We start from the raw sequence: 72,089 nt of genomic DNA, 5'->3' as shown, positions 1-72,089 counted from the left end.
TTTTAGAAGCTAGATTAAGAAAAGGCAAACCTACGTTTCTAGCATTTGTAGACTTAGAGAAAGCTTTTGACAATGTTGACTGGAATACCCTCTTTCAAATTCTGAAGGTGGTAGGGGTAAAATACAGGGAGCGAAAGGCTATTTACAATTTGTACAGAAACCAGGCGGCAGTTATAGGAGTCGAGGGACACGGAAGGGAAGCAGTGGTTGGGATGGGAGTGAGACAGGGTTGTAGCCTCTCCCCTATATTGTTCAATCTGCATATTGAGCAAGCAGTAAAGGAGACAAAAGAAAAATTCGGAGTAGGTATTAAAATCCATGGAGAAGAAATAAAAACATTGAGGTTCGCCGATGACATTGTAATTCTGTCAGAGACAGCAAAGGACTTGGAAGAGCAGTTGAACGGAATGGACAGTGTCTTGAAAGGTGGATACAAGATGAACGTCAACAAAAGGAAAACGAGGATAATGGAAAGGAGTCAAATTAAGTCGGGTGATGCTGAGGGAATTAGATTAGGAAATGAGACAGTTAAGGTAGTAAAGGACTTTTGCTATTTGGGAAGCAAAATAACTGATGATGGTCGAAGTAGAGAGGATATAAAATGTAGACTGGCAATGGCAAGGAAAGCGTTTCTGAAGAAGAGAAATTTGTTAACATCGAGTATAGATTTAAATGTCAGGATGTCGTTTCTGAAAGTATATGTATGGAGTGTAGCCATGTATGGAATTGAAACGTGGACGATAACTATTTTGGACAAGAAGAGAATAGAAGCTTTCGAAATGTGGTGCTACAGAAGAATGCTGAAGATTAGATGGGTAGATCACATAACTAATGAGGATGTACTGAATAGGATTGGGGAGAAGAGGAGTTTGTGGCACAACTTGACTAGAAGAAGGGATCGGTTGGTAGGACATGTTCTGAGGCATCAAGGGATCACAAATTTAGTATTGGAGGGCAGCGTGGATGGTAAAAATCGTAGAGGGAGACCAAGAGATGAATACACTAAGCAGATTCAGAAGGATGTAGGCTGCAGTACGTACTGGGAGATGAAGAATCTTGCACAGGATAGAGTAGCGTGGAGAGCTGCATCAAACCAGTCTCAGGACTGAAGACCACAACAACAACATATATTGTCGTTTGTTTTATTCTACAGAAGTTCTTAAATGTTCTTAGGTTTAGTAACCTCTTTACTATGTCCTCATCCACAACTCTCTCATTCCTGCGATTGTCCCGATAATTTCATTTCATATGGTGATTCAAATAGTTCCCATGGTTTTTTGTTTGTTAAGAAGTGCGTTATACAATACAAAACGGTGTATTTTAACGGAAAAGATAGATTTGGGTCTAGGACCAGACCATCATCGTGATCAAAAACCGTCTCAGCTATCCGTCTGAGTAAATGGAATCGCAGTTATGTGATGTACATTGTACCGTCATTGATACTAGCTGTACATTCATAACATTACGTCCATTTAACCTCGACAACGTTTTTCCCAATATTCTATATATATATAGATAATATCAGTGATGGAGCTTTGTACATCTGCTAACTGCTGTTCCAATGAAACAAACGCATAGGATAGATGGTTTTAGGACCCGATGATTTTCTGGTTCTAGACCCTTATCTTTCAATAGCAAGGCATGATTTTTTCGTCTGACACACACACACACACACACACACACACACACACACACACACATACATACATACACACACACACACACACACACACACACACATATATATATATATATATATATATATATATATATATATATATATATATAAAAATTACTAAAAATATTACTGCAGTGGATGATATCCTAATGATGTCGACGTTCCTATAAAATAATGTGCTCTGTATCTGCTGCGATTGATATTAGTGGGGTCTTATTTAATTTTGATCACAGGGTATGCTAACAACAATGCTATGTCATCTAAAACGTTAATGACCGTTGCCTAGCAATTACTTCCGTATTCTCTCGAGTACTAGAAGTGCCTATACGAATTCGTTCTGTAAGTTGAAGCTTCAGCTTTGATTCAAGTGTTATAGCGTCGAAGTTTGTTTCAAAAACAACTAAGGAAACTTTTTAAAGTTCTTGCGGAACCTTAAAAGCTTTGAAGTAAGCTAACGCCCAACTTCAGAGGCAAGGTGCTTTGTACCCGCAAGAGGTATGAGCCATTCACTTAAATGCAACCTATTTATTTACCATCCAAATCATCTGCAGTTAGAATATCGTACAAGCATTTAAATGATGGTGAATTTAGTGGAGAAGCTTTACGACGAATCGTGTTATGGCTTCGGAACACGTAATTAGTATAGTATAACACGTGAAAAATTACTTAGTCTTAATTTTTCATACAGGCTCATAAGTTTGTCATACCTTCACAGATTAATCACTTAGTTTCACAATGATAAGTGTCACCACCCTCCTTGCCTCTCAATTGTACATACATGTTGGCTGTGATCATTGCACAGTCGTGCTGCTGGAACATTCTTCCGTCTGTGAAGTAGAAGACGCTTTAGAAACTGATGGCAGCTGTGTAGAGTAACATTTAGTCGATCTGACTCTGTAACACTAGAGTTTTTGTCTCTTGTTGCTTCAGGAAATTGAATTAATATCTTGGAATGTAGTTAGCTGTTAAATCCATTGGGAGTTGATTAGCTATTCAGGTTTTTTTCATTAGATACTGCTGGATACCTCCCAGTTGCAAAATACCATTACTTTGTATTACATACGATGATTTATTTCAGATTTTTCAGCACTGCTCGTTTACCCATTCCTATCGACGTTGCTGAACAGTGTAGAGCTCTGCAGCTACTGGCGTTGCTGTTTAATGTTGTTCACAGGATATGTTAGCACCGATGCTATGTAGAGGACCGTAGAGGAGCGTTGCCTAGCAATTAATTGCGTATTCACCCGAGCACTTGAAATAACGATACGATTTCGTCTTGTGAATTAATGAATAAAAGAGGCTCCAGTTTTGATTCATATGTTGTACTGTTACACTTTGTGTTTCGAGTTCAAATAACGAAACATTTTAAATTTCTTGAGGACTTCTAGAAGCTTTGAATGAAGTGGACGCCCAGCTTCAGAAGCGACGTGCAATGTATCCGGGAGAGGTATGAACTACTGACTTAAGTGTCTTCTGTTGTACTTACCGTATAGAATCAGATGCAGTTTCAATATCGTATAAGCTTCTAAATGACTGGATGTGTAGCGGCGGAGTACTGGAACACTGAAACGTTTCGACGTAGTGTGATGTGATTTCGCGGTATGTAAAATGGAAAAAAAGGCAGTTCCCTTTCACATTCCAGTACATTGTTTCAATGCGTCATGCAGTTGCAAAGGTTACGAGAGAGCGTGACTTATAGGGACAGATCTCTTTGTTGAGGTTTTCACAATTTTAGTTGCTGGGATCGTCTAATCTTTAACTTATTATTTAGTTTCACAACGAGAGCGGCGTCACCTACATCTGTCACCAAATCTATTATATTCTACCTACTGTGAAGAAGAAGGCAATACGTAAACAAAGTTCCGGCTGCGTGCAGTCAGAATGAATTCACATGGCACCATATCGAAAGTATTTTCTCTTTCTGTTACTCTAAGAAACTAAATTAAAACCTTTGAGCATAGTTAAAAATTAATTTCGTTGGGAGTTTATAAGCTGTTCTGGCGTTTTGTTCATTCAAATGTCGGTGGTTAAATTTCAATCGTAAATATGGTTGTTACGCATTACATGTTGTTGAATAGTTCACATGACGCTGAAGAGTGATTCTAGGTTTAGTGTTGAACTTAGGTTGTTGATGACTCTGCCACAAAGAGGGAAAGGCGCAGCCCGGTGAGAATACACTGACTCAGACAACGGGTATTTGTAAAAATCGTAATCTCCTCAGTCACTGCGGAGAGATTTGGGATTTAAACCACCACACTGTTGCATGGTTTATTTACCAGTAACTTCATATCACCAAAAATATGTTCCCTTTAGTACACCCTAATTAAATTACCGATTCTGCCTCACGGTGCCATATTGGACGAACGGATGGTAGTAACCAAATCGCAGCGTAATGTCTATCCAAATGCGAAGTTTAAATAACTATACTTGGTGTATATCTGAAACTACTGTAGCGATGCATTGTCTTGCTAATAGTACTGTCTGTCTGTCTAATAGTGATAGCTTTAAATAACTGCTATCCAAACAAAATTACTCATTGCAGAATAAATCTACCTCGTAATGAACACACCTTTGGCTGTCATCGAAGAACTAGTGTTGTTATAATTCATGTATTAGGAATTAGTAAAAGTGAATTAATATAATGAATTCCTCACCAGTCATAAATGGGTAATACGTTTCAAATAAATCAATGATATTTAATCGATGTGGATGTTGCAGATCCTTTGTAACACTGACAGCTCTTATTATTACAGAAATTAAGTTTAAAGATATTACATCATGGTCTCAAGTTTTTCCTTGCAATACACGTGTGAGACATCACAATAAGATTTACTCGTGGACACGGTATGGTCGTATCTAACTTGCTGCCCGTTATCGTTTCAGCAATGTTCCGACGAATCAAGGCGTTTTTATTCCGGTGTGTGGGTGGGGAGAAAGACGAAGGTCTGCGATTGGACAAGACCTTGGTCGCTGCTTGAGGTGGCTTTGAGGTGAGCCACGTCACGTTGCATTACTGATATTATAATAAGCAAAGCACTAAAGTTTTAGAGCTACTTCATTGTCGATAGGGTGGTCAACAGGTATTACAGTCTGTCACGATTTACTGTAAATGTATCTGCGGTTCCCTATAAACATCCGATGTGACAATTCATTATGAATAATACATCTAAGAAAGGAACCTTTACTAGACTATTGACTATGACGATTGTGTGTTGGTTTCCGTGCAAGAAAGCAGTACGTTTATGGGAAGAGTGAGGTTCAATGTGCTAAAACAGTAAAAATTCAACAAAGAATTAAAATGTAAAAAAAATGTCTAAGAACCTTACTTACACATGCACGCACACGCAAGCACGCGACCACACACACACACACACACACACACACACACACACACACACACATATTTACAAAAATTAAATTTAACACCCTTTCGATACTGGTAATAAAAGTGATTGCGTTTCACTAGTTTAGTAGAATATTCTAAAGTTGCAACTAAGAAACTTATAACGTCAGAACGAGCCTCTCAAGGCCCAACGATACTGACGGACCGCCACGTCACACACAACAGATATGGAGTGATCATTGTCAGTTTCCATGACCATATATAAAATACAGCCACAGTTGAACGTCAGTGCCGAATGGATGGATTTCTTCATCACTGGAGGGAAATGGAGTTTGCTGGTGACTCAGCAAGACACCAAAGCCTTCAACCTCGTCTCCAGTGATACAATTTTTTTTAATTTACCATATCTCGACTTCAAGTAAAATGAATGGCTGGTATCCTCTTATATTCACTTCTGCACTCTGATCAAAAGATAGCGTGCACAGAAAATATGGCATATAAGAACATTTACGCCACAGCCATTACAGATTTAACTGTCTTCTCAACAAACTATGAAGACGTTAGTTAGAAATGTAGCCTATTCGGACAGGAGTCAGGGTAACTTCAGTGTGTGAAAGTGATATATATATATATAAGGTCGGACTTGGTCTGATGATTGCCCAGTCACACCTATTCCAAAAGTCGTATGTCCTTATCACCTGCAGGCTAATGTCACGTTGTCTCGATGAGTTGCATGATATGCTGTTTTCCCCACATCCCACAGGCTCCTCCTTGTCTCCTCCATGTTACTAGCATATTGTATCCCCACTTTTGGCATTAAATAAGACGAAGTTGATAGTCTAGCCGAAAGCGAATTAAATGGTTGCAACAACTCTACTGACAGCCATTAAAATTGACACTGACCAACCAGGAAGTTGTGTCTGGCATTACTTAAGAGACCCTAATAAATTGTAGAGAATTATGCTGAAATTTCTTGTAACAGCAGAGCTTGACATAATATGCGTCCAAGACAAGTGACTGGCTGAAGACAACATTGCATACCGTCTGGTTGCTTACGAGTTACCTGCTAACTGGGATTAATACCTGATGACCAGAGGAAATGTATTCCTGAATTTCAGACTTCGAAGCCTAATGTTGTTTTCGGTGGAGTCAGAGAATAGAGAAACTGGAATTGTCAGTAAAATTATCACAGTCAAACTTTCATTCGTTTCCAGAGAAAGAACACACCAGAACAGAGAATAAAAAGGTCGTGGCGACAATGTACCTCGAATAAGTCCTCTGTAGCCCTCCAGCTTAACGGTTCACCCATAGCATAATTGTAGCTATTACAGCCAACCAATGTATACTCACTATCGCTATCTAAAGGCCCATACATTCTTAATAACTGATACACTTTTTACACCTGTACACATTAAGAAGTAAGGCTGTATCTGAATTATAAAAGTGTTCTTTATGATAAAACTAATAAGTTCTTTTCCAACACGAGCGTCAGTTTACACTTGACGTGTTCTTTGTCGAGCTGCTGCAGAAACGGATGCAGGAAGAAGAAGAAATCCGTGCTGCTCCGGTGAGTGTAAATTACATCTGTATATGGAATAATGGCGTTTGGTTTCAAACTGTATTTTTCGTTTCCTGTTCACATGATCACTCACTTACGATTGTGATACTAGTTAATGCTCTGCTTCCGGTTATTTTGACGAGTTGTTGTTTGTATTTTGTGCACAATTCTTCGACGATCGTCCCAGGCGTCTTCCTCGTGTGCAGCGAGTTTTTCTGTTACGTGCACTCACTGCCTGCGCTCCAACCAGTCCAGAAACGCCACAAGACATGAAGAAGACGGCTCCATCAGTCGTTGAAATACTGAGCACAAAATAGGGATAAAAACACAGCAAAATTCCCGGAAGCATATCATTAATCAATCGCGTCCAGAAAACCTTAGATATCACGGCTTATTAGTTAGGTGTTAAAATTACTATTTGTTGAGGTCGGGAGAGACTGACGTCTTTTGGATATTATAGTGAATCTGTGTATGCATCAACGTAAGGATGCGCCTGTGCCCTTCTCTGCCAGGGCTTCATCCCCCCGCTCTTTCTTTGCTGTTTTTTCGCATTGATGTTCGTCTCTTCCCTATCAGTGTTTCTCTAGCCTTGTGGTTTTAGGCTGGAGATTTTAGTGTGTTACAGGTGGCTGGCTCATCCTGCTTTATTCTTGCGATCAGCCACCCCACGGCATCTGCTGTATTTTTTAATACTTTCTACTAGCTTTTGTTTCATGTAGTGCCCGTTTTCCCCTTTTAGCTTGCTTCTTCCGTTTTCTCTTTGAGTTATGTTCCCAGTTACTTTTACGACTTTTTTTACTTTCCCACATTCTTATGCGGAATGCTTTTAATCCGAGACCCTTTTCAGTAAGGAAATGGGGGCTGATGATCATGTAGTTTAGTCTCTTTACTGTCCAAACCAAACAAAAAACCAATAACTGAAGGTTGCGTAATTTGCGATAAATATAACACTTTGTTACACTCGGTCATAATCGCAAATAGCATGTATTCTGTATTATTACACACGGTGGACATCATAAATCTAAAAATTTCTTTTCCAACAGGACCGTCAATTTACACTTGACGAGCTTTTTATGGAGCTACTGCAGAAACGGCTGCAAGAAGAAGAAGAAATCCGTGTTGCTCCGGTGAGTGTAAATTAGTTTAGTATAGGGAATAACGGCATTAGGTTTCAACGAGTACTATTCGTTTCATGTTCAGATCAATACTCTCTTACGAACGTGATAGCGGTTACTGTCTTACTTCTGGTGTTTTGCCGAGTTGTTTGGATTTGTGCAAAATGCTTCGATGACCGTGACTGGAGTGCATAGAGCTTTGCCGTTATGTGCACTTGATCCCTGGCCTCCATCTAGTCAGGGAATGTCATACGACGTGAAGGACACGGCACGGTCGGCCGTTGAAATATCCTGCATACAACAGGAACAACAACTCGGCATAACTACCAGAAGTACTTCAATAACCAATCACGCAAACAAAAAACTTGTACATCATGGGACATTAGTATTTGTTTAGCATTATTGGTTGGTCAGACATGGACTGAGTAGTGATGTTACTTGAATATTAAAATCGATCACTTTATAAATATTATCAATAAATGTAGTTAGCAAAATTATTGATAAACGTCGCACTTGGTAAAAAGCGGCTATGTTAGAATCTAGCACATGTTCTGTATTACGCCACATGTTGGATTTCAGAAAACTAATAAGTTTTTTTCCAACAGGAGCGTCAGTTTACGCTTGACGCGTTTTTTGAGGAGCTGCTGCAGAGACGTCTGCAGTGAGAAGAGGAAAGCCACACTGCTACGGTGAGTGAAACTTCAATCTGCAGATTTTAGTTTCTGAGTGTATTTCTGGTTTCATGGCCACATCGTAACTCCCTTCAGAACGGTAACCTACGTTTACGTTATTTTTCCGACTCTACAGTTGTACGTCTTTAATATCACTGAAATGCTGTCAGCTTAAGTACAGAGACAACCTACAAAATGCAAAATTCTATGGTCGAACCGTAAATTCTGTTGTACTGAGCTGTGGGAGGTTAGCACGATGCTTGCAATACTGTTCTTCTATAACGGTTTTGAATTGTGAGGGGATACGCAGCCTTTTTCGACAGTGTATTATTTCGTCCTACTATTGCTAGGTTCTACGTAATCTTATGAATGAACGGTAAAATATGCTTGCCTACCCTTTCACAGTATGGAAAGTGTTTCAGAAAACATTCTTATTTCCTCCCGTCCATGAAAGAGTTATCAAGTTTTCAGTATAGTTTCACGTTGATCATCGTACGCTGGTCTTTTGTTTCTGTTCTGTTATACTGCATCAAGGTTTACTTTTCTGTCATATAATTATCCATGACACCCTCGGGATTTCAATCTAACAATTTGGGAACTTGTTTGAAGAAACCCTACATTTCTGGCATAAGTGCATATACCAACAGTCTCACTTATCTTCGTTTCTTTATGCGTAGAACGTTGTTCAGTTTAATGGTCAGTATAAAGGTAGAAATATTCTTATACTTGTGACAGCCACCTGCCATCATGATACAAAGATCAGAAGGAACTGTACACAGGGAACAGGATAGAGGCAAAAGTCATTGCTGGTAGTTCTCACATTTAAATTCTTTTTTATAATACTTAGCAATCTTGAGTTAATGACTAGGCGATACAGAAACATCCCTTCACTATACCCGTATCGAGGACGCAAAACAATTTATAAAATATATTGTCACTGCACTCATTTACTACACTTGTGCCAATAGTTATAAACTGGTAACTCCATTTCATGTCTATTTTACAGTCTCATCAATATCGATACAGAAATCAACCTTATATTAGCCTCGGGTCGTAGAATGATTTTGCAGTTTTCTTTACATATATCAACACACCATAATGTGATCAGGTTTTTAATTCTGAAATTTAAATTTGTCGACAGGTCACTGCAGTGGCCTCGTTGCCAACTCGCAGAGGCTCAACACTTCACACCACGTAGCTCTTCATAGTCGCCAAATCTTACGCTGCCTGTTGGGGTCGCCGGCGTCAACTTTGCGGGGCGTGGAGAAGGCCGTCTGGCTGCTAAACTATTCGACCACGATTCCGTGGCCAATACCACCTGAAACCAAAGTTGCCGATTCTATAAAACTTGGACGTAATGGGGAAATATAGTCTCGCTATTTATTTTAGTTCTAGTGAGGTGGCATTATGGTAACACACGGGCGTAGCATTTGGACTGACATTGGTACAAGTCAATAATTCGTCCATCAACATCTATGTTTCGGTGGTTTCTTTAAGTAGATTAAGGAAACCGCAAGGATGGTTCCCTCGTAATTCGGCTCGTACGATTTTCTCCACAATACGAGCTCCGTTTGTTACTACCTCTTCTTCGATGGACGTTAGGTCCAGATAATTCCTACATCTTTTCTTTTTTGAGCAAGAGATTCATTTGAGCAATATATATATTTTTTAAAAGCCATTGTAATATTGGTGGAGCAATAAAAGCATTTAGAAACCATAGAAAGTGCCTTTCAAAATTTGCTGTGTATGTTCATCAGCAAATTCATTCAAACTAATAAACTTAAAAGAGTAAAGTGACTAAAAGATCTCTGCAAGTTAGTGCCTGTCATCCCGACGGTTACTTATTAACTCAGTGGGCGACATGTAATACAACCCTAAACTATGAAGAAACCAAACCATAATCAACATTTGACATCGTCAGTATACGTTGTTATCGGCACTCGGATAGTTTGTTTTCATTAATGACCCCTACTCGTTCCTGCAAAACTATATGGGTGCGGAATAGAAGGTGCGTTGACACACTAAACAACTGGTCATAAAAGTAGCATTTAAAATTAGGAAACATAAGTTAAAGCACTCTTAGTGTAATCTAACTGATGCTGCATTTCATTGTACTCCATCGTGGGAACGACAATTATTTAGCATAGTGATGCAACTACGAACAAGTAAACAAAGCCTTTGTGCTACGAACGCATAGCTCAGCCGTAAGACCTATACACAATTCACAGAGAATGTGTGACCATTACCGCTTATAGCGCGGACGTCGCTTCTTATTACGTACCCTTTCCCCTGTGATTTCTAATACTTTACCTTTCACTTTGTGCACTGTAGAAGTGTCGGAGAAGGAAAGTCTGTAGGAGGAGACTCATTTTTACTTTTTCTTTCCATTTCCCCGAAAATACTGAGTTGGTGCACGTCTCACGGAAAATTGCAAATATCAAATGAGGTGCGGTAATGAATATGAAATAGATCTGCTCAAGTTCAGTCAATAAGTGGATCAATGTTAATCGCAAGGGAGTTGCAGGTTCGATATATTAACATTGATCCACGTCCCTTTTCCCATATTCTAATTGAAAAACATTGATCAAAATACTTCATTCCAAACATTGATCCACACAGTTCATCCCATGACTTAATTAAGAAACATTGATCCACTTACTGAGTTTGCTCAAACAGATCGATTGCGTTGCAATAGGAAGCACAGAAATATTTCACTACATTTTCTTGTATATCATGTGTTGTGACGCTATCCTTGGATTGCAGATACTACCACAATTTAAATACCTACGACTCAAATAAGGAGGAAGTAAATCTATAATCCATTTTTACGGCAATGTTTCGCCCTTTCTTCCAAAGTATTACTTCGAAACACGTTGTTTGCCTGCTTATCACTCATTGGCTGTGCAATACACAAAGCCAAAAATTTATGCCAATGCATACGGCCAAAAGACGTGCATGGGGGCTTAATTATTTTATAATGAAAATATATTTTGTCACTGTGTGTCCGGTTACGAAGTCTCGTAACCGGTTGGCCCTGACTAGTATTAGTACGCAATCTGTCTGCATAGAATAACAACAAAGAATGAAAGGAAATTTCCGTTACCACAATTAATTAATTAAGTCCCCAGCAACTATAAAAGCTACGAAACAAAAACTACGGAACAACAAAGCACAAGTGTAACTGTTCTGTGTGTGGAAGTGTGATTCAACGTACACATCTGGCACGGTTCTTCCTCAATAAGACAAGATATTTTAAATACCATTTACACTGAATTAATTAAATAAAACTGAAATACTATAATTGCACATAGAAACCCGAATTACAGTCTAATACATAAACACAAGCCAGATGCTTTGTTGACTGAACCTGTGACCAAGAGGCATTGTTATTTAGGAAATAAAAAAAATAATAAAAAAAAGTTTTTTACCTTCATATATATTGACTAAAAATACACTATGATCATTACATCATCTCCATTCGAACAACATCTGCTGTCTAGCCCATCAAAACAACTGCACACGACATGGCCTCAACTAGTACAGCTATCGACCTCCTCTCAACAAGCATTCACTACCGCAAAACTCAGAACTACCACTTCCCACAGCAACTTCTGAACAAGCACTGCCAGTGGAGGCGGCGAAATAAAACTCTTTGGCGCAATCTCTGGCGCTGTGACTCAGTGTAGCCACCTTTCATATGCCCCTCCTCCATGGGCTAGAATTTGATGGTATTTTTGCCAGCATTGGTGGTGAAAATACCACCAAATTCGTCCAAAAAAATATAGACAAAAATAAAAGATAATATTAATAAGTAAATATCACATAACTAGATAAATTTTGGCTTTGCACTGAACCTTCAATAACCTAATATATAAAATACAGTAAGAAATAAAATGCTTTCATACATGTGATGTTACATAATAGTTTACACAAGTATCATTCAATCAATAGCACCAGCAATGACGAATATGTGCAGGTAAGAGTCTCATAACATTTCATAAACACTAAATACACAAAAAATCAGTTTATACAAATATTCACATAAAATCCTTTCAATAGTTCAATAAACAGGTAGCACTTCTGAGAGTAGTTGACAGTTCCAACAGTAGCACCCAGTAATGGTCAACAGGTGCAAATAGCAGTCTCATAATATTTCATCAGCAGTATTTAAACAGCTCCAACAGTGGCACCCAGAAATGGCGAGCAGGCGCAGACACCAACAAGTGACATCATTTCAGTAGAAGCAGTTCCATCAGTGGCACCCAGTTATGTTGAACAGGTGCAGACACCAACAAGTGACATCATTTCAGTAGAAATAGTTCCATTAGTGACACCCAGCAATGTTGAGCAGGTGCAGACACCAACAAGTGACAGTATGTCAGTAGAAGCAGTTCCATTAGTGGCACCCAGCAATGTTGAACAGGTGCAGACACCAACAAGTGACATCATTTCAATAGAAGCAGTTCCACCAGTGGCACCCAGTAATGTTGAACAGGTGCAGACGCCAACAAGTGACATCATTTCAGTAGAAGCAGTTCCATCAGTGGCACTTAGTAATGCTGAACAGGTGCAGACACCAACAAGTGACATCATTTCAGTAGAAGCAGTTCCACCAGTGGCACCCAGCAATGTTGTGCAGGTGCAGACACCAACAAGTGACAGTATGTCAGTAGAAGCAGTTCCATTAGTGGCACCCAGCAATGTTGAACAGGTGCAGACATCAACAAGTGACATCATTTCAATAGAAGCAGTTCCATCAGTGGCACCCAGCAATGTTGAGCAGGTGCAGACACCAACAAATGACATCATTTCAGTAGAAGCAGTTCCATCAGTGGCACCCAGCAATGTTGAGCAGGTGCAGACAGCAACAAGTGATATTATCTCAGTAGAAGCAGTTCCATCAGTGGCACCCATCATGTTGAACAAGTGCAGGTAACAGTCCATAATATTCACTATCACTAATTAGACAGTTCATCAGAGTTCATCAGCAGAAATTAAACATTTCCAAGTGGCACCCATCATGTTAAACAAGTGCAGATAACAGTCGATAATATTCACTATCACTAATCAGACAGTTCATCAGAGTTCATTAGCACAAATTAAACATTTCCAAGTGGCAACCATCATGTTGAACAAGTGCACGTAAAAGTCCATAATATTCACTATCACTAATAAGACAGTTCATCAGAGTTTATCAGCAGAAATTAAACATCTCCTAGTGGCACCCATCATGTTGAACAAATGCAGGTAACAGTCCATAATATTCACTATCACTAATTAGACAATTCATCTGAGTTTATCATCAGAAATTAAACATTTATAAGTGGCACCCACCAATGTTGAACAGGTGCAAGCACGAACAACAGTTTGAATGCACACACAATTGCTTTTACAAAATTATTATCAATGCTATTACATTAGACATACAAATAATAATAAAGACACAGTTGATATCAGATAATTGTCATATTAACTATTACAAATACACAAATATCAGTAAACCTATAATATTTATGTGTGTCAGTGCAAGCCGCAACAAACAAGTAAAATAATATTTAGGAGATAGGTCGGTACCAATTATTTGGGATTAGGAAAGGAAAACACACAAAACACACTCACTCATCTTTCATTCACATTAAGTTCTACTGTGTAATTGAATAGTGTTAACTGTGTAAATGCAATTCTGTCAAAGATTTGATGTTCGACATGTGTATCAAGTAGTAGTGGCAACAGTGTATAACAGTCAATAATAGTTAGTCAACGTCATAGTTATCATGTCAAGACCAATGTTTGCAAAGCCAAATCAAAATGTACGGTTACTGAACAACTGTCAGTGTGCCAAAATATGCAAATACTTCCTCTCTCTCGAAAAAAAAGTATATACTGCTTAGTGATTTAACAAAGTGTGTGTTTAGACAATCTTCCTTCCACTTGAGTGTTCTAGTCTGCCATCTTCATCCTCATTGTTCCATATAAACCAACAAAAAAATATGCTCCTCACTTACCTTACCTCTTATCCACCAAAACTCCAATAATCATCAGCATCACATAAACGTAATACTTCAATAATGACTCTTACGTCGATACATATAAACCTTATCATCAATATCATTTACCTTACCTCTTGTCCACCAAAACTCCAATAATCATCAACTTCACACAATCTCAATACCTCAATAATACCTCTTCAATACGTCGACACATATAAACCTTATCGCCAATATCATTTCACTTCCATAACAACTCTTACCTCTGGTCAGTCTCCTCGAACAAGTACAGATAAAATCCTAGTGCAAACTTCAATTCATCATCCCATACAATCCGAAGACACAATGTCCACACACAACCTCTGTGTAATCCATCTGACCCAAATCTTCTACTCATTATGAATTATAAAATACATTTTGCTTACCTTGTCCATCATTAAATAAAAGAAATACATACATGACCTCTAACAGCCTTTAGTTTGAATAACTTTCAGTAAGTAAGTACGAGTATGGAGTGTGAATGATCATAATATTTCACAGTGTGTACACCACTTCAAGAATCATGGCAAAACAGAAGCAAACATGTGGAGTATTTACTGTGTCAAGTGTCACTTGCTATTTCAATTGCTCACGAAGAATGCAATGTAATGACTGTCAATGGTCTAAACCTAGTGTTGGTATGTCATGTCGTTAGCTTCCTTCCTATTAGCATAAATTTATACAGCTTCCATAAAACCTCCAGCTCATGTGACTTCAATGAAGTTTCTTGTACTAATGTCGTTCGTAGCATTATAGTAGTTCATTTTCTTATCTTAAAATATAAGGCACTGAGCGTAAGCAAAACATGCAACAGCGAGTAAATATACCAGTAGAGAACAGAATGTCAACAAGTGGATGCATCACAATTCCTACAACGAGGCTCTGCCAAGTGAACAATCTATAATTAATACCATAGTGTGACCTAAACTCCATGTTCGTACACAGTATATCAGCATTTCTATACTAAATTAAAGAGTAGTTTTGACAACAAAACAGAAATGTGTAAATATGCAATCCATACGCAAAGCAGCAAATATATATCTTACATAATAAACAGGTCATTAGCATTATATCAGCATAAGCAAATAAATGGTCATACGTAATCTTAATACATAAACATGAAGGCGCAAGCAGATAAATCACAAAGTATAACTTACATACATAGCCATATCAGCACAACTAATCAGGTGACAATTATAATTTAAATAAATAGGCACAGCAGGCACATAATAAAAAAATGTGACATCAGTGGAAAAGCAGTGCAGCCAAGCGATGCATAATATACATAAGTAACAACCCTGTTCATTAATCAATCATTGTCAAAATCAGCAAATGTACGCAAGCACGTCGCTTCACAAGTAAATTCATAGAACATAAAATTTAGCACAAAGTATAAATCACGTAATCGCGAGCAGCAAATTACGCCTAAAGTACGTACCTAAGTGGAAATATGTTTCTTAAAAGATAAACTCAATTAATAGTTGCCTTTTTAGTTTATTAGTTTCTTCTTCGAAATTACATTCTTACTGAAAATTTTCTCGATAGCAAGTCCTCTTAACGTCGGACACACACAGAATTTACCTGAAGTTCTTAAATATTTTATACAACTGTATCCTGAAAAATACTGAACGTTAATAACATAATTTATCAAGTCACTATAGCTTTATACTGAATTTAATCAGAGAAATTAGACTGTGTATTGGTTACGGCTGTCAGTGCTTTCGCACTGAGCGCTCGATCAGCTGTAGGTACGCGTGACGTAGGAAGTAATTGTTTGCGGTCAACGACTGCCTTGTGCGCCGCGCAGACTTGACTGTTGCTTTGAGTATGTGCCGCCGCCAGAACACGGCGCGGTATCCTTGCATTCTCCGTGTGTTTACGTATAACTGTTAGTTTCTCAAAAGTATGTCATTCCACAAAAATTTTAACGTTCGATATATGATGTATTCCCTTAGAGCGCCGAGATTTAAGAGTTTCTACTTCGACGGTGTTATCATGAATAATTTTGCGAATTCTATATGAACCGTTATAAAGCAGAAAAAATTTGCGACACAAGCCTTTTCCTTTGTGAGACAAACGATGAGACTTAATTAACACCTTTTGACCAACTGACAAGGTTTTGAAACGACCAGGACGTTTAGCTGATTTCTCTCTTCTAGCAGCCGCAGATGCAATATTTTGTAGAGCCAGGTTGACAACTTCGGAATGCCACAGTTTCCGTGAGGCGGAAAAGGAACGATTTCAGAAATGCGATTTGTCGGTGCTTTATTTTTTAATATCAATACAGGCGGTAAAGAAGTTGAATCATTCGGAAGTTCATTCAGAATGTTTTGAAAAATATGAAGATACTGATCCCATGTTCTGTGATTTTGATGACGATAAAGTCGACACAATTTATTGATTTTCCTTCATCCATCTCTCTGAAGCGTTAGATTGAGGGTGAAAAAGTGAAATGAAAATTGGTTTAATCTTATGACGCCGTAGAGTACGAAGCCAAATTTTAGAGCGAAACTATGATCCATTATCTGATATAACCTTATCAACATGACCCACTTCTTTAAGAAAATGTTTGATGAAAGCATTAGATACTGAACGAGCTGTTGCTTTGCGTAAAGGTGTAAAACACACATATTTTGATGTCAATTCCATTACCACCAAAATGTACGCAAAACCATAAGTAGAACGAACCACTGGACCGAACAAATCGACTGCAGCCATCTCCTTTAATTTCGCTGGAATGATAGGAAACAACGGTGCTCTGTGAGAAATAGTTAGCGGCTTAGCCTTTTGACATAATTTGCATTTGGCAAGAACAGATCGAATACGTTTTTCCATATTACTGAAGTAGCAGTTTTCTCGTAATTTATGAAAGCATTTCTTCCCCCATGAACCATGGACCTTGCCGTTGGTGGGGAGGCTTGCGTGCCTCAGCGATACAGATGGCCGTACTGTAGGTGCAACCACAACGGAGGGGTATCTGTTGAGAGGCCAGACAAACATGTGGTTCCTGAAGAGGGGCAGCAGCCTTTTCAGTAGTTGCAGGGACAACAGTCTGAATGATTGACTGATCTGGCCTTGTAACATTAACCAAAAGGGCCTTGCTGTGCTGGTACTGGGAACGGCTGAAAGCAAGGGGAAACTACGGCCGTAATTTTTCCCGAGGACATGCAGCTTTACTGTACGATTAAATGATGATGGCGTCCTCTTGGATAAAATATTCCGGAGGTAAAATAGTCCCCCATTCGGATCTCCGGGCGGGGACTACTCAAGATCACGTCGTTATCAGGAGAAAGAAAACTAGCATTCTACGGATCGGAGCGTGGAATGTCAGATCCCTTAATCAGGCAGGTAGGTTAGAAAATTTAAAAAGGGAAATGGATAGGTTAAAGTTAGATATAGTGGGAATTAGTGAAGTTCGGTGGCAGGAGGAACAAGACTTTTGGTCAGGTGATTACAGGGTTATAAGTACAAAATCAAATAGGGGTAATGCAGGAGTAGGTTTAATAATGAATAAAAAAATAGGAGTGCGGGTTAGCTACTACAAACAGCATAGTGAACGCATTATTGTGGCCAAGATAGACACAAAGCCCATGCCTACTACAGTAGTACAAGTTTATATGCCAACTAGCTCTGCAGATGATGAAGGAATTGATGAAATGTATGACGAGATAAAAGAAATTATTCAGGTAGTGGAGGGAGACGAAAATTTAATAGTCATGGGTGACTGGAATTCGTCAGTAGGAAAAGGGAGAGAAGGAAACATAGTAGGTGAATATGGATTGGGGGTAAGAAATGAAAGAGGAAGCCGCCTTGTAGAATTTTGCACAGAGCATAACTTAATCATAGCTAACACTTGGTTCAAGAATCATAAAAGAAGGTTGTATACCTGGAAGAATCCTGGAGATACTAAAAGGTATCAGATAGATTATATAATGGTAAGACAGAGATTTAGGAACCAGGTTTTAAATTGTAAGACATTTCCAGGGGCAGATGTGGATTCTGACCACAATCTATTGGTTATGAACTGCAGATTGAAACTGAAGAAACTGCCAAAAGGTGGGAATTTAAGGAGATGGGACCTGGATAAACTGAAAGAACCAGAGGTTGTAGAGAGTTTCAGGGAGAGCATAAGGGAACAATTGACAGGAATGGGGGAAAGAAATACAGTAGAAGAAGAATGGGTAGCTCTGAGGGATGAAGTAGTGAAGGCAGCAGAGGATCAAGTAGGTAAGAAGACGAGGGCTAATGGAAATCCTTGGGTAACAGAAGAAATATTGAATTTAATTGATGAAAGGAGAAAATATAAAAATGCAGTAAATGAAGCAGGCAAAAAGGAATACAAACGTCTCAAAAATCAGATCGACAGGAAGTGCAAATTGGCTGAGCAGGGATGGCTAGAGGACAAATGTAAGGATGTAGAGGCTTGTCTCAGTAGGGGTAAGATAGATACTGCCTACAGGAAAATTAAAGAGACCTTTGGAGAGAAGAGAACCACTTGTATGAATATCAAGTGCTCAGATGGCAACCCAGTTCTAAGCAAAGAAGGGAAGGCAGAAAGGTGGAAGGAGTATATAGAGGGTTTATACAAGAGCGATGTACTTGAGGACAATATTATGGAAATGGAAGAGGATGTAGATGAAGATGAAATGGGAGATAAGATACTGCGTGAAGAGTTTGACAGAGCACTAGAAGACCTGAGTCGAAACAAGGCCGCGGGAGTAGACAACATTCCATTAGAACTACTGATGGCCTTAGGAGAGCCAGTCATGACAAAACTCTACCATCTGGTGAGCAAGATGTATGAGACAGGCGAAATACCCACAGACTTCAAGAAGAATATAATAATTCCAATCCCAAAGAAAGCAGGTGTTGACAGATGTGAAAATTACCGAACTATTAGTTTAATAAGTCACAGCTGCAAAATACTAACGCGAATTCTTTACAGACGAATGGAAAAACTGGTAGAAGCGGACCTCGGGGAAGATCAGTTTGGATTCTGTAGAAATGTTGGAACACGTGAGGCAATACTAACCTTACGACTTATCTTAGAAGAAAGATTAAGAAAAGGCAAACCTACATTTCTAGCATTTGTAGACTTAGAGAAAGCTTTTGACAACGTTAACTGGAGTACTCTCTTCCAAATTCTGAAGGTGGCAGGGGTAAAATACAGGGAGCGAAAGGCTATTTACAATTTGTACAGAAACCAGATGGCAGTTATAAGAGTCGAGGGGCATGAAAGGGAAGCGGTGGTTGGGAAAGGAGTGCGACAGGGTTGTAGCGTCTCCCCGATGTTATTCAATCTGTATATTGAGCAAGCAGTAAAGGAAACAAAAGAAAAATTCGGTGTAGGTATTAAAATTCATGGAGAAGAAGTAAAAACTTTGAGGTTCGCCGATGACAGTGTAATTCTGTCAGAGACAGCAAAGGACTTGGAAGAGCAGTTGAACGGAATGGATATAAGATGAACATCAACAAAAGCAAAACGAGGATAATGGAATGTAGTCAAATTAAATCGGGTGATGCTGAGGGGATTAGATTAGGAAATGAGACATTTAAAGTAGTAAAGGAGTTTTGCTATTTAGGGAGTAAAATAACTGATGATGGTCGAAGTAGAGAGGATATAAAATGTAGACTGGCAATGGCAAGGAAATCGTTTCTGAAGAAGAGAAATTTGTTAACATCGAGTATAGATTTAAGTATCAGGAAGTCGTTTCTGAAAGTATTTGTATGGAGTGTAGCCATGTATGGAAGTGAAACATGGACGATAACCAGTTTGGACAAGAAGAGAATAGAAGCTTTCGAAATGTGGTGCTACAGAAGAATGCTGAAGATAAGGTGGGTAGATCACGTAACTAATGAGGAGGTATTGAATAGGATTGGGGAGAAGAGAAGTTTGTGGCACAACTTGACTAGAAGAAGGGATCGGTTGGTGGGACATGTTTTGAGGCATCAAGGGATCACAAATTTAGCATTAGAGGGCAGCGTGGAGGGTAAAAATCGTAGAGAGAGACCAAGAGATCAATACACTAAGCAGATTCAGAAGGATGTAGGTTGCGGTAGGTACTGGGAGATGAAGAAGCTTGCACAGGATAGAGTAGCATGGAGAGCTGCATCAAACCAGTCTCAGGACTGAAGACCACAACAAGAACAAATGAAAGCATTTTCTGGGACCAAAGTGTGCATAACTGAAATGTGTATACCAAATCAATTTATTAACCCACTCATCAGGAATACAAACTAACCAAACAGAGTTGTCGACCGATTTTCGTTTAAAAAGAATATCATTGCGAACTAAATGATACTGTCTAATCGCTACGCTTTCCTTTCTCCTCCACTTCTCCTTAATGTCCTTCCAGATTGGATCCTTGTCTTGCTCCTTAACGATGTCCTGGAGCGAAGACGAAATAAAATTTTCAAACGCAACACCTTGCATATACATCAAACAATAATTGTTTTCTTTATAGTCCCCCTCAGCACTTTGATGAAACCCATAGGTGCACGTGATAAAGCATCAGTAATAATATTTGAAGAACCCTGTATGTAAATAATACTAAAATCAAATTCCTGTTGATACAGCGCCCATCGTGACAATCTTCCATGAGTTAATTTTGTTGACATAAGAAATTCCAGAGCTCGATGATTGGTGTAAACCTTAGTATGTCTGCCATACAAAAATGTCCGAAATTTTGTGAAAGCCCAAACAACAGCCAAGGCTTCAAGTTCCGTAGTCGAATAATTCTTTTCTGATTTAGAGAGAACACGACTTCCAAATGCAATAGTTTTCTGTACTACAACGCCGTTTTCTTCTATCTCTTGAAATAAATGTGCACCTAGGCCTTTGTATGATGAGTCTGTCGCCAAACAAAAATCTTTAGATAAATCCGGATGTGAAAGAAGTGGAGCAGCAACTAAAGCATCACGAAGTCGTTCAAATTCTGACTGAGCTTCCTCATCCCAACACCAATTAGAATTCTTTCCGGATAGTTCGCATAAACGAGGTGTGGCCAAATTGTCCAATCTAAGAAAGCGTCTAAGAAAATTACAGACACCAAGGAAACTACGAACGTCACAATCAGAAAGAATACCTTCTGTAGAAATAATATGACCAAGAAATTTCACCTAAGAAAGACCAAATTCAGATTTTTCCAAGTTCACTGTAATGCCAACTCTTGCAAAAATACGTAATAATGAATCCAAAATTTTGTTAAGCTCACTCCAAGAACGTTTTGCAATAATAATATCGTCAACCTATGAAGTAATATTGTCACGAAAATAAACAGGTAAAATTTCGTTTAAACTACGAATTAATGCTGCTGAAGATACAGTAAGTCCAATCGGTAATTTCCGAAATTACTTTTGGGTAAAATAGTCATATCCGGTTATTCTTTACCGACTCTCTAGATAGATTGATAGTTGAAGAGTTGTTTTGATAGATACAAGGAATAGTAAAAGAGTAGGCGGCGGTGCAGGAAACTAAAAGGAAAATAGCACCACTACAGCTCGGGGCCCTGTGCACGCTACGGCACATATTCACTTAGAGTAGCGAATCCCCTGAGGACTTAAATAGCCAGACATAAATTCCAATTTGTGACTTAGTGGCCAGTTTGGTGGAAGTGCGTACATAAATTGATCTAACCATGAATATGGATGTATGTCATTCTTAGAATTGCGAAAGATCTTAAATTTCCGAACAGTTAAAAAGTGTTTATAGTCGAAGTTTTCGCCTCGTGGCGACAAAGACCTGCCGCATCTGTCCCAGTCCGAATATCGATTATTGTCAAGTTCGCGCGCCTGGCACTCTCTTGTTGCATCTCGTAAATGAAACAAATTATTTTCTTCAAAGCCCGCTGCTACCTGTGATTCTAAATTTCTTCTACTGTCTTTTACTAAGATTTCGCCTTCAATTTGTCTGACTTGCTTTCGTAATGCCTCACATTCCCTTTTAACGTGTTCATTAAATTTTCCCTGATTTTCAACATGTTTATTTATGTTCTGGTACTCTTCGGTTTCTGCAAATGGCAATGGAGCTGTATTATCTGAATCTCTGTCCCCATTTAAACTAAGACTTGTCAGTTTATCTGAAATCTCCTCAACTCTTTCCGATAAGTCACCTATTTGTTCTTTCTGTTTATTTACGTCTTCCGTAAGTGTCGCGACTCTGGTTTCAGTATTGACACATTTAGTAGTTAACTGTTCATACTGTTGTGTTAGGTTATTTATTCTGTCATTTGGTACGGATTCCTCGATTCTTTCAAATATTTCTTCCTTATCGTGTGCACGTTGTAAATTTAACTCTGAAAATTTTTGTACTAGCACGTGATCTCTTTCTTCCTGTTCTCTATCATGTTCCTTTTGTCTGATTTCTATTGAAATTAATCTATTATTGTGAGCATTCAAAATCGGTTGTACTTCTTCTCTAATTTCTTTCTTTAGTTCATCTTTCATATTTTTGAAACATGTCCCTATTCGTGGGTCTAACTGTGTTTCCATTGTTTCCATCTCTGTTTTAATTGTTCCTATTTGTGAGTCTAACCGTGTTTCCATTGTTCCCATATCAGTTTCTAAACGTGTTGCCAAAGTTCCCATCTCTGTTTTTAATTCAGATCCAAAATTAAATATTGCACTCATCAACTGCTCCATATTAACTGGTTCGAAATTCATTTCACCCCTAACATTTCCCGCAAAACCAACTTCTTCCGTCAAAGCTGTAAAGCTATCTGTGTTCGATACTATTCCAGAGTCTTCTGTCCTTAATCTCGTATTCTGAAAATGTTTTGATTGTGAAAAGTTTTGAATTGCTTCCGGACTATTTTCCCGACTTATTAAATTGTTTTCAACTTCATTATTCATTATACTGTTCTCCTGTGTTGGCGAGTTCGCCATGTTAACAATTTCTTCATTCTCCCTATCCATCATTTTTGCCTTTTTCATTGATCGCGTAATCATTTACAAAACATACAAAACTCGTCACTATACGAAAATTACACACAATATGACACTTTATCACCAACAATACTATTCAAACGAAATGCTTCCCTCAAACACGATTAACGAACAATTGAAATCTTCATAATTGCACAAAATTGTCAAACACGTATACAAGACATCAAAAATTAAATTCTGCAAAAATACCATTAGAAGAAAGACAAGACAACTACAAATGTTCATTACCAAATCTACACATGCAATATAGACTACAATTACTAAACTACAAATAACTACAACAATACTACTGTCTGCTATTTTTACTATCAAAAGAATTCCAAGGGACGATCCGAAGCAACGGTCGCCACGTGCATGGGGGCTTAATTATTTTATAATGAAAATATATTTTAGTCACTGTGTGTCCAGTTACGAAGTCTCGTAACCGGTTGGCCCTGACTAGTATTAGTACGCGATCTGACTGCATAGAATAGCAACAAAGAATGAAAGGAAATTTCCGTTACCACAATTAATTAATTAAGTCCCCAGCAACTATAAAAGCTACGAAACAAAAATTACAGAACAACGAAGCACAAGTGTAACTGTTCTGTGTGTGGAAGTGTGATTCAACGTACACATCTGGCAAGGTTCTTCCTCAATAAGACAAGATATTTTAAATACCATTTACACTGAATTAATTAAATAAAACTGAAATACTATAATTGCACATAGAAACCCGAATTACAGTCTAATACATAAACACAAGCCAGATGCTTTGTTGACTGAACCTGTGACCAAGAGGCATTGTTATTTAGGAAATTAAAAAAAATAATAAAAAAATGTTTTTACCTTCATATATATTGACTAAAAATACACTCCGATCATTACAACATCTCCATTCGAACAACATCTGCTGTCTAGCCCATCAAAACAACTGCACACGACATGACCTCAACTAGTACAGCTATCGACCTCCTCTCAACAAGCACTCACTACCGCAAACTCAGAACTACCACTTCCCACAGCAACTTCTGAACAAGCACTGCCAGTGGAGGCGGCGGAATAAAACTCTTTGGCGCAATATCTGGCGCTGTGACTCAGTGTAGCCACCTTTCAGACGCTGAAACTGACGGAACGCAGTAACAAGAACAACATTTGGGTTTAGCGCAATTTCCGATTCCACACGTCTACTTTCACCTATGACGCTATATCGAGGATATATAGCGTACTTTATTTATTATGACAACCACAGATTTCATAGCAGGCCTCTGGGATACTTGAACATTACTACCACAAGACAGACCATTATGGTTGCAAACGCACATAAGAAAGATGCGAAATATTTTAGTCACTTAATGAAATGAAACTAATGGGACAACCACGGGATTTAGGGAGTTTTGGGCGGGGCAAACTAAAAATACTACAATGGGACTAACATCACTCCAAGAGAGTCACATAATCGAAAAATAACTCTCACGAATTCCTCCAGAATAAACCCAACCAAAAAGGATGAGAAACACACAACTGAAATAGAATGTATTCCTAGACCCATGTACGAGTAGCTCAAACGAAGACAGTGATACCACCTCCCGCTCTCCCCCGCCCACACCAAAGAAGGAAATCCATTGTGGTCAGTATTGAAAATTTCACCTGACATACATAGCTGAAACGAAGACAGTGATGTAGACAATCTCACACCAGCAAAGCTAATAAGGATAACGAAATTCACTATATCTATACATCGCCAATGAAGACATCGGTTCCGAAATTCCCTTCCATTCCCACCGCTCTCCCCTCAAATAAAACTAAACAAACACTAATCTAAGAACCTCATTTCAAAGTAATATCCTTTCCATAAACAAACTATGATCTCACACTTAACAAAAAAAAATCATAAAAACATTCTTACCAATCATAGTCCAGCACTGCTCTGTATTCACTTGGTATTATTATGTTTGATTCTGAAAATCCTGTGTTGTATTTTGATATTAATGATACGTTATAACCATTATTTAAGTAATGACAAATGTTACGTTGTGGCTTAAACCATTTTAACCTTTATCCTTGAAGATGGTCGATATATGGGTTTAAAATAAAGCAATTGATGACCATACATTTTATACATTACTGTAAAGCAGCTGATGACCATACATTACTGCACGGTGTTGATGGTCACCTTCCAAAAATGTTTAATCAAAGTGGACCCAAAACACATACATACACACTCACACGCACAAACACATACAAACACACACACACACACACACACACACTGTTTTTTGGTGGAGTGAAAAGTGTTTTACTATGTTATTTGTGGAAAACACTTGTTATCATCACAACACCTCAGCAAGATGCGGAGAGTAGAAGTACTTGCCACACGAAAAAGTAAGTAAAAACGAATATAGGCGCGAAAATATCGGGACAAACTAAATTACATTCTATAAGATAGGTTAACTCCCAGCAAAAAACTTTCTCATCAGCATCGTTTGGTTGCAGATGACAGCTACCTGTAGTAATTAACACACAAGTGATTCATGCACACCAAATGTAAAGGTATTTACAAAAATGCGCGTGTGTGTGTTTTCAGTGCCCATCTCAGCTGTGTGTGTTTTTATATGGTATTCGTTTGTATGTAAATGGTGTGTGTTTACAGATTTTAGGTGTCTCTTGCTGTTGGGTCACTAGTCAGTTTTGTGATGTTGTTGTCTTTGAGAAAATCTAGTGTTTTCTCTATGCAAGATCCACAAAAACATTCAACAGACACTGAAAAAATCAATAATACACTCTCAAAAGCCCAGGTAAAGAGGATTACACAGAAAAATCCAAAAGCACCCATCATAATTTCCCTACCAAATGTTCACAAGGCTAATATCCCATTAAGAACCACCATTAACTTCCGAAATGCTCCATCCTACCACCTAGCCCAACAAACACACACACTACTGAAACACCTGTACACATTTGGTAACAACAGGAATATGGAAAACTCAAAGGAGCTAATTGACAGGCCCAAGAACATCCACATACCGCACACAGCAACCCTCATATCATTTGATGTCACATCAATGAACAATTTTATTCCTATAAATGAAACAACAACATCATCACACAAAGATTAAAACAAGAACGAAAGACACCAGTCACACACATCAACGAAAAAACAACCATACTCAAGACCATAGCATCACAAAATTGTTTTGTATTCAACAAAGAATTTTATTCTCAACATGAAGGACTGCCAATGGGATCACCAATCAGTGACCTTCTAGCTAACATATTCATGAACAACCTCGAGAACATGATCTGCAGACACTTAATAAAACCAAAAAACCTACAAAGTTATATACCATTAAGTCAAAGACATAATATGCCTGATTGATGAACCACATACACACATAGAATAGTTACACAATGAAATAAACAACTTACACCCAAAAATTAACTTTCATTAGAAACAGAAACTAACAACACATTATACTTTCTAGATCTCACCATACATAAAACAAACAACATACACAACTTCACAATATTCACGAAAGTGGCAACCACAAACAACACCATTCACAACCTTTCAAACCACCCATTGACACATAAGCATGCAACCTTCAGATTCATGCTCCACAGATTAAACAGAATACCCATGAACAAACAGAACTACACGCATGAACTAAACACAATAAAAAAATAGCAGTAGAAAATGGTTATACTACACATATGGTGGACAAGTTAAATAAAAATTATGCAAACAGTACAGAAATGAACATACCACACAGACACAAACCCTCACCAGCACAGAACAACAAAAAACACAAATAATGACCACACACAAGACACAACAGAGCAACAACACACACAAAACGAAATGCACATACTCACCTACAATAACAAGATTGTTCACAGAATAAGCAGCTTATTAAAAAACAGGAACTCCAAGTAGGATACAGGATGGAGAACACAACACAGAAAAAGATCAGAACACAAGAGACATCTAGAGATAAATTTAACAGATCAAGAATATTTGAACTTACATGCAACACTTGCCAGTCAGTGAACATAGGAAAAACATGCAGAATCTTCAAAGCCAGATATTCAGAACATCTCAGGGCTCTAAAAAGCAACAGCTCCCACAGTACATTTGGTGACCACCTTGTAGCCAACAATCACCACCCAACCACAATAGAAACAGACTTAAGAATACTGAAACCCAGCCACAGCCTATACAGCAAACTGACCATTGAGGAAAAATTCCATATACAGAAGACAATAGCAGAAGGAAAACAGGTCTTAAACGAATACAATACACTCCGCAAGGGCACACTATTTAACACATTAAAGGAACTTTACAAATAAAAAAGAGCACAAACAGATAAAGCTTACACACACACACACACACACACACACACACACACACACGAAAGATAGATACACTAAAATCTGCAAAGAAGCACCATTCCCATACGAAACGATAACCATATAAAAACACACACCTAAGAAGCGCACAGAAAACACACGCACATGCGCACACACATACACACACACACACACACACACGCGCGCGCGCGCGCGCGCGTGCACGCGCGCGCGCGCACACACACACACAAAGATAAAATGCAAACAAAATCAAATTTGACGCCGAACTCTCTGGTGAACAAATGAACACTGACTGGCCTGGGGCACACGACAGACCACAATCACACTGTGTTTTGGTTAAGTGAAAAGTGTTTTACTACGTTATTTGTGGAAAATACTTGTTATAGTTATGCGTGCATCACAACACCTCAGCATGATGCGGAGAATGGAAGTGCTTACCACACGAAAACGTAATCAAAAACGAATATAGGTGCGAAAACATCGCGACAAACTTAATTAAATTCTAGAAGATAGTTTAACTCCCAGCAAAAAACTTTCTCATCAACGTAGTTTGGGTGCAGATGACAAGCTACTTGTAGTAATTAACACACAAGTGATGCCGAAAATTCATGCACATCAAATGTAAAGGTATTTACAAAAAGAAACGATCTGTTGTTTGAATTAAAGATGCACATAGTTTTATAATCATTTAACAAAAATGTTCACGTTGGAGAGTAAATAAATACGGAAACCCACTGAGGATGGCACATCTCCATCGACAAACATGCCAAATTCATAAAACAACTAAATATTTGTGGGAAGCATGGTAAAAAACATCACAAACCGTTTCTCTCCCAACAATTTAAGCCCTGACCTTCGTTTCCTGCCTAGCCTTACCCTCAGAACTCGTGCCACATATGGAAAGGAACAGCCAGACATTTGGGGATTGGCGCATGGTCTGATTCCACCAGTCGGCCTTGATCCACGACTTCTTCTTTGGAATAAATAGCTTATACATTTTACACTAGTCACTAAGGCCAAACCGCTCACATGCTTCCCATCCTAAACTCAAGACGTCACACAAAACATCACTGGTCAAAGCAATGGACAAAACGCAGTATCGAAAACATGGCTTCACCGACACAGCGCAATTTAAAAAAAGGAAAATCAATTAGAGGGAAGTTGTACGCCCTAATCTGGACCTGGAAATGGCGAATTACTTTATTCTATCGGTCTTTGCCGTTTTATTAGTTGTCCAACACAGGTAAGTCTGGTACATCCTTATAGATCATATTCAGTTATTAATATCACATCTTTTACACTTACTTTAAAGTAGTCAATTATTATTTAGAATTAAAGTTGTTACGTGTCAAGGAAAGTGTCTGGCGTATTACTAACAGACAAAAAAAGTAATATTCTCTTGCATGAAATATGTGTTTGTTGGTCTTGTTTTCAGTGGAGTAAGCTACAGTTATACACATATTCGAAAGTATTTCTTTATTGTTATGTTGTAGCTTACGTTACTAAATCAAGGAGATTCGGTCGTTTTTACTTGTATCTCATGATCATTCATGTCTTATAATAGTTTCATAATTATTTAGCTAATTAAACAGAAAAGTAATTAAAAATGAACTATAATTTTACCGCTGCTTAGTCGCCTCTTGAGGCACAAGAGTTGCACAAACTTTCAGATGGTAACAATTTTCACGGCAGTGAGTGTCGTGACTGTATATGTTAGACTGTGGCAGAGTGAAGCGCAAACTCACTATTTTCTGTTAACTAAACTTGTGGATTCAATAACGTGCCCATACCATCACAATTTGCAACGATCTCTATGAACCCAATTCAAATTACAAGCATGGCATAAGCTGACACAACTAGAACGCCTAAGCAAAACAAACCATCGCTCCGCACAAGTATGTCACTCGCCACGCCAGTACATCACAGCTCAAATCCGACGGGCGATATCGAAGTCTCAAGCTGAACCAATTACTATGCTGTCGTATTGCCTGCATCCTATCTTTTCTACGGCAAAGTATTGTGTTAGTTAAGCTAAAGCGAAAATTCTGTAGCACAGCACCGCAATGACTTTGATGACTGAACCGTGTCGACGGACAGTTCTGTCCTTAAATAACCCCTATTCCTTGCAGTTCACGCACTTTTTCCTTTCAGACCGCTGTAGACAGATATATCCCTTGCTTTTGATTGTTTGAAGATAAAGGGAAGCATATGATGAGAACGATGTGTCCTGGTGAAATTCATAGGGCGGGCCGTACAATTTTGCCATTCCCGTACTTATCGCTTCGAACTACATGTTGCCGAAAGGCTCTGTACGATTAATTTTGTTTCTGTATTCAACGTACAACGCTTAACTCCGAATTTTTGAGCCTTCTTTGCATCATGTTGCTGTTTCCTCAAACATTTCTAGTGTTACCAACTTATTAAGAAATAATGAATTAGAGAAGCAGTAAACCAATTTAACTTTTCTAGTTTTATATAATCGCTCTGTTTCAGTATAAGCTTCCCCACTGGATCAATTTCTTACAACCGCGCAGAGCGGTGAGAATTTACATATCGGAAGGAATCAAGAGATATCTTTACTGCATGCAAATTTTTAATACTTCTAGAACAGAAAGCAAACACGGGAACACATTCAGTCGACAAGTTAGGCACAGACGATAGTTCCTCTTCTAACAGCAGCCTATCGCAGGTCGCTGGAGCAATGAAAGGTACTATTCGACTGAAAAAATGGTAGGTCAATCTGGTTTTTAAGAAGACACACGTAACTGTAGGCCAAGACGTTATTTCGTCGTAGAATTGTGGGGCATGTTTTACGGTCACGCGTTACGTCCATCTTGTGCATCAGGAACCCCTTCTATAGAAATGAGTACGGATTCCGCAAACATAGATGTAGCGACATTCATCTCGCTATGATAGTCCGTGAGATCCAGAGCGCCGAAGAACACGGTGCCCAGGTGCACGCCGTGTCCCTCGCCTTCGGTACAGCCCAGCTTTAGTGAAGAAAGTACAGCATGTCGAGTAGTGGACCAGAAGTCTGGTTGCAGCACGTGCTAGCAGATATAGCTCCAAACGTATAGCTTGAGGTCCAAGGAAGCTCTACAGGGCCGTTACTGTTTACAGTATTCAGGGTGTAAGTCCAGATATTTCTGTTGGTGACTGTGGACGGTGTGCTGAAAGGCATTACATCAATATATACATCATTTACAGACTAGTAATTATAGTTTATAATAGTAAAAGCCAAGATCGCTCAATGTGAAATAGTTTATTTCATCACCAGACTTGACAATAAATAGCTGTCATCCTGAGATTCTCAGATCACCCAGAAATATAATTATACATGATTCAGTCGACGTTCTGAGAACACGCTCAGTTTTATTGACTTCCGCATTTGTTTGTAAAATACATAAAGCAAACCGGTATATAGCTTTATTATTTTATTTGGAGAAATTTGGCAGTATATCGATGAGATGATTTGCCATTATGTTTTTGGGAGATCGGAGGATGACGGATGGGCACTGTCAAAAACTGGTCTCGAAATAAACTATTTCCAATGGAACGATCTTAGCTTCCAATATTATAAATTACAGTATCAGATCACCCCAAAAACATGTGTGAATTGTATAATAACCATAGAAGGACATTTAATAAGTAACGTAATACTTTCTTTCTGAAAAAAGTTTTTCTATTCTTGATCTCAATACACCATATTATTCTTCGCTCTTTTGGCAACAAAAATCATAGTTTCAACATAATTTCTTTCAGTATGGTGGCCTCATGCCACCTCATTGGAAGGGCCAATGTACACGCATGGTACCGCAGACAACGTCTTCCTGCATCACTAACCTCCCCACCATCCACATACTGCTTCGCGCAGAGTGCCAGAGTGCATCCTACATTGGGCCAAACAGATGGAATTTGAAAGGTACACGATCTGGGCTGGAGGCTGGATGGAAAGAAACAACGAAGTGTTGTGAGTTCCTTTTGTTTGCGCGTCCATTTTGAGTCCTTGTATTGTTGCGGAGAAGGAAAATATCGTTTGCATTTTTGAGGCGATGAACTTCCTGATGTTGTTTCTTCCATTTCCTGAGGGTAGCACAATACAGTTCAGAGTTCATGGATTCTGTAAAGAAACTGGTTCTCTACTTAAAAAAAAAACCTTTTAAATAATAAAACATATCATATACAAGGAATCTGACTACCCCTGTTAGTCATTGACGAAAAAAAAAATTCGGCATAGTCTTTGTCAGAACGTGCAGAATCTTACGTGGGGCCAATAAGACGTCAATTTTGATCTAAATATGGTATGCCAATGTTTATTTAATAAAAAATAAATTAGGTAATTCAGTAAAATTGTTATATTATTATATAGATGCGATAAATCACTTTAACGTGGGCCAAATGAACAATTAAAGTCAATATAATTCCAGTAAACATGCAAAAGTAAAAAAAAAAGAAAATTATTGTAGGGGCCTACATAGACATCGCGCATATGCTAAATGTCCACGAAATACGTAATTTTGTTTTGAAGCTGACAGCCAATGAGAAAATAGGTGCAAAAATACTATTGGTCAGTTTTCAAGCAGTAATGGCGGACAGCATCAGCTGGTAATATGCATAATTTTATGGTAGCTAATTTTACTGCATAAAAAGTAAAATATGTACTCCCTTCAAAAGAAGTTACACAAAAACATTAAAATAAAATTATGATGAGCAGCAAAATGTCTGAGAAGAATTTTGAAAGAAAATTATTAATTGAACTTTAATTTGGCGGGTTTTCAACACAGTCAGCAAGACGAAATAATGGAAATAATATTTATTGGAACTAAACAAAATTGAACCTTGATACTGTGACAGTATTTTTAAAACAGATAATTTAACTGCAATTGTCTTTAATTTTGAAATGAGAGAGAGCGTAATAATTTTATTTTAATGTCTTAACTGTTGCTGCAGGCAGTGCGATGACGTCAGCGGTGGTCCGCGCGGACGAGGTGTGAAGTTAATCCTGGTTCGTGGCGTGAAGATAATGATGGATCCTCCTGTTTCATTAGTGTTCCAGTTGGCGGTGGTCCACGTCTACGTTGTAGTCGAATCAGCTGGCAGCACTGGTGCGATAATAATAGTTCCAGTGTGCGCGTTGTCGTTAGCGCGCGACGTTTTATTATTAAAAGTTTATTAATCACGCGGTGCTGGTAGGTCGGAATTATGCAATGTCTTTAGTATTTACGATATATAACCGGTTAATGCCAATACTTCACACAGTTCTTTCACCGTGTTGCCACAGAAAAACATTCACATGTGTTTATCACATAACAGTCCGTTAAACATCAGTTCAATTTATGTCGTCGTCTTTAAGACGTTTGGATGATATAATAAATGTTTCTTGATCAAATCACAGCACTGTTCTTTTATTAAATGAAACAACAAGTTCACTGTTACCAGTCACTGTTTTATTTATTTCCACGACGCGTTTCGAAGGTTTAAACCTCCATCATCAGGTGGATTTACATTAGTAAGTATTACATTTGTGTGTGTGTTGTGTTACGATTTTTGGAGGAACTTGTGGCACTGCCTAGTGGAGAAACGAGACACTATTTCAGAATATGGTTTAGGATTACTTTTGACGAAAAATTAACCTGATATCTAATGGTAAACATTAAATAAGTAAACTACAGTACCTTCATTGATCACAGGTTCCTTTTGCTGTCGTAACACGTCACATGTATACTGCCACATTTGTAAACAAATATGGCGTCTGGAATCAGCTGGGTGCAAGGTTCGTATAGCAGAAGTGAAGACATAATCGCAAAGTGCAAAGAATATACGTCATAACAATATTATAACAGAATAATTGCTTTAAGCATTTGGCGGTGTTTGTTTTGAGGTGTTAAATATATGTGTGTGTACTTCAGGTGGTATATAAATCCAATTCTGAGAAGTTAAAACAGCAAACATTCGTACTCGTTTATATAATCAGGTGAAATCATACATACATTGTTGTAGTCAATATGATCATTGTAATTATAGTAAAGCCTAGCCTAAAAATGTTCGCATTTAAACTGTTCTTTTACTTAACATTTTGGTTTGTTCCACTTTCACGCAATTCTAACAGTTAGTGTCTCCACACGACAATGGTGTCTGGTTCACGGCTAATTGTCACAAATTCACACAGTTTGTAAAATCGCCACCGCAAACACTCGATATACTTTTCAGGTTATACTGTTCACTTAATAATGCACGATCTCCTATTAACACAGCGGAAGCACTGTAATTAATTGTTCCTCCGCGTATCACCGTCTTTCACGCCGAACTTTGCAACGGTTCTCCAACCACGAACCATCCACGATACCACCACAACTCGCACGCTCTCTATCGATAGTCGTTCTCTCTCTCTCTCTGACACAGTACTTCTCTTAGCCTACCCAAAGATTTACAAAGCATATAAAACCAGAAAATTCATATTCGTACAATATAAAATATAAAACAGTAGCAAACTGAATGAAGAAACAATGTCACGTATTAACAAATAAAGAATTGATGAAATAAATGATACATACATACTATAACAAGGTAATGCACAAAAGAAAAAAATACTATCGACTTTCGGGGAAAGCAATGTCTTGACAATTCCTAGTTTGTTCTTGGATCGAATGGAAAGAGATTCACCTATGTTAGTCTCATAACGGTCGAGCAATTCTGCACAGACGGTCTTCATTGATCTTTATGGTTTTCTGTTTGGCAGAGAGGCAGTTGGTGGCACACACCTTCGAGTATCCCAACTGGTGGATCAGAGTTTCAGCACTACCAATAGAGGCGTCCAGTTGTGCAGTTGTGTAGCGAGGTGTTTGACTGTGCTCTGTCAATGTCCTCCAATGAGAGTATCCACCCATGTATGCAATGCAGGAGTCACGGCTGTGTGCTTCTAGCCGGCTAGTAGGAGATCGGACAGGCTTGTGTGACAGCCGACACTCCCAACGACTCACCACGCTTTTGGTCACTGGCAGGTCTCCATAGACGTCTGTAAGCAATGCCCTGACATTCCAATAAAAGAAATCCACTGACAGTTTACTGCTTGAAATGCACCAACGTTATCCCCACTGTTTTGATGGCTGTTTATACCCCTGCGACCTATAGGAAATATACGGAACAATAGGCAGAGAGTGGTATATTCCACAATGTACCACAGTAAATTCTGCATTTTTTCAAAGGAAACCGGCTGTAAAAAATGTCTCACATTGCTTACTGAACGCCCATCGTTAATATTACAAGTTGTTTGTTGTTAGGCTGGTTAGTACCGCCAAATACAGGAGGTAAGAGAAAACCATTAACGTCTATTTCCCCCTGGGCAGCAGGTCAGTGTTGAAATGTGGCCGCATGGACGCGAAACGAGTTATCTATATGACTGGCGATGTTCGTTTGGTGGTGTAATTACTGCAAGCAGAAAGTTTATTACGTGTTTGCGGAAAGACTGCGTGATGGAGAGAAAAAATAACTCACAAGTTGATGTGTGGACATATTAAGGCATCACATATAAAATTATCTGTACTTACATTTGTTACACCCTGTATATGAATGGTGTAGTCGATAATGACGAAAGTTCTACGAGGCTGTTTGCAGACGATGCTGGTTGTCTATGGAAAGGCTGCAACACCAGTAAACTTTAATTAATGCAGGAAGACATGTTTAACGAAATCGCTGTTAATTTCGTTAAAGAATGTAATTATTAATTATTATTATTGCTTTTAATTACTTAATTTGCCTCTCTTTGACTGTCTTCTGTAAGTACGAACTTCGTTGTAGAACCTCTCTCTTATTTACGTGTGGTAATAAAAAAATTCACTTTCAAAAGAATTACGTACATTTAAGAATTACGCGAACTCATATTAACTGATTAAGCATATTTAGTTGAGAATTAAATCCTTTACATAATCCGGCCTTGGCACACATTTTCTAAATGCAGTGGGTTTTTTGTTAAATATTTAAATAATTACTGAATTCTATCCCGGCGTTAGCTATAGAACATAAGATTATATCTATTAGCAGAAAATGGTTAATTATTGCCAAGCCGACATTTAATTATCACTGATCAAACCTACTTCGCTATACATTTAAGTTATTTGCAAGAACCAAAATTGTTGAATTTCAATGTTAACTAACATTAACTATCCGCCTACGAATGCACAAACGTATAATTAGTTTAAAAATTCATCTGTCTCAGAATCACTGTAAAAGAAGAACATTTTCTTAATTCACTGTTAATTTTTATCTATCTGTTCCCGATTTACGGGTTTGGTTGATTTTTCCTTTAGCGGAACAATTTTTTAAATGTGCCGCCGCTGCAAATCGATCGGTCGCGGCACAGCCCAGCAACACCGCTAAAAATGCTGAAAATTCTTTAAAGAAATTTTATAGATGACATGGGCAAGCTAATTTACATTAATAATACACACTTTAGATAAATTCTGATATACATTTAGATCCAACAATAATTCAACTCACATTAGTTTGTATCGCCTCCTCTAATGGCGGCTAATTCTAGACAGAGACAAAAGAAGTCTACCCATTTATAAATCGCTTCGACACAGCTTCCTCTCGCATTCAGCTCTACACAGAGAAGACCAAAGAATACGCTGTACATGGTTCTTTTATACTACTGCTGAATATTAACATTTCTTTGTAATTTGACAATAATATTCTCCTCTGGCTAAATTTCACGTCTCTGTTATCGCAGATACTGACACATTTCACAATCACATAATAAATATAGAAAAATTACTATCCTAAATACAGAGAGAATATCACTCCAAAAACATTACGATAATAACAAATGTCTTTTACACAAAATTCAGTAATATTTTTGTTCAATAATTACGGTATATACAACTTGCTCGGAGCGGCGTATATGGTGAGTTTGCCAGGGAACGTTACATTGCCCCCTGGCAGCATTTGGCAAAGAGTTTGTATACTTTGACACAATGGTGCCAGTAACGTTCTTTACAATTCTGTATTTTTTATGGAATGGCTCTTTTAATTAGTCCCAGGGTTATATATGTTCATGGCTCCCCCATTTGGGCGAAGGCAGACAGGAAACCTGGGCAAAACTGTGCCGGAGCCCAGCCATCCCAGTTGGTTCATGATTAATATTGTCTCTTTAACAGTCATTCATTTGAATTAATTTAGCAGTTTGTCACCAACGGTTACATAATATCATAGTCACATACAGTTCAACGAAAGTTTTCTTTCACTTAGCACAGGATCACTTTTCATAATGTTTCCACTACCTACGTGTTACAAATTCATCTCTTGTACTTGTTAGTGTTCGTTTTCTCTTATCAGTTTACGGACATACATAATAAATGTTCAATGTTTAACAAAATGGAGTCATTGACATGTTTTGCAGTTTATGTAAATATTTTGGAAAAAAGTCAATAATGCTGTAGTTGGTGAGCGGTGCGGAGTGATTGTTGAGCGGCGCTCGGCGCGGCGCGTTGGCTCCGGGTAGGTCACCGCCCCCGGTGTTGACAGCTACGTCGCGGAGAGGCGTGTGGCTGTCTGGTCTGCTACGGGCTGCTGCGGCCGCTGCGTGGCTGATGTAGCCGAATGCGCGTTGTATATCAGCTCGCCCGTGTGACATCTTCTTGTAGTGCTCCAGCAAACATGCAACAAGTTCACAAACAGTGTACTATCCTTATGGGCATTTTTCCTGCTGTGGGAAAAAACGCACACAGTTATTGGCAGTTATTATTCAGTAGGCCTTCACTAGTCTGGTTTGCACAATGTTTCGTTGTCACAGTAACACGTTTTATGGACACACAATATTTTTCACCATGTCATGACTTGTCATTAGTCACACGCAAGTTTTCACCTTAGGACAAAATGTATCCCTGTAGTCAATGCTCTTTCCTAGCGTCCCTTGACACACAAAGAATTAAAGTTTGACACTAACTTGGTAACTTGGTCCACCGTCCGTTATCGGCTCACTGTTCGTGTCGTGCTAGTTCCTTGTCCACTTGCACACACGGCGATGATACAGTTTTTTAGTACTTGTACAAAACAACTTCGTGATGTATTGCTGCAGGTTTAACAGTCACTGTCTGTCTCTGCCACACAATACTGCACTTTTGTTTAAGTTCCTTTATTTTTATTTACAATGTCCGTTGTGCAATTTTTGTAACAGCACATTCTAACTCTTTACCAAGGTGTGTGATATTTGCGTACATGGTAACAAATATTAAAATTTCGTATTAGTTTGCCCAAAAATCATCTATATTCGTGTTCGAGTAGATTTTATTTGTGCATTCCAGCCGGATTCAGGCATATTGTTCAATAACTCCTTTGAAATTATGTCTTACTTCACTTGTAAGGTCCTACGTAACTACAGTGTAGTCTCTGTAGGCTAAAATTGACTTGGACTGTATCAGGCTAGCTCTTTTTTTTTTTTACTGATTAAATCTGCACATGCTTCAATTGAAGCTTCTTTGTACGTAACTTTGCGCTACTTAAATTTGCAATAAGTTTGCCTCCCATGGTGCCCTCGAGTCACTACTGGGTGCATTATTCTCTTTGATAACATTGGTTTGATAATAAAGTTCTCAGGGCCTCATATGATTGATATTGTTTTGGGTTCGAATCTGTCAATATGACAGCTACACATATATACATATATACACATATAATAGAAAAGATTGTACAAGAAATATTTCAAGTTTGACACACATATAGAATATTATGCAGTACACAAACTAATCATTACTAAAATGTTCCTCCTGACTGATCTCTATCACAATTTAACACTATAAATAATTGCACTAATCAGGTTATCTGTGCAGACATTTAGAGCATGTTTGAGCTAACATTAATTAAAAGAAGACATAACACAAATATTCATAAACAAAAAAGAGAAAGTCAATCATATTCTTATGACTAAATACTTCTACACTAGTACATTATCCCTAAGATCACACATCATTAATGTTCATTCATTTACAAAAGAACGTTGTCCACATAGGACTATTAGTCTTTTACTGTAGGAATATTTTTACATCCTTACGCGGATACAGTCCCCGTACTCTCTCTGAGTGGGGATCTCATAAGAGATAGCTACTATTTCCTTCTTGGACTAAGGAATGGAGTATGAGGCTCGACAGTAGGTTTTGTGAGGCTTCACCTCGATATTGTACTGATATCCCTTAACAATTCCTGTTCGTTCTGAAAATACATCTGCATAGATAGTTAATAACTGTACCAAATCCTGCTGTTGCATTGAGTTCAAATTTTCGGACTGTGATACTTTGTTCACTAGTGCGTCCACATTTGCTTTTAATTGATGACTTTGTACGTCTGGATAATAGAGATTTTGTCCTTGACAATGATTGTCTAAATGTAGTATCCACTGATTCCTACACTTTATGTTAATAGCATTACAATTAGGCACAGGTACCTCTTCAGATCTGAGCATGGACAATTCTATCCTCCTACCAGCGTTCATCAAACTTAATTTTCCCCGAGAAAGGTCGATTACTGCGTCCCTTTCTCTGAAAAAAACTACCCCCAAAATGCAGGCTACCCTTAAATCCTTTACTACCAGGAATGAGCACGCTATGGCTTCTTCCCCTATATACATCTCTACCCGCACTTGGAGTTTAATTATTTGTCGCTGTGCACTTATGGCTCCAGTGACTTTACAATTGTTCACAGGAAAACTCAGCATACGCCTTTCTTTCCCCAGTACTTTGAATAAGTCCATACTCATGACACTGACAGTAGCACCTGTATCTACGATCGCTTGCACATCAATATTGTTAATTTTGATCTCTATTATCGCTTGTACTTTGTCTTTGTGCTCCTTTATGCACGTGGATGGTTCAGTTATCAATTCATGTCCCATCTGTACCCCGTCATTATACCTGAGGATACAGATTCCCAATGTTTTGTTCGGTGTCGGGCTGCTCTCACTCCAAACCTCAGCCGACGATGGAGAGCGTATCTCGGCTGAACCTAGTTTGTTGAATTATTACAGGTGGATGGGTGTGGCTGCTCTGTGTCACTGACCTCCACTATGTGTAAGTTGTGTTGCGTCGGCCGCCACGGTTGCGCAATTGGCGCATTTTGTGGTGGCGGTCGGTTATTGTCATATCCTTTACTATTTGGCCGGTCCGTACTGGGCCTCTGGTTCTGCGGCCAAGTTCGGTTTGCATTATTATAGGTATTAGTGTTCCACGGCCCCCTGGCATTTTTCCATCTACTATTGCTTGGTGGGCCTGTTTCATATCGGTCATCAGACCTCCTTTTCCGATCATTATTCACCGGCGGACTATTGCCGTTCCGGTCTCTACCTCTATTCCCGTTTTGTACATAATCTTGTCTCCTATTGTTACCTCCGCCGTTTCCATTATTTGGTGGAGGCGTGTTATTTCGACCATTTCTGTAACCGTTTCCGTTACTTCTAACCTGTTCAGAGGCTGCCTTAACGTCCTCCTGAATCAGGTCAATTGAGTCCAGAACAGACAAGAAATGTTCCATGTCATTCTCCGGCACGTGTATAAGTTTTTCCTTTACGTGTGTCGGCAAGTGTGATTTCAAAAGTCTGATCAAATCCCGGGATGAAATCTGCTCGTCCCAATAACGGGTCTTATTAATGTACTTCTCAAAATATTTTCGCAAATTGCCTAATCGTGGAGAATACGGCTCTGGATTATATACCTCCTTCCGTAATTTCTCCAGAATACATGTTGACCAATATTTGGCCAACAATGCCTTTTCAAATTGCTCATATGTATCGCAACTGTCAGCTGCTTCGGTTGCCCATAATGCAGCATCTCCTTGTATGTAAGACATAACGATCTGTATTTTCTGTGTATGACTCCAAACGCTAGGCAAAATGTTTCTAAATCCCTTGATAAACACTACAGGGTGAACAGATTTCTTCTCCGTTGTAAAGATCTGAAACTGTCGGTTTCTAACCAGGCTTTCTTCAATCACTATTTTGGCAAGCTGATTTCTATCTCGGCAAGACGACGGCTGACATTCCGCTGCCACAGCGGAATGTCAGTGTGTACCACCTTTTTCAGGTTCTGCACCTCCGCATTCGAGCCCCCATCTTTGGCTTCAATCGCGGCGTGCACTTCTTCGTCTATTTCTCTTATAACTTCGTTTTCTATTTTGTGCACTTGTTCGGACAATTTGTGCTCAATTACTTGATTTGTGGCAATTTCTAATTGTTCCACCCTGTTAGTCAGTACACCGATTTCATCTACGATACTGGCGTTAGCCACTTGGATACTATCTACTCTTTCGCTTAGTTCTTGCACCGTTTTGGGTATGGTTTCATATTTTTGTTTCAAACTAACAATCTCACTTTGCATAGCTTCCAAAGATTGCATTAACTGCAAGTCTCTCTCATGCAGCCGTCGGTCACGCTCTGCTTGTTTAGCATCACGTTCTCTATCGCGTTCTGCTTGCATACATGCAAATTCGGCTACCAATCTCTGGTCACGCATTGCTTGTTCAGCATCACGTTCTCTTTCGCGTTCTGCTTGTTTAGCATCACGTTCTCTATCACGCTCTGCTTGCATACGTACAAATTCAGCTTGGAAATTGAGCATGCGCTCGAACATAACTCTTAATGATTGCACTTCTGACACCTCACCACTCTCTGGTCCGTGTCCAGTGCTTGCGGGTGACACAGTATTTCCGCTATCAACTGAATCACTGGCTGGCAGTGGCAACATTTCTTGCCCTTCTGCCCCCAGATTCTCACATTGTACTTCCTGAACTACGTCACTAACATTACTTTGTGTCCCACTTTCTAATTCGGTATCACTACTTACTAACTGTTGTTCATTATCCATGTTGATATCTTTCTGACTACGCAACCTAACCCTACTCAACAAAAGAAACAAAATCTGAACTAAATATCCTAACACTCAGGTTTCACTGACATAATCACACAAGAAATGGTCATTTGTTAAAACACACTTATTATATACTACAGTGACTAACTACTCAAATGTCCTGTTATTTAAAACAAAGCACTATCAACAAGCACACAACTAATGATCCGAGAACACTGCACTGAGGCTACTGTACTACCCACAGGACAACTACACTGTAGCTTTACCTTTTGGTGATCTATCTTGGGTGCAGCTGCCCCCTGATATTGTGGTAGGTAATTAATTTTTTGCTATAATGAGCTCTCTTCTTCAGCTTGCCTCTGGGTATATAGTGTTCTCATGCAAAAAATCATATACAGCTATTACCGCACAATATTGGTTATGCAATACATACAATACATGGAAAAATTATTAAATGTTCTCCAACAAAGTTCGACTATAATAATTCCCTAGTTATCTCATGGGTATTTAGTGGCCACTGCATATTCGAGCCCCACGTTGGGCGCCAATTTAACGAAATCGCTGTTATTTTTTATCTATCTGTTCCCGATTTACGGGTTTGGTTGATTTTTCCTTTAGCGGAACAATTTTTTAAATGTGCCGCCGCTGCAAATCGATCGGTCGCGGCACAGCCCAGCAACACCGCTAAAAATGCTGAAAATTCTTTAAAGAAATTTTATAGATGACATGGGCAAGCTAATTTACATTAATAATACACACTTTAGATAAATTCTGATATACATTTAGATCCAACAATAATTCAACTCACATTAGTTTGTATCGCCTCCTCTAATGGCGGCTAATTCTAGACAGAGACAAAAGAAGTCTACCCATTTATAAATCGCTTCGACACAGCTTCCTCTCGCATTCAGCTCTACACAGAGAAGACCAAAGAATACGCTGTACATGGTTCTTTTATACTACTGCTGAATATTAACATTTCTTTGTAATTTGACAATAATATTCTCCTCTGGCTAAATTTCACGTCTCTGTTATCGCAGATACTGACACATTTCACAATCACATAATAAATATAGAAAAATTACTATCCTAAATACAGAGAGAATATTACTCCAAAAAACATTACGATAATAACAAATGTCTTTTACACAAAATTCAGTAATATTTTTGTTCAATAATTACGGTATATACAACTTGCTCGGAGCGGCGTATATGGTGAGTTTGCCAGGGAACGTTACACGTGCAAAGGATTGAAGATTGGTGTAACTGACTCTGATCACACAGAAATGTAATGCGTAATTCCGGATATCCATTAGTTTTCTTGCACTACTGGCAATAAATCACTGGATACAGGAAGAAATGGAAAATACCTGAGAATAACGAGCAGATGACAAGCTGAGGTCTGTTGGAGTTACCTGAAGAAACGATAAAACTCATCAGTGACAGAAGTGGCTTTCAAAACATTATAATGATCATTTCCTGTATGTCGCTCATCAGTATTTGAAATGGCTCTAAGTACTATGGGACTTAACATCCGAGGTCATCAGTCCCCTAGACTTAGAACTACTTAAACCTAACCAACCTATGAACATCACAGACGTCCATGCATGCGGCAGGATTTGAACCTGCGACCGTAGCAGCAGCGCGGTTCCGGACTGAACCGCCTTCAACCGCTCGACCACAGCGGCCGGCCAACAACATTCGATCACTACCAGAGGATAGAAAAGAGAAAGAAGATGCAGTGAAGAGCAACTCATTTTGTTGACAAACGCGAGATTTAACTGAAATACTTAAGAAACTGAAGTGGCAGACATTATAAAAGAGTCGTTGTGTGTCACAGAAAGGTTTACTGTTGAGATTCTGAGAGCATACATTCGAAGAATAGTCGTGCGCCATATTATTTTCAGATAGAAGCGCCTCGAAAGGACGAAAATGTTAGAGAAATTAGGTTTGCCACGAAGTGTTTTTCGCACGCGCTATTCGAGAATGGAACAAAGAAAGAGAGAAGTGATAGATGTACCACAAGTACCCTCCGCCACACACGATAACGTGGCTTACAGAGTATAGATTTAGCGGCAGATGGTTCGTTCAAGTTTCTTTGAGTTTCCCGTATTTACAAAGAGCAGACGAATGGTCAGATGACGTGAGATCAAAACGCCACTAGTATGTAGTTTTGTTTAACGAATGTTACCGGGCGAAGTCCAAAATAATCTTCCATAATTCAACTGTAGTGCAAAATACAAAAAACTAGAGTGAATCTCCAAGTGATAAAAATCACATACACAAGAATAATGTTATTAACTGAGAATGTTCTCTGTATTGGTTAGTTCAGTTATTTCGGTGATACATAATTAAATACTCGATACCGTACTACTTTTGCAGATTCAGTTCGTCACAAAACAATCCCAGCAGGCTGAGAGTATAAAACATCTCAGCAGTGTCCATCACAACTAGCTCTCGCAATTGCTTGTTTGAATAGCACACGTAATACCATAACATACGCTACTGGCCATTAAAAGTGCTATTCCACGAAGATGATGTGCTACAGACGCGAAATTTAACCGACAGGAAGAAGATGCTGTGATATGCAAATGATTAGCTTTTCAGAGCATTCACACAAGGTTGGCGCCGGTGGCGACACCTACAACGTGCTGACATGAGGAAAGTTTCCAACCAATTTCTCATACACAAACAGCAGTTGACCGGCGGTGCCTGGTGAAACGTTGTCGTGATGCCTCGTGTTAGGAGGAGAAATGCGTACCATCACGTTTTCGACTTTGATAAAGGTCGGATTGTAGCCTCTCGCGATTGCGGTTTATCGTATCGCGACATTGCTGCTCGCTTTGGTCGAGATCCAATGACTGTTCGCATAATATGGAATCGGTGGGTTCAGGAGGGTAATACGGAACGCCCTGCAGGATCCCAACGGCCTCGTATCAATAGCAGTCAAGATGAGAGGCATCTTATCCGCATGGCTGTAACGGATCGTGTAGCCACGTCTCGATCCCCGAGTCAACAGATGGGGACGTTTGCAAGACAAAAACCATCTGCACGCACAGTTCGACGAAGTTTGCAGTAACAGGGACTATCAGCATGGAGACCATGCCTGCGGTTACCCTTGACGCTGCATCACAGACAGGAACGCCTGAGATGGTGCACTCAACGACGAACGTGGATACACGAATGGCAAAACGCCATTTTATCGGATGAATCCAGGTTCTGTTTATAGCATCATGATGGTCGCATCCGTATTTGGTCACATCGCGGTGAACGCACATTGGAAGCGTGTATTCGTCATCGCCATACTGGCGTATCACCCGGCGTCATGGTATGGGGTGCCATTGGTTACACGTCTCTGTCACCTCTTGTTCGCATTGACGGCACTTTGAACAGTGGACGTTACATTTCAGATGTGTTACGGTCCGTGGCTATACCCTTCATTCGATCCCTGCGAAACCCTACATTTCAGCAGGATAATGCACGACCGCATGTTGCTAGTCCTGTATGGGCCTTTCTGGATACAGAAAATGTGCTACTGTTGCCCTGGCCAACACAGTCTCCAGATCTCTCACCAATCGAAAACGTTTGGTCTATGGTGGCCGAGCAACTGGCTCGTCACAATACGCCAGTCACTACTCTTGATGAACTGCGGTATCGTGTTGAAGCTGCATCGGCAGCTGTACCTGTAAACGCCATCCAAGCTCTGTTTGACTCAATGCCCAGGCGTATCAAGGCCGTTATTACAGCCAGAGGTGGTTGGTCTTGGTACTGATTTCTCAGGATCTATGCACCCAAATTGCGTGAAAATGTAATCTCATATCAGTTCTAGTATAATATATCTGTCCAATGAATACCCGTTTTTCATCTGCATTTCTTCTTGGTGTAGCAATTTTAATGGCCAGTAGTGTGTATGTAAATATTCGTAACAGAAAGCGCCAATGATTAGTGTACAAGAAATGACATACAGGTTTCTAAATACGAGTACGTGGTGCCTCCGAATTTGTAATGTGAAAACTCATAAAGCTCTTTAAATAAAACAATCTTTATTAGCATTCTATGTCTTTATTCTTCATGTATACATACTTACAACCCTCTGCCACTTGCGGTCAACAAATTGTAGCGTGTCAAATGGCACTGTTTAACGGGACTACATCTGTGCTGAGAAATAGCCTCCTGTAATCAAATTTCGAATTCCAAGAGTTCGTCGAAACAAGAGCAACCTCTCTTTCTGCTTCGCAATGCCATACATCCGCAACTTCTGCGACATCTGCATCAATTTGACGCCTTGGTTTCCCTGTCATCGATCATCCTGCGTACAGGATTTTCATATGTTTCCATAACTTAAAGAAAACCTGCGACAATCCTATTTTCATAATGACAAAGCGGTGCAACTAGAGGTGATGTGACTCGGTGAACAAACCAAACGTTCTACAGTGACGGTATCAAAAAACTGATCTTTCTTTGGGATAAGTGTGTTCGTCACGAGGGTGACTTTGTTGAGAAATAAATGTATAGGCATGAAGAACAAAGATATAAAATATGAATAACTTTTTATTTAAAAAGGTTTAAGAGTATTCACATAAGAATTCCGGAGGCACTCCGTTTAAACACGCTCTCGTATGAATTAGAAGTGCCTTTTACTACTTTTACCTCACTTTAATGTTCCAATAAATTCTATCCTATCTCACCGCGGTTAATTACAATAACATCGCTGATATACAGGTTGTAGGCATACAACATGTAACTAACTACAGCAGTCCCGAATGGCACGCTGCTCTTTGCAATCCTAGTGGCAGCAGAGTGATGACAAGACACTCAAATCTCTTACATCGACTTAGATAAGTTAAGCACTGTCGGGCTTGGCCATCAGTTGGATGGGTGACCATTCGGGTGGCTATGCGCTATTGCCATTTTTCGGGGTGCACTCAGATCGTGATGGGAACTGAAGAGCTACTCGACCCAATAGTAGCGGCTCCGATCAAAGAAAACGATCATAACAACCGGGAGAGTCGTGTGCTGCCCACATGACCCTCCTATCCGCATCCTCATCTGAGGATGACACGGCGGTCGGATGGACATTATGGGCCACTAGTAGGCTGAAGACGGAAAGCTATAATGTTATGTAGGACCTATTAGCTGAAGTGTTTCAAGGATCTATCACTTGATGCAAATGTATTCACGGGAACAGAAAACAGAGAAATAAGATTCACATATTACATAGTCCGATGCGGCAAAACTGGGTGTGCGATGCGAGAAGCATCTAGAATCATTTGGAAGTACTTGCGCGATGACAGACGCCGAGCGGAGTGGACGTGCCAGTAGCGTTGGCAACAGCAGCATTTGCCTGATACACAGTAATTTAGTTTAGTTTCTGTTTTCATTTTTTTTTTCACGAGCTTCTGCAGTGCTGTTATCTATACCTGTGTTGTTTACTGTGTAAACTAGTGGGTTGCAAATTAAGGTAAGTTTTTGTTTTTGCGTAAGTCTTGGAGCATATCCCTGTGTAAAGTGGCAAACCAGTGTAATGTCCCCCGCCACGAGCTCCACGACACGCCACCAAGTCCAAATCTGGTGCTGGTACACGGCAAATAGTTTCGATCATTGCATTCTAGCTTGCATACCTAATTCGTACATTATCTTTATTATAAAACAGAGTTTCTAGTAGCAAGTAGCTGTAGATACGTCCACTTCAGTAGAGAAATTTCTTTCTGTTCAAGAGTTTGCTGTCCCAGGGTGTAGCGCGAAATCTTCACAGCAGTTTTTAGTGTATATTTATTTTCGTCTTTAATTATTTACATATATTCCACACTCAGTAGCGCCATCTAAGGTCTTATATCTGCAGTATGGTTAGTTAATGTGATTGTTGTGAGCGGACACAAGGAAAATTGGCTCCTGTCCATACACAGTTGCAAGCTGCGTTGGCTACCGTCGTCATGATACTGGCTAATGCTCAAAGTTGCGGCGCATTGGAGCGCTGGTGACGAGACCTGTGAGACCTTTGGTGCCGTTCGAATCTCCTGTTGACCTGGGTACCGCTGCAGCTTCTGATGCGCAACATCTGGCCAGTCCGTCTTCATTCGAGGGTGGGTGGCAGACTATGGTGGGTTAGAGTGTCACTGGAAGGAAGGCGAAGGAGAGAGCAGGTCGCGTGGCTGGCTCCCAACGCCTCAGCAATGGGTACGAGGTGCTACCCAGTGTTGATGACAATTCTGAGCCATCACAGGATGTGTCTCATGTTGGGCCAGCGATCAAATTCCCCGCCCAGTCCGCACAGGGGGTGGTTATGCTTGTGGTTCAAATAGTTCAAATGGCTCTGAGCACTGTGGGACTTAACTTCTGAGGTCATCAGTCCCCTGATACTTAGAACTACTTAAACCTAACTAACCTAAGGACATCACACACATCCATGCCCGAGGCAGGATTCGAACCTGCGACCGTAGCGGTCTCGCGGTTCCAGACTGTAGCGCCTAGAACCGCTCGGCCACCACGGCCGGCAGGTTATGCTTCTTATTTGGAGGTCCAATGTTAGGCAGGTGGTGGAGACACTCAGGAGGCGGAGGCCCTACCAGATTTCGAGCGCACTGGGTGAAGCCAGCTGCATGTAGTGGCACATGTCGGCATGAATGACGCCGACCACTTAGGTTCTGAGGACATCCTCGGCTCGTTTCGGCGAATGGTTGTTTTGGCGGAAGTAGGGTGCAGGCTGTGATGTCTATCTGTAGCATCGTACCCAGGGATGTTCATGGTCCTCTGGTTTGTAGCAGAGTGGAAGGTCTAACCCAGAGGCTCGGACGTCTCTGCGACGGAATCGGATGCGAATTTCTCGACCACTGCTATCGGGTGCAGAATTGTATGGTTCTCTTTAATAGGTCAGGCGTGAACTACACGCAGGAAGGGGATATTAGGGTAGAGGACTATATATGCTGCCTGGACGTGGGGCTTTTTTAGCTTAGATGAACCCTCCCATGGGATAAAAGACGATTTGCCTGATACGTTTGCCTGAACGTCTTCAGAGAATGTTGGTCGTCGAGGATCAGAGATAGAAAAGTTTAATATGATTTTAGTAAACTGCAGGAGCATCTAAAGAAGGTTCCAGAATTAGTATCGTTTATGAAGGTTATAATTCACAGATAGTATTTGGAACAGAAAGTTGGTTTAAACTTGACGTTAATGACAACAAAATCCTAAGTTCAGATTGGAAAGTTTGCCGTAAGGATTTATTGCAGTAAAGAATTCGATAAAATCTAGAGAAGTTACCACGGATTCCGATTGTGATTTAATCTGGGTGAAGTTAAGTACCAAAGATCGGTCAAAAATGGTAATGGGATCAGCAACTCTAGTGGTAGGGCGCTTCAGACAGAACTTGCAGAATATTGTTAAAAATTTTCCTGATCGTACTGTTGTGAAAGGACGTGACTTTAAGTTGCCATGAATAGATTGGGAATATCATACTGTCAAAATTGGTAACAGTGTCAGGGATTCGTATGACATTGTTCCGGATGTCTTGTGCGAAATTATTTTGCGCAGATAGAGAACCAACGCGTGAGGGTAACGTCTTAGTCCTCCAGGAAACAAACATACCTGTGTTTATCGAATCAGTTTACGTCGATGAAGATATCAGCGGTCATTAGTCTGTGGTAGCATCTATCACAACGGCCCGTAGGTTCTGAGGGCTTCCTCTGCTCATTACGGCGGATTGTAGGAAGATATTTTTGCTTATCAAGAAATACAGAATACAAATTTAAGAGAAACTGAACAGTCAGCATGAAATATTTGGCGATGAGGTGGGAGATGTGGAAAACATATGGGAAATATTCAAAAACATCCTGCAAATGCACTAGAGAAGTACGTTACGGGTAAGTTCTTAAGGGATAGGAAGGATCCGCTATGATTTAATAATCCTATTAGGAAACTGCTACGTAAATAAAGAGACATTCATCTCTATTCAAGGGAAGTAAAATCATAACTGATAAATAAAAGTTGAATGAAGCGAAAATGAGCGTAAGGAGAGCAAAGAGAGAAGCGTTCAATCACTTTAAAAGTAAAACTTCGTCAACACAACGGGAAAAAACCTAAGAGGTTTTGGTTGTATGTAAAATCAGTAAGCGTTTCAGAAATAACTATTCATTCACTTAGTGACCATACTGGCACCGAAACGGAAGATAACACAGAGAAGGCTGAAATACTTAATTTGGTCCTTTGAAGTCGTTTCACCGCGGAAGGTCGAGGCACAACTACAATCGCTTAGTAGAGGAAAGGCTTCACGACCAGATGAGATACCTACAAGAGTCTAGAAACATTATGTGTAAGAACTTACTCCACTTCTAGCAGTAAATTATCGTAGATCGCTTGAACATCTAAAGGTACTTAGCGCTGGAAGAAATAAAGGTCACTCCCGTTTTTAAGAAGGGACTTAGGGCAGATGCACACAATTATAGAACTATATCGTTGATGTCAATATGTTTTAGATTTATGGAACATGATTCAACTCAAGAATTACAACGTTTTCGGTGAATGAAAATCTACTGTGTGAAAATGATCATGGATTCAGGAAACAGAGGTCCTGCGAAGCCGATCTCGCTTTGTTCCTCCATGAGATCCACAGTGCCGTAGACAATGTGGCTCATGTTGATGCCGTGTTCCTTGACTTCAGGAAGGCATTTGAGACCGTCCCGCACTGCCATTTGGTGAAAAAAGAAGAGCTTGTCGAGTATCGGAGCAGATTTGCGACTAGATTCTGGACTTCGTTGCAGATAGAACTCAACATGTCACCCTTAATGGAACAAAATCGACAGATGTAAAGGTAACTCCCTGAGTACCCAAAGGAAGTGTGATAAAACCGTTACTGTTTATAGCATACGGAAATGAACTAATAGAAAGCGCCGGATGCTCTTGAAGGCTGTTCGCAGATGATGAGACAATCTATAACAAAGTAGCAGAGCCAGAAGATAATAACGATAAGATGAATAACCCCAGAGAACTGATGGACAGAGTAGTCTCAGACAGTTGACACCGAACTTGAATAAATATAACGTACTGCACATACATAGGAAAACAAATTCCTACTATAGCCCACACTGAAAACAGTGTGTACTGTAAAATATCTAGAATGAACTATTGAGAGCGACGTTAAGTGGAATGCCCACATAAAAGAAATAGCGGAAAAAGCAGATGCCAGGCTCAGGCTTATAGTAAAAATCTTAAGGAAATGTAGGTCACCCACGAAGGAAGTCGTTTATAAGCCGCTTGTTCGACCGATTCTTGAATACTGTTCATCTATCTGGGGTCCCTGTCAGGTAGGACTGATAGAAGGGATAGAGAATATCCAACGAAGAGCGGTGTGTTTCGTCAAGGGATTGCTTAACCGGCGCGAGAGCGTTACGCAGATGCTATTGGAAGATGTTACAAGAGAGGCATTTTGCATCATGCAGAGATATACTATTGAAATCTCGAGAGAGCACTTTCCGGCAAGAGTCGGACAATACATTACATCCCCCACCTTCGTCTCGCGTAATGACCACGGGGAGAAAATTCCAGAAATTAGAGCCAATACTGAGGCTTACGGATATTAATTCTTTCCACGCGATAATCGCTAGTGGTACAGGGTTGGAGAGCTCAGTTAGTGGTGCAAAGAGTAACCTCTGCCATAGAACATTAGGCGGCTTGGGGAGCATGACGTAGATATACATGAGAACCGATATGTACGAGGGCTATTCCGAAAGTAAGGTCCGATAGGTCGCGAAATGGAAACCACGGTAAAAATCAAAAATGTTTTATTTGCAACAGTTAGATACACCTTGCAGCTACGTATCTCCATAGTCGCCGACCCGACTTAGACGTGTATCGTAGCGTTGTACCAACTTTCCCATACCCTCGCTATAGAAGGCAGCCGCCAGTGCTCTCCGCCAATTCTCTACGCTGGCCTACGGCTCGTTGTCTTGTGCCGAAATGTTGTCTTCATAACCAGCGGTTCATGTGACCTGAGCTGAAACTCAGAGGGAGACAATTACGGGCTGTATTGTGGGTAATCTCACATTTCCATTTGAAAACGATGCAGGAGCATCTTCATTGCCCCTGCAGAATGCGGCTGAGAATTGTCTTGAAGACGAAACAGCACGACAGTTATGTAATGTTAGCTGCATAGCTTCAGGGGAAATTTCTCACCAGGCCCCCGTACTTGGCGGCAGACACTATTTTCTAGACATCTTTACGCACTCACTGCGAGCTCAGAAATGAGAAGAGCGACGTGATGCTAACTGGGGTTATACTAGAGACACTACCCAACACATCTGTGCAAAGCTTTATCGGATTTTCATAGTCGTTTCCATTTCGTGACCGATCGGACCTTACTTTCGGAATGGCCCTCGTATTTCACGAACTTCCCTGTTCCGCTTCATGACGCTCTGTTCCCACTAGCGGCACACGTCTCTGTGTGGGCACAGTGGCTCGTCTCAGCAGATACAGTTGAGATGAGAACTCAACAGACGCCTAGCAGGTCACAGTGAACAGTTCAAGTCGTAATCTCGTGAAATCATGTTAGCACTATATGTATACAGTACTGGTCGCGCGCTAAATGGAATACATTGCGTAAAATTCCAGAAGTCTCGCTGGATAACAAGTTACAAGAAGCCAACACTAAGATATCCAGATGTTCAGATCACTCCCTTTTGCCTTTGGGAAAATATATTACTCAGCTACCCTAAAGACACGGATATTGCTATATTTAACATATATTCACTGCGTCTGTTTGTGATACTACCAGCACTCCCCCGATTTTTTGAAAAGTGGAAGTACCATGTACAAAACAACGTCACATTGATCATTACTTTACAAATGAATTCATGGGTTAAATATTTGAGTTTAAGCAGGTAAATGAGAAAGAGTTTATGAAAGGTTTGATATTACGCTTAAAATTTCTTGGAAGTAGCTATATGCTCCCATTATGAAGCACTGAATGAGAATTTCATGGGTAATTTGCACCCCATTTCAAACAAAATCATGTTTATGACGTATCTCCCGAACCATACGTATGACATAATTGTTTATGTTCATTCAGTGGTATATGTGGATACTGTCTCCTAAATGTCTTGGTTCCTGTAGTAAAGAAGTAATAAATCAAAACGTCATACCTGATACTAATTTGCAAGATATAAGTTCTTTTACGTACACTGTAGTCCGTACAGAGTGAGGAAAATTATTCATAATAACGTTGTTGAAAGTCAGACCCACTGGAGTCGCAAATCTAAAGGTCGACTATACATTTCGCACCTCAAGAGATTCCTTGTATGCATGACAACCACTTTCATAATTCTGGGCTAGCGCAGAACGAAGAATTAGACGAATATTTGTGGACGACTTGAGGATGGTGTTTAAATAGTTGAGGCTGTATTGTAAGATAATGAGTGCATTGGATGAGACGTTGGATGAGTCTGCATTGTAAGGACAATTTGCATGTTATAGTTGATATTTGATGCGAGTAGTGAGACGCACTGAGCGATTATAACCGGTAGCTATGAAGTGCCGAGGTAATTGGGTTTAGCCAGACAAGGTGGAGCGTCGTGCCAATGAGGGATGTTAGTGTAAAACACACCTGTAGTATTACGCATCAAGCGGCTGTATAACAACATGCCACGTTAGGTATAGGTAAATGATATCACGGAACCGAAGATGCAAGACTTGCTTCACTATTTCGTATGTACTGTTCACAGGTGATTCGACTGTCATCACATGGAAGTTCACTTTCGTGATGTTAAAAGAATTTTACAGCAATGCGAATACAGCCAGTGGATGCAATGATTTGGTGAGGAACACCTTAATGTAAAGAATGGAGGTAACATGAGTTCACATATGCAGGTGTGGTAACTACAAAACGTAAATATTTTGCAGTTGTAATGAATATCATAATAAAGGCTTATGCTGTGTTATAGCATCAACCTTATGCTCATGTATCCTTGTGTGTTTCAGAAAAGTGATACGAGATGCAGATCAAAGAGAATATTTTTGCTCAAGGACAAGAAACAGAAGAAAACCTAGAGAGAGAGAAAGAGAGATAGAGAGAGAGAGAGAAATGATGGTAGAAGGGAAAGAGAGAGGGAAAGTGGAAGCCAAATCATGATAATCAGGAAGTATGCCAGAGCAGAGTACCGCCTCAATAGTTAGCTGTAGGGCGCGCCAATAATTTACATATCGTGAATACACAAAATATGTTCACGAAATTCTGTTTAGCATTCATTCATACCTTAAAAAACTAACTCGCAACTGCATGTGATCTTCGTTAACTGCGTATCTGCTAACTGCTATTAATTCCCCTAATTTGTCATCATTCTTCCAGTGAACCTCATCAGTGAGAATTATAATACTTTAATTAATACAGAGCCAATATTATATTTTGTTCGTTAAATGTCTTCTTTCATTGTTTAAGAGGTCTAGAAGGCAAAGGCTAGATGTTTCAAAGGCCCTGGATTCCAGTCACGCTTCAAATGTAATAAACAGTTTATTTTTCAAATTTTTGAAGGCCTAAAATAAAAAAATAAAAAATAAATGACTCAAGACAGTAGTATTTGGTAGTTGCATTAAACAAGATAATTGTATGTAATGGTTATACGTACATTTCATTTCTCAAATATTTTCAAGTACTGGTGTTTCAGGACTTCACATACAGGTAATATGAGGCACCCTACCTGGATGGGAAGATGTGGGATGTTCTGAACAGAAAAACACACACTATATGCACTGAAGAGCCAAAGAAAACTGCACACCTGCCTAATATCTTGCAGCGCTCCCGCGAGTCCGCTGAAGTGACGAAACACGACGTGGCATGGACTCGACTATTCTCTGAAGTAGTGCTAGAGGAAACTGACGCCATGAATCCAGCAGGCATCCATAAATCCGTAAGAGTACGAGTAGGCGGAGATCTCTTCTGAACAAGTATTTAATTAATAATGTCACCAAGGGAAATCTATGCATTGTATACATATAACGATAAAACTGTCATTAACCCGAAAGGTTTGTAATTTTCTACCAATGATGCCGTTGGTTTCTCCGACCTCAGCTCGTTTAGCCAGTTTGTTGTAAGAGGCCCTGTAGTTTGACACAGAATACGTGCCATGGTTCGACCTCGCATTACTCACATTAACAATTTATTGGCGAACATGCAAGAACAGATACGTGTTAAAAAAGTTTGTGGACCAATCCCGGATTAGGGCTTGGACCGTCGTTATTTGTAATCTGACACTTACCCACTGAAACGTATCGAAAATTTGAAATGATAGTATTGACACTTTTATTAGTTATTGAAACAGTCCGGCGCACATTAATAACGTTACAAATTCTTTGTGTATTTTGCAAAATCAAATGTTGGCGGTACTTTTATGATGAGACAAACACTTCAGTGCAGGCAATTTATTGTAGAACGTCTTCTTTGAAGGGATAAACTGGAGATAGGACGAAAAGTGTAGTGTTGCAATACAGATGGAGCAGGAGAATTATGGCGTGAGAAGCCGTAACATTTTGCTATATAGCACTGTGGTAGACGCGTAGGATTTTATATTCTTATCCGATTACTTTTATGATTTGCATCAGCTGTGTAGACAACTACTGCTTTTAGTAGTTTCTTAGTCTGAAAGGTTCAAAATTCGTCGTTACATGATCAAGCAGTAATTCTGATGACGGTGCGTGAATGCGATTAATGATCTATTTTACACATTGTCGATATTCTTTAGTAAGGGTATTTATATTCTTTCATCCCACCTTTCCATACTTAACCGAATTTGCTTTAGAGTGTTTAATCTCTGCTTGGTGTGTTTCTCATGAAACACACCAATTTTATTTTGTTCCCCTTCTGGATTATTTCGTTGTATTTGTCAAGAATCTCATTGTAGTTGGAAAACTCTATACGTCCACGTCTACATTTAGCAGCTGCAGAGCATTTGCTGAAGGAATCGACGTAGATATTAGTGTGATACCCTCACTAGTTCACTGTGAAGCGTTTAGGACTCCTGCGGCAGTGGTGGTGCGTTACACACGCTGGAAGAGATTGCAACATTATCTTAACTGTGTGTCGACACTGCTCTCATCTTTTTCTCCCCTTGGCGATTGCTTCCCCTTGTTCTTAGCAGTTATTCAACGAGTTACTACAAAGAGCGGAAAACTCTCACAGAACGACCCACCATTTGAAGTGACTAATCTTTCCTAAAAGTATATTTGTTACATCTTTATGTTTCTGGTGGCTTAAGTACACGTTCAGTTAAAAACCGACAGTGTTGACATTCAATGACAAGTAAAAATGTTTGTGAAAAGGGTGCTCATGGCACCATGATTATAGAGGTGACTGTTTTCTCACTTTCATCATCATATGCTCTGATTGAAGGGCTGTCACATTTGATTAAGATGAAATTTTCCTCAAGCAAAATGTCCTGTTTTTGGCCAGAGTGCAGCAACTTAAACACACGTTTCCACAAACTTGACCCTAGCCACTCAGTTACCAAGCTACTATGGAAATCATTGTACGTAAGGAATTCAAGCTCAAGTTTTTATATTATGAAAGTTACTATTCACCATATAGCGGAGATGCTGAGTCACAGATAGGCACAACAAAAAGTGTGTCACCAATAAAACTTTCGGCCATTAAGTCCATCGTCAACAACAGATGACAGACACACAAACGTGCACAAACACACACACACACACACACACACAGACTCTCTCTCTCTCTCTCTCTCTCTCTCTCACACACACACACACACACACACACACACACACACAAACAACTGCAGTCCCAAGCAACTGAAAGCAGTTGGAACCACTTTCTGGGTTGATGGCAACTTTATATGTATAAATTGCACAGGTTTACCTTGTATTGTTGGGTAACGTTATCAAATACTTTTGAGTGGTAATCGAAATTTATACTCCTACCAGCCATTACTTGGCGTCCAGGGAAAAGGAATAAAATTACACTAAATAAATATCCTTATTATTCTGAAAATACGGATAAAATAATATAACACAGTGGAGCAATAGATAATACCCCAGAAAACATATATGAAAACTTAACTGGGTGTCCTGAGGCTTGTACAACACTCATCCATTTTTCCACTTGGTAACTTGTTAATAATATAATAGACAAATTAATATTAAGAAAGAATAAAAATAAACTCATTACTGGTGTAAAATTGACAATTCTTTGCAAAAAATCCATTTACAATGACACATACATCTTAACACACCGTGGCCTTGAGGAGGAAAGATGAAGAGGAAGGTGATAGGTGAAGAATGTCAGTAAAAACACGAATATTAATTTGACAAAGATTGTTCGTTTCATTCTCTCTGCTCCTCTGAATTGTAACTGATACCATTTTCATGATTTTACATTTTAAAGCCAGATAACATATTCTATATTATATACTTCCAAAAATAAATAAATTACATTCAAACTAGAAGGTAAATAAAAAAATACTCTTGTGCATACTCTAGTGCCTGTATAGGTACCACACCACACATGGATATATTACTGAGAGGGGCTCTTTATCTGTAACGGAAACAAACTGTCACTGTAAGACTCAGGTTATTATCACGAAGCATCAACATATGAATTACTCATTGAGTTTAGCAAGTGAACACATAATAAATAGACGAAGGGTCGTATTTGATACAGGTGAGTGAGCACAATAAAAGTATGATCATCAGAATAAGTCGTGAATACTTCAAAAATGGGTAGTGGTTTAAGGGGAAAAAAAACCTAAGAACGAATACCAGCAGAACAGTTAAAGTGCATGATACAGCAACTGCATGGCTGAAAATGTCAAAATTGCGCTGTTACGCCATCATGAAAGTTAACTAGCATCAAGTCGAGAAAAAAATATCTCTCAGAATGAAGATTATAAATATGATCACTACTATTCATCATTTTGATTTGCAGCTCCTTGTGTTGGCCATGTTTGCAGTTAAAATTGTTGGAAATGAGGTTAGGCAAAACACCGTTTTTTCTCAGTACCCAAACATATTTCGGCTCTACTGTGCCATCTTCAGTGGGTCTTCGTTTTTATTTGTTCCGCAATGTGCACATTTTTGTTAAATGATTATAAAATTATGTGCATCTTTAGTTCAAACGACAGATCGTTTCTTTTTGTAAATACCTTTACATTTGGTGTGCATGACTTTTCTGGATCACTTGTGTGGTAATTACTACAGATAGCTTGTCATCTGCAACCAAACGATGTTGATGAGAAAGTTTTTCGCCGGGAGTTAACCTATCTTCTAGAATGTAATTTAGTTTGTCGGGATGTTTTCGCGCCTATATTCGAATTTACTTACGTTTTCGTGTGGCAAGCACTTCCATTCTCCGCACCATGCGGCGGTGCTGTGATGCACGCCTACCTATAACAAGTATTTTCCACAAATAACGTAGTAAAACACTTTTCACTTAACCAAAACACAGTGTGATTGTGGTCTGTTGTGTACCCCAGGCCAGTCAAAAAAATGGTTCAAATGGCTCTGAGCACTATGGGACTTAACATCTGTGGTCATCAGTCCCCTAGAACTTAGAACTACTTAAACCTACCTAACCTAAGGACATCACACACACCCATGCCCGAGGCAGGATTCGAACCTGCGACCGTAGCAGTCGCGCGGTTCCGGACTGAGCGCCTAGAACCGCTAGACCCAGGCCAGTCAGTGTTCATTTGTTCACCAGAGTGTTCGGCGCCATCTATTTTTCGTGTGTGCGTGTGTGTGTGAGTAGACTTTATCTGTTTGTGCTGTTTTTATTTGTAAAGTTCCTTTAATGTGTTAAATAGTGTGCCCTTACAGAGCGTATTGTATTCGTTTAAGACCTGTTTTCCTTCTGCTATTGCCTTCTGTATATGGAATTTTTCCTCAATGGTCAGTTTGCTGTATAGGCTGTGGCTGGGTTTTAGTATTCTTAAGCCTGTTTCTATTGTGGTTGGGTAGTGATTGTTGGCTACAAGGTGGTCAGCAAATGTACTGTGGGAGCTGTTGATTTTTAAAGTTCTGATATGTTCTGAATACCTGGCTTTGAAGATTCTGCATGTTTTTCCTACGTTCACTGACTGGCAAGTGTTGCATGTGAGTTCAAATATTCTTGATCTGTTAAATTTATCTCTGGATGTCTCTTGTGTTCTGATCTTTTTCTGTGTTGTGTTCTCCATCCTGTATCCCATTTGGAGTCCCTGTTTTTTAATATGTTGCCTATTCTGTGAACAACCTTGTTATTGTAGGCGAGTATGTGCATTTTGTTTTATGTGTGTTGTTGCTCTGTTGTTTCTTGTATGTGGTCATTATTTGTGTTTTGTGTTGTTCTGAGCTGGTGAGGATTTGTGGGTGGGTGGTATGTTCATTTTTGTACAGTTTGCATATTTTTTTATTTAACTTGTCCACCATATGGGTAGTATAACCATTTTCTACTGCTATTTGTTTTATTGTGTTTAGTTCTTGTGTGTGGTTTTTGTTTGTTCATGGGTGTTCTGTTCAATCTGTGGAGCATGAATCTGAAGCTTGCATCCTTATGTGTCAGTGGGTGGTTTGAAAGTTTGTGAATGAATGTGCTCGTTGTTGTCGCTTTCCTGAATATTGTTAAGTTGTGTGTGTTGTTTGTTTTATGTATGGAGAGGCCTAGAAAGTGTAGTGTGTTGTTAGTTTCTGTTTCTAATGTGAAGTTAATTTTACAGTGCAAATTGTGTGTATGTGGTTCATCGATCAGGCATATTATGTCATCGACATAATGGTACCAGTATATAACTTCGTAGTTTTTTGGTTTTATTATATGTCTGAAGATCATGTTCTCGAGGTTGTTCATGAATATGTTAGCTAGGAGGCCACTGATTGGTGATCCCATCGGCAGTCCTTCATGTTGAGAATAAAATTCTTTGTTGAATACAAAACAATTTTGTGATGTTATGGGCTTGAGTACGGTTGTTATTTCATTGATGTGTGTGTCTGGCGTGTTTCCTTGTTGTATAAATCTTTGTGTGATGATGTTGATTGTTTCATTTATTGGAATACAAGTGTACATTGATGTGACATCTTATTGGACTTAACTGCTAAGGTCATCAGTCCCTAAGCTTACACATTACTTGACCTAAATGATCCTAAGGACAAACACACACACCCATGCCCGAGGGAGGTCTCGAACCTCCGCCAGGACATCAAATGATATGAGGATTGCTGTGTCTGGTATGTGGATGTTCTTGATTCTGCCAATTAGCTCCTTTGAGTTTTCCAGCTTCCTGTTGTTACCTAATGTGTACAGGTGTTTCAGCAGTGTGTGTGTTTGTTGGGCTAGGTGGTAGGATGGAGCATTTCCGAAGTTATTGATGGGTCTTAATGTAATATTAACCTTGTGAACCTTTGGTAGGGAATTTAGGGTGGGTGCTTTTGGATTTTTCTGTGTCTTCCACTTTACCTGGGCTTTTGAGAATGTATTATTGATGTTTTTCAGTGTCTGTTGAATGTTTTTCTGGTATCTTTCATAGAGAAAACACTAGATTTTCTCAAAGACAACACCATCACATAACTGATCAGTGAGCCAACAGCAAGATACACCACAATCTGCAAAGACCCACCATTTACATACAAAAGGAATACCATATAAAAACACACACAGCTAAGAAGCGCACAGAAATCACACACACGTGCATTTTTGTACATACCTTTACATTTGGTATGCATGAATTTTCTGGATCTCTTGTGTGTTAATTACTGCAAGTAGCTTCTCATCTGCAACCAAACGATGTTGATGAGAAAGTTTTTTGCTGAGAGTTTATCTTTTACGTGTGCGTGTGTGTGTGTGTGTGTCTGTCTGTGTGTGTGTCTGTGTGTGTGTGTGTGTTTGTTTGTTTCTGTGTTTTGGGGCCACTTTGATTAAACATTTTTGGAAGGTGACCATCAACGGCCGTGAATTAATGTCTAAAATGTTTGATCATCAGCTGCTTTTATTTTCAACCCATATATCTCGACTGGTTTATCATCGACCATCTTCATGGACAAGGGTTAAATGGTTTAAGCCACAAAGTGACATTTGTCATTACTTAAATGATGGTTAGAACGTGTCAGGAATATCAAAATACGGCCGGCCGCGGTGGCCGTGCGGTTCTGGCGCTGCAGTCCGGAACCGCGGGACTGCTACGGTCGCAGGTTCGAATCCTGCCTCGGGCATGGGTGTGTGTGATGTCCTTAGGTTAGTTAGGTTTAAGTAGTTCTAAGTTCTAGGGGACTTATGACCTAAGATGTTGAGTCCCATAGTGCCCAGAGCCATTTGAACCAATATCAAAATACGACACAGGACTTTCAGAAGCAAACATAATAATACCAAGTGAATACAGAGCAGTGATAGACTATGATTGGTAAGAACGTTTTTACGATTTTTTTGTTTAGTGTGAAATCATAGTTTGTTTATGGAAAGGATATTACTTTGAAATGAGGTTCTTAGATTAAGTTTTATTTGAGGGGAGTGAGGTGGGGGTGGAGGGTAATTATGGAACCGATATCTTCATTGGCGCTGTATAGATATAGTGAATTCCGTTATCCTTATTGGCTTTGTTGGTGTGGGATTGTCTACATCACTGTCTTCGTTTCAGTTATGTATGTCAGGTGAAATTTCCAATACTGATCATAATGGATTTCCTTCTTTGAGCTACTCGTACATAGATCTAGAAATACATTCTATTCCAGTTGTATGTTTCTCATACTTTTTGGTTGGGGTTATTGTGGAGGAATTCGTGAGAGTTGTTTTTCGACTACGGGACTCTCTTGGAGTGATTTTAGTCTTATTGTAGTATTTTTAGTTTGCCCCGCCCAGAACTCCCTAAATCTCGTGGTTGTCCCATTAGTTTCAATTCATTAAATGACTGAAATGCTTCCAATCTTTCTTATGTTCGTTTGCGACCATAATGGTCTATATTGTAGTAATCTTCAAGTATGCCAGAGGCCTGCTATTAAATCTGTGGTTGTCGTAATAAATAAAGTATGCTTTATATCCTCGATATAATGTCATAGTTCAAAGTGGACGTGTGGAATCGGAACACGCGCTAATCCCAAATGTTGTTCTTGTTACCGTGTTCCGTCTATTTCAGCGACTTTTGGCCGTATGTATTGGCATAAATTTTTGGCTTTCTGTATTCGTATCACTTTCTGATGTTTGTACTTGTCACTAGTTTTTCAGATGAGTTATGTACGGCGACTGATGTTTCAGGAAAAGTTTAGAATAGGGCCAGTGCCGCACTTACGTGTTTCGTGCAGATATGTTGCCAGTGCTTGCCGTGATGTACTACGGGAGCAAAAGAAGCGCGTGTCAAGTGTTCATTTTATACAGCCAATGAGAGACCAGCATGCAGACAACGTGTTTCGAAGCAATACTTTGGAAGAAAGGGCGAAACATTGCCGTAAAAGTGGATTATGGATTCATTTGCTCCTTATCTGAGTCGTAGCTATTTAAACTGTGCTAATATCTGCCAACCAATGTCAGCGTCAAAACTCATGGCATACAAGTAAATGTAGTGAAATATTTCTGTGTTTGCTGTTGCTACGCAATCGATCTGTGTGAGCACACTGAGTATGTGGATCAAATGTGTTAATTAAGTCATGGGAGGAACTGTTGGATCAACGTTTTTGTTTCTTTTCTTTTTTCCTTTTGGATCATGGAATGAAGTATTTTGATCAATGTTTTTCAATTAGAATATGGGAAGAGGGACATGGATCAATGTTAATATATCGAACCTGCAACTCCCGTGTGATTAACACTGATCCACTTATTCACTGAACTTGAGCAGATCTATTTCATATTCATTACCGCACCTCATTTGATATTTGTAATTTTCCGTGAGACGTGCACGAACTCATTATTTTCGGGGAAATGGAAAGAAAAAGTAAAAATTAGTCTCCTGCTACACAATTTTCTTCACCGACACTACTACAGTGCTCAAAGTAAAACGTTGAGTATTAGAAATCACAGGGGAAAGGGTACGAAATAAGAAGCGACGTCCGCGATATAAGCGGTAATGGTCACACATGCTCTGTGAATTGTGTATAGGTCTTACGGTTGAGCTATGCGTTCGTAGCACAAAGGCTTTGTTTACTTGTTCGTAGCCAATTGTTGTTCGCACGATGGAGTACAATGAAATGTAGCATCAGTTAGAATACACTAAGAGTGCTTTAACGTATGTTTCCTAGTTGCAAATGCCACTTTTATGACCAGTTGCTCAGTGTGTCAACGTACCTTCTATTTCGCACCCATATAGATTTGCACGAGCGAGTAGGAGGTCATTAATGAAAACGAACTAACCGAGTGCCGATGACAATGTATACTGACGATGCCAAGTGTTGAATATGGTGTAGTTTCTGCATAGTTTAGGGTTATATTACATGTGGAGCACTAACCGTCGGGATAACAGGCACTAACTTGTTATCCTTAGATGCAAAGGTATTTTAGTCGCATTACTCTTTTAAGTGTTTAGGTTTGAATCAATTTGCTGATGAACGTACATAGCAAATTTTGAAAGGCACGTTCTGTTGGTTCTAAATGCTTTTATTGGTGTACCAATATTACAAGGCCTTTTTTGAAAAATTTATTGCTCAAATGAATCTCTTACTCAATAAAGAAAAGATGCAGGAATTATTCGGGCTTAACGTCCATCGAAGAAGAGGTAATAACAAACAGAGCTCGTATTGTGGAGAAATAACGAGACTATATTATCCCATTGAGCAGAAGTTTTATTGAATCGGCAACTTTGGTTTTATGTGCTACCGGCCACGGAATCGTGGTCGAATAGTTTAGAAGCCAGACGGCCTCCTCCACGGCCCGCCAATTTGACGCCGGCGACCCCAGCAAGCAGCATAAAATTTGGTGGCTATACAGAGCTGCGTGGTGTGGAGTGTTGAGCCTACGTGGTTGGCGGAACGGCCACTGGAGTGACCTGTCGACAAATTTAAATTACAGAATTAAAAACGTGATCACATTATGGCGGGTTGATATATGTAAAGAAAACTGCAAAATCATTCTAGAACCAGAGGCCAATACAGGATCGATTTCTGTATCGATATTGATGAGATTGTAAAATAGAAATAAAATGGATTTATTTGTTTATCACTATTGGCACAAGTGTAGTAAATGAGTGCAATGACAATATGTTTTATAAATTGTTTTCCGTCCCAGATACGCGTACAGTTAAGGGATGTTTCTGTCTCCCCTAGTCATCAGCTCAAGATTGCTAAGTATTATAAATGAGAATTTAATTGTAAGAACTACCAGCAATGACTGTTCGCCTCTATCCTGTTCCCTGAGTACAGTTCCTTCTGATCTTTGTATCATGATGGCAGGTGTCTGTCACAAGTATAAGAATATTTCTACCTTTATACTGACCATTAGACTGAACAACGTTCTACGCATAAAGCAACCAAGGCAACTGAGACTGTTGGTATATGCACCTATGCCAGAAACATAGGGGTTTCTTAAAACAATTTCCCAAAATGTTGAGTTGAAATTCCGAAGGTGTCATGAATATTTATACGACAGAAAAGTAAACCTTGATGCAGTGTAAAAGAAGAGAACCAAAAGACCAGCGTACGATGATCAACGTGAAACTATACTGAAAACTTGATAACTCTTCCATGGGCGGGAGGAGATGAGAATGTTTTCTGAAACACTTTCCATATTGTGAAAGGGTAGGCAAGCATATTTTACTACCGCGAAAGTAGGGCGAACTAAGACACTGTCGAAAAAGGCTGCGTATCCGCTCACAATTCAAAACAGTTATAGAAGAACAGTATTGCAAGCATCGTGCTAACCACCCAAAGCTCAGTACAACAGAATTTACGGTTTGACCATAGAATTTTGCATTTTTCAGGCTTGTCTCTGTACCTAAGCTGACAGCATTTCAGTGATATTAAAAACGTACATGTGTAGATTCGAAAAATAACGCAAACGTAGGTTACCGTTCTGAAGGGAGTTACGATGTGGCCATGAAACCAGAAATAAACTTAGAAACTAAAATCTGCAGATTGAAGTTTCACTCACCGTAGCAGTGTGGCTTTCCTCTTCTCACTGCAGACGTCTCTGCAGCAGCTCCTCAAAAAACGCGTCAAGCGTAAACTGACGCTCCTGTTGGAAAAGAACTTATTAGTTTTCTGAAATCCGACATGTGGAGTAATACAGAACATGTGCTAGATTCTAGCACAGCCGCTTTCTACCAAGTGCGACGTTTATCAATAATTTTGCTAACTACATTTATTGATAATATTTATAAAGTGATCGATTTTAATATTCAAGTAACATCACTGCTCAGTCCATGTCTGACCAACCAATAATACTAAACAAATACTAATGTCCCATGATGTACAAGTTTTTTGTTTGCGCGATTGGTTATTGAAGTACTTCTGGTAGTTACGCCGAGCGCCGAGTTGTTGTTCCTGTTGTATGCAGAATATTTCAACGGCCGACCGAGCCGTGTCCTTCATGTCGTATGACATTCCCTCACTAGATGGAGGCCAGGGATCGAGTGCTCGATGCACACCAGTCACGGTCATCGAAGGATTTTGCACAAATCCAAACAACTCAGCAAAACACCCGAAGCAGGTCACTAACTACTATCACGTTCGTAAGAGAGTATTGATCTGAACATGAAGCGAATAGTACACTTTGAAACCTAATGCCATTATTCCCTATAATGAACTAAATTACACTCACCGGAGCAACACGTATTTCTTCTTCTTCCTGCAGCTGTTTCTGCAGCAGCTCGACAAAGAACGCGTCAAGTGTATACTGACGCCCCTGTTGGAAAAGAACTTATTAGTTTGATCATAGAGAATGCTTTCGTAATTCATATATAGCGATACTTCTTAATGTGTACAGCTGTTAAAAGTGTAACAGTTATTAAGAATATATGGGCCTTTAGACAGTCATAGTGAGTATACATTGTTTGGCTGTAATAGCTACCATTATGCTATGGGTGAACCGTTAATCCTGAGGGCTACAGAGGAATTATTCGAGGTACATTGTCGCCATGACCTTTTTATTCTCTGTTCTAGTGTGTTCTTTCTCTGGAAAGGAATGTAAGTGGGACTGTGATAATTTTTACTGACAGTTCCAGTTTCTATATTCTCTGACTCCTCCTAAAACAACATTAGGCTTCGAAGTCTGAAATTCAGGAATACATTTCCTCTGGTCATCACGTATTAATCCCAGTTAGCAGGTAACTCGTAGAGCAACCAGACGGTGTGCAATGTTGTCTTCAGCCAGTCACTTGTCTTGGATGTATATTATGTCATGCTCTGCTCTTACAAGAAATTTCAGCATAATTCTCTACAATTTATTAGGGTCTTTTCCATTCTCAAGCACCTCCGTATCAGCATCATAGTCCAGGCATTCTTAACTAATGCCATACACAACTTCCCGGTTGGTCAATAGTTAATTTTAATGGCCGTCAGTAGAGTTGTTGCAACCATTTAATCGGCTTTCGGCTAGACTATTAGCTTCGTCTTATCTAATGCCAGAAGTGGGAATACAATATGCTAGTAACATGGAGAAGACAAGCAGGAGCCTGTGGGATGTGGGGAAAAGAGCAAGCATATCATACAGACAAGGAGGCCTGTGAGCAACCAACCAATTGAGACAACGTGCCATTATCCTGTAGGTGAGAAAGAAATACTATTGTTGGAATAGGTATGACTGGCCAATCATCTGGCCAAGTCCGACCTTATATATATCACTTTCAAACACTGAAGATACCCTGACTCCTACCCGAATAGGCTACATTTCTAACTAATGTCTTCATAGTCTGGTGAGAAGACAGTTAAATCTATAATGTCTGTGGCGTAAATGTTATTATACGCCATATTTTCTGTGCACGTTATCTTTTGATCAGAAGGGAAACGTGAATTTAAGAGGGACTAGCCATTTATTTTACTTGAAGTCGTTATATGGTAAATTTTAAAAATTTTGTCTATCTCTGGAGACGAAGTTGAAGGCTTTGGTGTATTGCTTAGTGACCAGCAAATTCCATTTCCCTCCAGTGATGAAGAAATCCATCCATTCACCAATGACGTTCATCTGTGGCCTTATTTTAGATACGGTCACGAAAACCGACAATGATCCCTCCATATCTGCAGCCAGTGAAGCCTATCTGTTGAGTGTGACGTGGTGGTCTGTCAGTACCAATAGCCCTTCTGGGACTCGTTCTGACGTAATAAGTTTCTAGTTGGTACCTTAGGTCATTCTACTTAACTAGTGAAACGCAATCACTTTTATTAGTAGTATCAAAATGGTGTTAAATATAAATTTTGTAAATATGTGTGTGAGTGTGTGTGTGTGTGTGTGTGTGTGTGTGTTTGTGTGTGTAGTCGCGAGTGCTTGCGTGTGGGTGCGTGTGTAAGTAAGGTTTTTAGACATTTTTTGCATTTTAATTCTTTGTTGAATTTTTACTGTTTTAGCACATTGAACCTCAGTCTTCCCATAAACGTACTGCTTTCTTGCACGGAAACCAACACACAGTCGTCATAGTCAATAGTATAGTAGAGGTTCCTTTCTTAGATGTATTATTCATAATGAATTGCCACACGGGATGTTTATAGGGAACTGCAGATTCATTTACAGTAAATCATGACAGTCCGTGATACCTGTTTACCACCCTATTGACAATGAAGTAGCTCTAAAACTTTAGTGCTTTGCTTATTATGATATCAGTAATGCAACGTGACGTGGCTCACCTCAAAGCCACCTCGAGCAGCGACCAAGGTCTTGTCCAGTCGCAGACCTTCGTCTTTCTCCCCTCCCACACACCGGGATAAAAACGCCTTGATTCGTTGGAACATTGCTGCAAGGATAACGGGCAACACGTTAGATACGACCATAACGTGTCCACGAGTAAATCTTATTGTGATGTATCAGGAGTGTATCGCAAGGAAAAACTTGAGAAAGTGATGTAATATCTTTAAATAAGAGATGTCAGTGCTACAAAGGATCTGTAACATCCAAATCGATTAAATATCATTGATTTATTTGAAAAATATTACCAATTTATGACTGGTGACGAATTCATTATTATTATTATTATTTTCGATTATTCCCATTTAAGAGAGCGTTTGAACTTGAATTCTTTTATGATGATTGTTTATGTTTTTTCTGAGCCCAAATTTTCTTCATGTGTTCACTGTGTTGTTTCTTTCGCTCCGCTGTCCATTTACATCCTGGTCTCTTCTGTGTTGTGGTGTCAAATTTATGTTTTTTGATGATGTTCCTGAATTCAGTTCTATTTTCTGCATCGTTTACTGTTATGTGTGCTTGTCTGATTTCCTCTTCAACTTCTTTTAACCATTTTGTTTTTCCCCTGCCTGAGTTGATGACTTTAAGAATTCGCTTTGAAATTCTGTTTTCATTCATCATGTGGATATGTCCGTAGAACTGCATTCTTCTTTTCCTTATGGTATCCGTAATCTTGTCTGTGTATTTATATAATTCTGATGTTGGTCTCTTCTTCCAGATCCCTTGCTCTTGTATCGGGCCAAAAATTTTCCTGAGAATTTTCCTTTCTTGTTTCTCTATTTCTTTGATTTTAGTTTGCCCACCTATTTGTGTTTTTTCAGATGCATACAGTGCCTCCGGAAGTACGACAGTGTTGTAGTGCCTCAATTTTGCGTTAATGGATATGGACTTTTTGTTATAATAGTTCCACGTGAGTTTATATGCTTTCTGTAGTTTTTTTATTCTTTCCTCATTGGCCTTTAGGTTGATCCCTGATGGCTGGATGATTTCTCCCAGGTACTTAAAATGTGGTACTTGTACGATTTTCCCATGGGTTGTCACAATAGGCAATTTGTCTTGTGGCACTCTTTCTATGTAATGGGTTTTCTCATATGAGATTTGCAGGCCAGTTCTTTGTGCAATTTCGTGTAACTTCTCTATGGCGTTAGTGGCTTCTTTTCCATTATTTGTGAGGATTGCAAGGTCATCTGCAAAAGCTAAACACTTCACATTGAATCTATTATCTTTTCTAATGCCAATTTGGATTCCTTTGACTTCTTTTTCCCATGTCCTGATGATTTTTTCAAGAATGATAATAAAGAGTAATGGTGAAAGTCCGTCACCCTGTCGCACTCCAGTTTGGATTAAAAATGGTTCCGAGGTATCCCCCATAAATTTAACCTTGGAGACTGTGTCAGTTAATGTGAGGAATTCATTATTTTAATTCCCTTTTACTAATTCCTAGTAGATGAATTAAAATAACACTAGTTTTTCGATGATAGCCAAAGGTGCGTTCATTACGAGGTGCATTTATTCTGCAATAAATAATTCTGTTTCGATAGTAGTTATTTAAAGCTATCACTATTAGACAGACAGACAGTACTATTAGCAAGACTACACTAGTTTCAGATATACACCAAGTATAGTTATTTAAACTTCGCATTTGGACAGACATTACGCTGCCATTTGCTTACTACCATCCGTTCGTTCAATATGGAACCGTGGGGCAGGATCGGTCATTTAATTAGTGTGTACTTAAGGGAACATCTTTCTGGTGATATGATGTTACTGGTAAATAATCTATGCAACAGTGTGGTGGTTTAAATCCAAAATCTCTTCGCAGTGTCTGAGGAGACTACGATTTTTACAAATACCCGTTGTCTGAGTCAGTGTATTCTCACCGGTCTGCGCCTTTCCTACTTTGTGGCAGAGTCATGAACAACCTAAGTTTAACACTAAATCTAGAATCACTCTTCAGCGCCATGTGAACTATTCAACAACACGTACGGCGTAACAACCATATTTACGATTGAAATTTAGCCAGCGACATTTGAATAAAGAAAATGCCAGTACAGCTTATCAACTCCCAGCGGAAGTAACATTTAACTATCGTCAAAGGTATTAATTTAATTTCTTTGCATAACAGAAAGAGAAAATACTTTCGTTGTGAAAGTAAATAATAAGTTAAAGAATAGACGATCCCAGCAACTAAAATTGTGAAAACCTCAACAAAGAGATCTGTCCCTATAAGTCACGCTCTCTCGTAACCTTTGCAACTGCATGACGTATTGAAACAATGTACTGGAATGTGAAAGGAACTGCCTTTTTTTTCCATTTCACATACCGCGAAATCACATCACACTACGTCGTAACTTTTCAGTGTTCCAGTACTTCGCCGCTACACATCCAGTCATTTAGAAGCTTATACGATAATGAAACTGCATCTGATTCTTTACGGTAAGCACAACAGAAGACACTTACGTCAGTAGTTCACATCTCTCCCGGATACATTGCACCTCGCGTCTGGAGGTGGGAGTTCACTTCGTTCAAAGCTTCTAGAAGTCCTCAAGAACTTTAAAATGTTTCGTTATTTGAACTCGAAACACAAAGTGTAACAGTACAATATATGAATCAAAACTGGAGCCTCTTTAATTCATTAATTCACAAGACGAAATCGTATCGTTATTTCAAGTGCTCGGGTGAATACGCAAGTAACTGCTAGGCAACGGTCCTCTACGGTCCTCTACATAGCATCGGTGTTAGCATATCCTGTGAACAACATTAAACAGCAACGCCAGTAGCTGCAGAGCTCTACACTGTTCAGCAACGTCGATAGGAATGGGTAAACGAGCAGTGCTGAAAAATCTTAAATAAATCATTGTATGTACCACAAAATAATGGTATTTTGGGACTGGGAGGTATCTAGCAGTATCTAATGAAATAATCTGAATAGCTAATCAACTACCAATGGAGTTAACAGCTAACTGCATTCCAAGATATTAATTCAATTTCCTGTAGCAACAGGAGACGAAAACTCTAGTGTTACAGAGTCAGATCGACTCAATGTTACTCTACACAGCTGCCACCAGTTTCCAAAGCGTCTTTCACTTCACAGACGGAAGAAAGTTGCACGACTGTGCAATGATCACTGCCAACATGTACGTACAACTAAGAAGCAAGGAGAATGGTGACACTTATCATTGTGAAACTAAGTGATTAATCTGTGAAGGTATGACAAACGTAAGTGAACTTCGTCAAAAACTCAGTAAAGTGGTTCGAACCTACAAGTCAGGCACCTAATGTATGAACCTGTATGAAAAATTAAAACAAAGTCATCTTTCACATGTTACTCTGTACTAAGTGTTCCGAAATCATAACACGGTCCGTCGTAAAACTTCAACTTGCCAGTACTTCTCCACTAATTTTGCCATCATTTAAACGCTTGTGCTACATTCTAACTGCAGAAGGCTTTGTATGGTAAATAAATAGGTTACATTTAAGTGAATGGCTCATACCTCTTGCGGGTACAATGCACCTCGCCTCTGAAGCTGGGCGTTAGCTTACTTCAAAGCTTTTAAGGCTCCGCAAGAACTTTAAAATTTTCCTTAGTTGTTCTTGAAACACAAACCCGACGCTATAACACTTGAATCAAAGCTGGAGGTTCTTTTACTGAATAACTCACAGAACGAATTCGTATAGGCACTTCTAGTACCCGAGAGAATACGGAAGTAATTGCTAGGCAACGGACCTCGACGGTTTAGGTGACATAGCATTGTTCTTAGCATATCCTGTGATCATAATTAAATAGCAACCCCACTAATAGCAATCCCAGCAAATAGAGAGCAATTATTTTATAGGAACGTCGATATCAGTAGGTTATCAAGCAGTGCAGTAAAATTTTTAGTAATTTGTATATATAGTGTCAGACGAAATAACCATGCCTTGCTCTTGAATGATATACAGCAGTGTCTAAAGGATGAAAACGCCCGAATAACTAATAAATTCAGAAATAATCTAACAACTAAAAATACTCCAAGGTCTTAATTTAATTTCTTTAACCGGTAAGAGAGTGATACTCCTTTGTTACGGTGGAAGGTCAACTCAGTATGACACAAAACAGTTGGCATTAGTTACGAAAATGTGTTCATTTTCACAGACGGAGGAAAATTCCAGCAGCATGACCCTGTTATGACTATGGACACTATGAATGTGTAATCGACAAGCGAAAAAGATAGCTAACATCATTGTCGTTGTGAATCTTAGCAACTGAAAAGAATAGAGCATGCTACAGTTCTATCCGTCTGTTGTGACGCACGACGTCATGTTTGGAGTAAAGTGGATAGTTTACACGAGATACTACGACAACCACAGATAACTTTTAGTAAGAGCCCGATGACATTCTTCAAGATGGCAACAGCAATATAGACCATTAGAATCAAAAAGAAACATAAAATATTTTGTGTAGTTGGTGCTGTACAGCTTTAATGAATGTTAAAGAACTGCCATATGCAGCACACAGCTGTAACGGCATATTTTATTACAGACGATCGATTCCGATCTAGAACCAGAAATCCATCGGGTCCAGAAAGCATCTCTCCTATGCGTTTGTTTCATTGAAACAGCAGTTACCAGATGTACAAAGCTCCATCATTGATACTATCTATATATACTGAATAATGGGACAAAAACTTTGTCGAGGTTAAATGGACGTAATGTTATGAAAGTAAAGCTAGTATCAATGACGGAACAATGTACATCACATAACTGCGACTCCATTGACTCAGTCGAATAGATGAGACGGTTTTTGG

The sequence above is a fragment of the Schistocerca nitens genome, chromosome 6 (assembly GCF_023898315.1).
Source record: "Schistocerca nitens isolate TAMUIC-IGC-003100 chromosome 6, iqSchNite1.1, whole genome shotgun sequence".
NCBI classification, from domain to species: domain Eukaryota; kingdom Metazoa; phylum Arthropoda; class Insecta; order Orthoptera; family Acrididae; genus Schistocerca; species Schistocerca nitens.
This window is presented reverse-complemented; position numbering follows the sequence as displayed.